Below are 72,089 nucleotides of genomic sequence, written 5' to 3'. Positions count from 1 at the left end.
TTATAGAGGCATTGTTGACTCTGGTATGACATCTTTGTTGAATCCTTGTTCTTTGTGTGTGTGATATCTGTAGGAATACTTGCACGCTACTTCTTTTATTTTTCATGGCGGCATTTTCTCACATCATTAATCTTCATTGGATTTTTAGTATCACCAAAACTTTTAAATTCAAATTTAAAGTTGGTTGTTTCATCAATCCACTGTAATCTAATAATATGGCATTGTTCAGTATTGAGTTCTATTCTATGTTACAATATATCTTATCCTATTGTGATTGTTTCTTGTCAATATATGATGAACTTAGCATCTGGGAAGCAACCTATCCCAGAACCTGTGAAAATCAACCAACAAGACCCTGGGTATTGCTCATCAAGGGATTGTTCTCTCGAGCTAGATTGTAATGCCAGCAAGCATTCTGATGGTGAAACTTCTGTTACCAATGCTCAGATGGATGGTTCCCCTGAAAATAACTCTGATGTGACAAGCATGAGACGAATTGATTTTGAAGTGCGATATGCTTCTGAACTTGCAAGCATTCATGAAGACTGTAGTACCAGTGGATCACAGCAACATGAAGATGCAAGTGTTTTGCAACGATGCAGATTGTCTGGGAATGGAGAAAGGAGCAAGCGCAAGCGGTGGAGAGGACGATATGATGGCAATAGTTACATGTCCGATGCTTCTTTGGAAGAGAACAGCAAACAAGAGCATAGCATTGGTACTGTTGTTTCAACTATATTGAAGGAGAAACAGGTATCTGTTTGATAATTTTGATGGTAATCTGTCTAGGAGATTAATTATTGACAAAATATTGTTTTGCAGGGCTCTGAAAAGCTTTCTGTACATGATATTAATAATGTGGAAGATAGATATGAGATTCTGTTGGGAATGAAGGAATTAGCTAGCAAAGGAATGGCTGCTGAAGCAGTTGAGGAAGTCAATGCTATCGATTCCAATTTCTTTGCCCAGAACTCAATTTTGCTCTTCCAACTCAAGCAGGCTAGTGGCTTCTATTTATTGATATTCTTTTCTTTATTAAATTTATAAGAGAGTGCCAGGGAATGTCATAGGGCTCTGCATAGTGTTAGGAATGTTATCTTTTAATGAGGATTCCTGGTCCTGGCTATAGGTTGAATTCCTCAAGTTGGTCAGCTCTGGTGATTATAATGCTGCTTTAAAGGTTGCTTGCACCCATTTGGGTCCTTTAGCTGCCAGTGATCCTGCTTTATTAAAGCCATTGAAGGAAACTCTTTTGGCTTTACTACGACCTAATGAAGATGCTCTTGGAAATGCATTACCTCTACATGCTCTAGCTGCTTCTCTCCAGGTGTTGTACATTTTTGCTAATCTAATATATCATCTATTATTGTCATTGCTATACTTTGTTTTCTTCATATTTTTTTGATAATGGGATTTTCTTGTTCATGGTGCTTGTCTTGAAATGTCATGATAAAATTATAGGTAAGTCTGATCCTTCATTCTATATATTATGAGTAAGGATTACAAAGAAAAAGATGGGAAGGAATTACAATAGGTGAAATGATAAGTGATTGATACATGTTGAAAGCTGTTAGAGATATGAGCTTTTTACTTGAATTTTGAATTTAGAATAAGTTTTAGATAGTGATTTTGTTATTGTTGCAGATACTATCTTTTATGTTTTGTTTCAGTTAGTTAATTTAAATTTCAAATAAATCTGATAGAAGTCTATACATATGCATTCTCATCTTATGAATTTCAATGTCTATTTTCCTTCGTTTTTAATCTCTATTTTCTCTACAAATTCCACTATTTCTATATTTTATTTTACAAAATTATTTCCAACAAAAAAAACTTTCCATAAACCAACTTAGTATTGATAGCTTAGCATCCTCAATAATATTGACTTCCTAGTAATTTACTATCATATGAGTTCTTTATGAGTTAATGTGGTTTCATGTATTATTTTGCACCTGAATGCTTTCCCATTGCTATCTATGGTGAAGGACTTTGTTGGATTATTTTCTAATTTCTTTAATACAATATGAATATTCTTACTTCGTTATCTTATTTTGAATGTGAAATGCTGTTTTATACTGAATAGGTTGCAGTTGGTCGTAGGCTTGGTGTTGAAGAACCTCAACTCATGAAAATAATGCGAGCTACTCTTTATACTCATAATGAGTGGTTTAAACTTCAAATGTGGAAAGATCGTTTTGAAGGTCTTTTGAGGCTTGATTCCTTGAAGGAAGCCAACACTCCCTTCCTTGCACCAGTCACTACATCCAAATCGTATGCTGATAGCTGCACAAATGGATCTTCTCAGGCCACAGTATCTTCAGGGACCAGGATGTCAGAAGATGGTAGTAGTCCAACTCAAGCATCTTCAAGGGATGTCATCTGTGACGAAGGTGCAATACTTAAAGTAATGGTAAGTTATGGATTCTTTCCATAAATTTTTTTCCAAAATAAAAATAAAAGTTCAGTTAGTGTCATGATGCTCTGACCTCTGAAGCTTTCCATTGGTTTTGATATCTCCCAATTGTGTCTTGCTTTGCAACTTGTAATGAACAATTTTCATTAAATATATTGGGAAAATGTTGTAGTTTTCACTTTCATGATTTTTTAATGTAAATTTGCATTTGTCAAAGCAATACATTGGTGAAGTCCTTTTGCAATTGCAGAGGCATTATGTTCAACAGCTCTACCCATAGTTATCAAACTTTCGAGTTAACTCGCTAACTCTTACGAGTTTACGAGTTCACTTGTCCTCTGCGAGTTGACTCTTGAGTAAACTCTTTTTTTAGTAGACTCTGGGTAAACTCTAAGTAAGCTCGATAAATTCTCGAGATTATCACCAATCAACGAGTTAGTAAGTTAAAAAGATTAGACTAAAATGTAAGTCATTTTAGATTGTTTTTTGTCTGTTTAGCATTCAACATACCTTCATTTACAGTGTTATTCTCAAATACAAAATTCTCACCTTTAATAATAACAAACTCTTGTTCTCTAATAACATCAAACCCTCGATGAGAATGATCTATCACTACTATAACCTCTACAAGTTATTGTCTAGTAGTGATGTATTATTACTAGACTTGGTTATTTAAATATTTTGAACTTTATGATTTACTGTTTTGTTTTATTATATTGTTGAAATGTTTAATTAATATGTTATTTATAGATATTTTGTTATTATTTTTATACAAAGTAGACTCTTACGAGTCGAGTTTATGGAACTCTCATGAGTCTGCGTAAACTCTCGAGTTTGATAACCTTGGCTCTATCATTTTCTCAATGGGTTTCTATACGGATTATTGTGTTTCTTCGGTTTTCTTAGTATCCTGTCCCATTTTATTTCAGTTTGTTTGTCTTTGACTTCATTCATAGCTATGTCATCAAATATTATTTATTTAATATGGTAGATTAAAAAAATGCACAACTATGCATTTTTGTGGTTTCTAATGTGCTGAAGTCTTCCCCAATGTGTTATGTATTGTTTTTTATACTTTAAACCTTTCATTTTACTTGTAAGTTAACTTGAATGCAGTGTTGTTAAATGGCGGCGCTATGGTGGAATGGCACTTTTTTTTTTGCCTACGCCATAGGCAATTTGTCAAGGGAGACCTGCTATGGCAGCACCATAGGCCACAATTGCGTGTTTATATGGCCTGAATTTTGGTCTTCCGACATGTTCCGCCATCGGCCATTGATAACACTGCTTGAATGTCTATTTGGTGCTAGTATCTTTATGTTTTTCCCCTTGGTTGGTACCTACACAGTAATTCTATGATAAGTAATTTTCTTCTTGTGGCTACTAAATAATTTTAATTTTTTTAAATATTGTTTGATGTTGTTTTAGTTTTGCTCATTATCATGACTCATACTATGGGGGTGTTTCAGCTTAGAAACTCATTGTACACTCCATACAACTTATTTTGCATAATAGGGTTTCTTCTAAAGTCTCTGTTTTTGGTGAGTGCAGGAGTTTTTGGCTTTGCCTAGGGCTGATGCCATACATCTGCTTGCACAGTACAACGGAAATGCGGAGACAGTCATTCAGCAGATATTTGCGTAGGCGTTGTGCAGGAAATCGGGTTTGTTATTTAGAAGAAAGGTCAAATTATTTTTTTCAATATTATTTGATTCAAATTTGTGAATTTTTTTTATACCCCTTGTACATATAGCTGCAAAGAGGAAATCACTGCAACGTTTGAAACCCGAATTGACGGAAACTACTCTCTGTAAAGAATCTCTTAATTATTGCCTCAGTTTTAATGAGAAATTTGTAATTAATAAAATAATTATTGGCGTGATTCAATGGGAGATATTGATATTTGCGTATACTTTATTTTAGGGCGTTTTTTTTTTTTAAAAAAAAACAAGCTGAACTAAGCTGGTGTTTAATTGAACTGAACTCCACTAAAAAAAATTGATCTGTTGAAAATTGAAGAGCTTGTCTTTAGTTTACTTTTTAAAAATTGAATTGTTTATATACCGAAAAGTTTAAACCGAATTGAAGTGTAACTTGTGAGATTGAAAAAGTTTCAAAATAAGATGTCTATTCAATTCAAATAGTTTGCAGCAATTTGGTCTGAATTATTATGCAGTTCAGTTTGGTTCACTTGATAGATATCTTATGCAGTTCAGTTTGGTTCACTTGAATTATTATGCAGTTCAGTTTGGTTCACTTTTTGAATTGTTCATAGGGTTGTGCTATTCAATTCAAATAGTTCGAAGCAATTTGGTCTGCTTTTACAGTTCAATTTTACGGCTGTTTGGTTCAGTTTATCTATTTTGTTCACCCCTACTTTTTAAATGAGTTGTGCTATTCACGGATGAATGGATAATTCGTGAAGGTGAAATTATTTTGTGCTTTTGTTTTGGTGAAAAGAAATGGAAGAGAAAAAAATAGAAATAAATTTGGTCGGTTGTTTGGTTTGAATGAAAAGAAATCAAATTATTAATAAATTACCGTTTTACCCATACATTCAAAATATTTATTTTTTGTTTTTTTCTTCATATCTCCACACATAATTAAACTGAAATGTATAATCGATTATGTTAGAAAAAAAATTATGATCGTATAATCAATTTTGACTTCTAACTAAATGGATTTGTTCGTCATACACCCAATAATCAATTTTGGTCTCCAAAGTAATCACTTTGATTTGGTCACCACAACACAATCATTTATGGATTTGAGCAAAATTGATTTGTTCACCACACAAATAAAAAAACGATGATAGGGTTGAGGTAACTGATTTGGTCATGACCATAAACACAAAATAGATAGATTAGAGCTAGAAATGATCACGACTAGAGGATTACTTGTGTCAAATGACCCAATGAAAATTTCTTAGCAAATTTTTGCATGTGAGGGGGGATGTTTTTAGCTATGAGATCCACCTTTTTTAAATCACTCTTTCATATTTTGTGCTACCAAACAAGCATGATTTTTGTAGTTATTGGTTCTTCTTTCTTCTCCTATTTTTCCATGTTATTTCAAACATAACAAATAAGTGTTAAGGAAGAAAGTAATTAAATTTTTACTTCAGTGGAAACATTTTAATAGATAAATTAATGGTGAGATACTTGTAAAAACATTTTAACTCTCAAATTAACACAAAATTTTAAACAAGAGGCTAATGTTAATAAATACACATTCTATAACACAACACTATAGCTATTCATATTTGTAAGAATGAGAAAGCAGATTTAGCTCACTTAATTGAATAATGTACATGAGTTATTGTAAATTCTTTGACACCATCTTTGATTCCTATGATAAAAAAAATATTTGTAAGAATTAAGATGGGCTAGATTTGTAAGAATTATATGTTATTCTTGGAGAAGTGTGAGGTGATTTAAATGTTAGGAATAGTTAGTTATGGCCAACATGATAAAAAAGCTTAGCTTGAATTCAGGTTAGATGTTAAACCTGGTCCAAAACATATATTTTAAAGGATTTAATTTCACTAATAAAATATGCAATTCTATCATATTATTATTTTTAAATAAACAAAAACTAAGGGGATTTAGTTCAATAATTGTTATAGATATCTTGATATCAGAGTTTGATTTCTATCGATAAAAAGATGATATTTTTTTAATTGGCAGTAAAAAAAATGATATAATTAGATTAAAGAAATATTAAACATTTTCAATTTAAAAACTTTATAACGTGACATTCTTTCATTTATTAATAACAGAAAAAATCTGTATAATCATCATTGGCTCTGATTAATTTAAATACAATAACTCTCGTTACTTAAACTTTTGTTAAACAAGAAAAGATAACAAATTAAGTAAGAGTTATATTTAAAAAGACAAAAAGAAATGTTAATAAAATTAAATTATTGATCAAGGAGCTTGGTTTATCATCATGATGTCTTTTTCTTTGTATAAACAAGTAGCAGTCTCTGTTAGGTACACTTACAACCTATTCAAAAAAACGCTCTTGTGGTCCGTCTTTGGCGTCTGCCTATGCTGGTCAAACAATAACATGTTTGAGTCAGTTTTTTTTTTTTTTCCGGATTATTATATTGGTAAGAAGGATTCAAATAGAGACACAAATTACTATCATTATGTTAGTCGTTATTGATTTTGAGCCAACTTTTAAGAGTGTCTAGGAGGGGAATGACAGGTAAATATTAAAGTAATTCGGTATTGACTAAATTAAATTAACTAAGATTATCATAAGCAAAAAATATTTTTTTTCTTCTTAATAAAATAAAAAATCTTTTAATTTATTTTTTTTACCAAATATAATTTTATTTCTTTAAGACCCAAATATAACTTTTAACTTTGTAGCATGAGAAAATAAAATATGTATTAACAATTTAGTTTTATATAGTTATCTAATCATAAATAACAAATAATTATATATGATGAAGTTATTAACTTTTATAATAAAAGTTAAATGATTATTTATATTGTTAGTGTATAATTTATTTTCTCTATAATAAATATGTCATATCAATAAGAATTTATAATTAAATGATAATATAAAGTTATTTTATATCACTTTACCATTAAATTTTTTAACATAACTATATTTTCAAATTCTCAAATGCAAAAACTCAACAATTTGCGTTTGGTGGTACAAAGACATATCTTTCTTCAAATCATAACAAAGTTAATACATTATTATTGTTTTTAAAATTTAAATTATAATTTATTTTATCTTATATAAGTAAATAGAAAGAATTTAATTTTTTTAGATTATAAGTATAAAGATTTTTACGCTATCAACGAATTAAAAATTACTTTAAATATCACTTTTAACAATATTACAAAAGCTAAAAAACTTTCAATTGTATATCAATTTATTAATGGAAGATAGTACAATTTTGAGTTTAATTTGGAAATTGTGGTAAAAGGATAAAGACTAAATTTGGGCAAGGAAAATAAGAGAATTTTGCATTGATTATGGTCATTGACTTGATTTACATCGTGTTTTCTCCTATGGGGAGTGCTAGCAATACTCTTTTTGATATTTTTTTTAACTCTCTCCATGATTGACTAAAATTTATTGAAAATTATCAATTTTCATGATTTTTACTTCTAAATAAAAAAATAATCATAAAATGAAAAGTAGGTTCAACAAAAAAAATGTAAAATAACTTATGCATAAGAAACATTTTATGTTTTTCTTTTCAATTCTAACAGAGACCTCCTACAAAGATTGGTCTTGAAGGAAGCCCACATGAAGAAAATGAAAGATACTCAACTCAAACATGTTCAAACCAACTTTGGACCAATTCACGTTAGTGGGACAAATTAGATTATCCGCAATCTTAATAGTAGATACTCTTGATGAGAATTCTCTCCAATTACAAGTATAATAAAACTTATATATCAATATTTAATTTTATTTTTTAAATTTTATAAAATTAATAAAATATAAGGAAGAAAAATTCAACCACTAGATCATAACTACAAAATTAATTTTGTCAAAACTGATTGCAATCAATTCAAATCTGGTACTTTCATTGGGAAAACATTGGGTTGAACGTAAATCACATTTTTTTTTCAATCCACTGGTATACTTCCTCCTTTGTTTGTAGCCTTGGAAAGCCTGAAAAAAAAAAAATCTTTGGTGTCTTGCAAACGACAAACCAAATATGCTATAAGAGTGCTTTTCCTTTGTGATTGCTCTTTTTCTGCTTCTTTTCTTTATTCCCACTGTACTAAAAAAAATGTTAAGTCTAGTTTTAGCCAACTTTTTTTTTAACTTTACGATGATATTAACATTAAACATGTCTATTTGAAAGCTTTTATATAAAGAATGATCTAAACTTTTCAATGAGCCAAATTTTGTGCATACGAACATCAATCAAAACCTATGACATTGAAAAATAACAAGAAAAAAGCAATAGAATACTACTATAAAGTAAATAAGAAAAAACATCTTTATCATTATCATTATTATTAATTTGGCATCACTGAGCGTTTATTTAACAACACAATAGAAACTTCATTATTTTCTCCCTTACTCACATTTATTCCCCTTATTAACTCCCTAGCCATGTCTGCTTGCTCCTTCCAATCCATTGTTGCCAACACAATGATTATCACAATGACACAATGACACACTATCTGAGTTGACAATAAGCCCAACAAGGCCAAATCAAACACAACCCATCAAAAAATCAACAAGTAAACCCACAACATAAAATGAGACCAAGTTTATGTTAGCGCCTAAAATAGGCCTAGCACTCCCACTTAGCACCCCAAAAATTATGGTATGAAGACAATTCCCAATCTCACAAAGGCCCACTACAGGCAATGTTGTTACAATAATGATGAGAATCCTAAAACTGCCCAAATACAAGGACCTATGACGAGGAGTAAGACCAAACAGTCAATGGATGCCCTCCAACAAATGGTAGCAGACATACTTAGCAAGGCCCAAGTGGAGAAGGACGAAGCCCCCGAGTAGAGAAGGATGAAGGCCCAAGTGGAGAAGGATGAAGGCCCAGAGGCAGAGACACTACCAAGACTATTAATTGTTGCTGAAGGCCCAGATTAATTTGAAGGCCCATACCAAATATGTTCTATTTTTATTAATAATTTTTATTTATTGTAATTTTGGCCCAAACTGTTTAGAAGACCCATGTCTATTTTTATCTTTTTGTTCAGATACACTATAAGTATTGGTTTTTGTTTTCAATAAAAAAAACTTTTGGCATTTGATAAAATTTGGTGAGAGCTTCTCTCTAGGTTCCTTGTTGAACCAATCCTAGACTTATCAAGGTAATCCTTGTGGCGTCTACCCTGACTTATCTTCCTTCACCGAAAGTGGCATCTACCCTGACTTATCTTCCTTCATTGGAAGTGGTGTCATCCAAATCTCCGTAGCCTGTATCAAGCGATCTGCTCCTAGTCAGGATCATATCATCAAAAGCAATCCTCAAGAGACCGAGGAGATTAAGATGCCAGTGCAAGACCTCATGCAAAAGGGGTGGGTGCAAGAAAGCTTGAGTCCGTGTGCCGTCCCAGTTATTCTAGTGCCAAAGAAAGATGGAACTTGGAGGATGTGCACAGACTGCAGGGCCATCAACAACATCACGGTAAAGTATAGACATCCTATTCCTAGGCTAGACGATATGTTGGATGAATTGCATGGAGCTTGTGTTTTCTCTAAGATTGACTTGAAAAGTGGGTACCATCAAATTAGGATTAGAGAGGGGGATGAATGGAAAACAACTTTCAAAACTAAGTATGGGTTGTATGAATGGCTGGTTATGCCCTTTGGGTTGACCAATGCCCCTAGCACTTTCATGAGATTAATGAACCATGTGTTAAGGGAATTTCTAGGAAAATTTGTTGTGGTTTATTTTGATGATATCTTGATTTACAGAAAATTCCATGATGAACATCTTGTGCATCTGAGACAAGTTTTAGAGGCCCTTAGGCGTGAAAGCTTGTATGCTAACATGGATAAATGTGTGTTCTGTATGGACCGTGTAGTTTTCCTTGGTTTTGTTGTTAGTTCACAGGGAGTACAGGTTGATCAAGGAAAGGTGAAAGCCATTCAAGAATGGCCAACCCCCAAAACTGTTGGTGAGGTAAGAAGCTTTCATGGTTTGACAAGTTTCTATAGGAGATTTGTTAGGGATTTTAGTACTGTGGCAACACCTCTTACTGAGATTTCCAAGAAAAATGTAGCATTTAAATGGGGGGGAAAACAAGAACATGCATTCATTGCACTTAAGGAAAAATTGATGCATGCACCAATTCTTGCATTACCTAATTTTGACAAATCCTTTGAAATTGAGTGTGATGCATCTGGGGTTGGGATAAGGGCTGTTTTAATGTAAGAGGTATATCCCATTTCCTACTTTAGTGAAAAACTAAATGGGGCTATCCTTAATTATTCCACATATGATAAGGAGTTGTATGCGTTGGTAAGGGCATTACAAAATTGGCAACATTACCTTCTACCCAAACAATTTGTCATACATAGTGACCATGAATCCTTGAAGCATCTTAAGGGTCAAGGAAAATTGAGCAAGAGACATGCCAGGTGGGTGGAGTTTCTTGAACAATTCCAATATGTCATCAAGTACAAGAAAGGTAAGTCCAATGTTGTTGCTGATGCACTTTCAAGAAGGTATGCCTTATTCTCTACTCTTGAAACTAAATTCATTGGGTTTGAGCACATTAAAGAATTGTATGACCATGATCCAAATTTTTCTTCTCAATATTTTGCATGTGTGCATTCTGCTCAAAATGGGTTCTTTCGGCATAATGACTATTTCTTCAAAGAAAAACGATTATGTGTGCCTAAAGGGTCCATGAGGAGATTGCTTGTGAAAGAAGCCCATGCGGGGGGATTAATGGGGCATTTTGGGGTTCAAAAGACTTTAGACATGTTGCAAGAACATTTCTATTGGCCGCATATGAAACATGATGTGCATAAATTTTGTGAACAGTGCATTGTTTGTAAGCACTCAAAATCTAGGGTCATGCCTCACGGACTTTATTCTCCTTTTCATGTTCCTGAATCTCCTTAGACTGATTTATCTATGGATTTTGTTTTAGGTTTTCCTCGGACAAGGAATGGTAAGGACTCTATTTTTGTTGTGGTTGACAGGTTCTAAAAAATGGCACATTTCATACCCTGCAAGATGAATGATGATGCGAGCCATGTTTCTGATTTATTTTTCAAGGAAGTGATGCATCTTCACGGACTACCAAGAAGCATTGTTTCAGACCGAGACACCAAGTTCCTTAGTCACTTTTGAAGAACATTGTGGGGTAAGGTTGGGGCAAAGCTGCTCTTTTCCACCACATGCCATCCTCAAACCGATGGCCAAACGGAGGTAGTAAACCAAACTTTGTCTTCTCTTCTTAGTGTTGTGATTAAAAAGAATATAAAGAGTTGGGAACAATGTATGCCTCATGTTGAATTTGCATACAATAGGGCTGTACATAGCACTACACAACATTCTCCATTCGAAGTAGTGTATGGTTTTAATCCCTTGACTCCTCTTGATTTGTTACCATTGCCTAACATCTCTAATTTTAAGCATAAGGATGCACAGGCTAAAGTTGAGTATGTGAAAAGATTGCATGAGCAAGTGAAGGCTCAAATTGCAAAGAAGAATGAAAGTTATGCCAAGCAAGCCAACAAGAATAGGAAGGAAGTGGTACTTGAACCAGGTGATTGGGTTTGGGTACACATATGGAAGGAGAGGTTCCCTAAACAAAGAAAGTCCAAACTTCAACCTAGAGCAGATGGACCTTTCCAAGTACTAGAGAGGATCAATGACAATGCTTACAAGAATGATATTCCAGGTGAGTATGGAGTAAGTTCTTCATTTAATGTTGCTGACTTGACTCTATTTGTTGCAGGTGATGATTCTGAACATTTGAGGGCAAATGCTTTCCAAGAAGGAGGGAATGATAAGAATCCTGAAACTGCTCAAATACAGTGACCTATGACGAGGAGTAAGACCAAACAGTCAATGGATACCCTCCAACAAATGGTAGCAGACATACTTAGCAAGGCCCAAGTGGAGAAGGATGAAGGCCCAGAGGCAGAGGCACTACCAAGACTATTAATTATTGTTGAAGGTCCAGATTAATTTGAAGGCCCATACCAAATATGTTCTATTTTTATTAATAATTTTTTATTTATTGTTATTTTGGCCCAAACTTTTTAGAAGGCCCATGTCTACTTTTATCTTTTTGTTTAGATACATTATAAGTATTGGTTTTTGTTTTCAATAAAAAAAACTTTTGGCATTTGATAAAATTTGGTGAGAGCTTCTCTCTAGGTTCCTTGTTGAACCAATCTTAGACTTATCAAGGTAATCCTTGTGGCATCTACCCTGACTTATCTTCCTTCACCGGAAGTGGCGTCTACCCTGACTTATCTTCCTTCACTGGAAGTGGCGTCATCCAAATCTCCGTAGCCTGTATCAAGCGATCCACTCCTAGTCAGGATCACATCATCTGGTATCAGAGCTTTGGCTCTTGATACAGGTTCTATCCTATCCAATTCTTTTTTTTCTTTGTAATTTGTCCAGATTCGTGTTTTGTCCTTGTTCTATTATTTGTTTTCTTGTTTGCATTCTTGTTTGTGTCTTTGTTTCATTCTTGTTCCTGTTCTTGTCATGTTTTTGTTCTTGTTCTTGTTTCTTGTTTCTTTCAGACTTTGTGTAAAAAAAAAAATCTGTTTGAACTCTGTTTCAAGTTAAAAAAAAAGTTGCAGAAATTTTGAAAAAAAAAGGGAGGAAAAGAAGAAAGAAAAAGAAAAAAAGAAAGAAAGTGGGTGTTTGATCTTTGAACACGAAATTGAGGCAATTAGAGGCATTTTTTTGGCAAATATGTTATTCAAATATTTTTTTATTCTATCTATTATCTTATTTGTCATCTTCCTTGTTTATTCTATTTGTTATCAAATCAAATTTGTTATCCAAATCAAATCTGTTATCCAAACAAATCAAATCTGCTATCCAAATCAAATATAATTTGTTATCCAAATCAAATCCAATCTGCTATCCAAATCAAGTCTAATCTGTTATCCAAATCAAATCCAATCTGTTATCCAAATCAAGTCTAATATGTTATCCAAATCAAATCTAAATCCAAATCAAGTCTAATCTGTTATCCAAATCAAATCTGCTACACAGGCTGTGATAATTAAATTGTCTTTCATGTTATATACCTTGTGTGTCTAATTTGATTCATCCAGGAACTTAAGAGGGAGTGAGTTGTAAAAGGCAAGAGTGAAAACATCACACAAAAGCCTATATTGAGAGCATCAAACACGAGTGAACTACCATCAAAGAGAGAAACACATGAGTAGAGTGTGGTGAGGTCTTGAATCTTTTTTTTTTAAATTACTGTAAAATTATTTGTTCCTTAATCATGGCAGGAGCTGGTGACAATGGTGGTGTATATCATCAACTGGACGGATCTCAGCGCTTATTACTGGACGCGATGACTACACAAATGCAACGTTTGTTGAACCATAACAATGAAGAGGTCTACAGGCGAATAGAAGGACTAGAGCACCAAATGAATCCAAATGTTGGGAGACATTATGGTGGCAACAGAAGGGTCAATGATGGATCGAACCAAATAGAGGGGCAAGACAGAATTGAGGGAGTAAAACTCAATGTACCCTCTTTTAAAGGCAGGAGTGACCCAGACGCCTACCTTGACTGGGAGATGAAGTTTCAACATGCATTCTCCTATAATGATTATCCTGAAGAGCAGAAGGTGAAGTTAGCAGTGGTTACATTCTCAGACTATGCCTTTGTTTGGTGGAAGAAAAATCAAAGAGAGATGAAGAGAGAAGAAGGGTGGGGGATAGATACATGGACTGAGATGAGAAGGGTTATGCGAAAGAGGTATGTTCCAACTAGCTACAGTAAAACCATGCGACAGAAACCCCAAAGGTTGTCCCAAGGAAGTTTGATTGTGGAGGAGTACTACAAGGAGATGGAGATGGCACTAGTGAGGGTCAACATTGAAGAGGACACCAAAGCAGTGCATGATGGCTTCACCAACAAGATTTCTCTCTAGCACCAAGACCAGAGAATCAGTCTTAAACCTCTATCCCCTATAGATGTGTGTGATGACCACATCAGAATGAGAGAAAAAAGAGAACAAGAGAAAGAAAATAGTGAGGCACCACAGAGGAATAGGAAAAAGAAAATTTCTACTGATAATTCTAATGAGTTAACTGTTTCTGTTTCTCCTAGTGTTGAACCCTTATTGTAGGAATTTAAAGATGTCTTTCTCAATGACATTCCTCATGGACTGCCACTTTCAAGAGGCATAGAACATCAAGTTGATCTCCTTTCAGGAGCTTCATTGCCTAACAGGACAGGTTACAAAAGCAATCCCCAAGAGACTCAACATAAGGATGCACATGCCAAAGTTGAGTATGTGAAAAGATTGTATGACCAAGTGAAGGTGCAATTTGCAAAGAAGAATGAAAGTTATGCCAAACAAGCCAAAAGGAACAGGAAGGAAGAGGTACTTGAACCCGGTGAAGATCCTGGACATTTGAGGGCAAATGTTTTCCAAGAAGTAGGGAATGATAAGAATCCTAAAACTGCCCAAATACAGGGACCTATGACCAGGAGTAAGACCAAACAGTCAATGGATACCCTCCAACAAATGGTAGCAGACATACTTAGCAAGGCCCAAGTGGAGAAGGACGAAGCCCCCGAGTAGAGAAGGATGAAGGCCTAAGTGGAGAAGGATGAAGGCCCAGAGGCAAAGGCACTACCAAGACTATTAATTGTTGCTGAAGGTCCAGATTAATTCGAAGGCCCATACCAAATATGTTCTATTTTTATTAATAATTTTTATTTATTGTAATTTTGGTCCAAACTATTTAGAAGGTTCATGTTTATTTTTATCTTTTTGTTCAGATACACTATAAGTATTGATTTTTGTTTTCAATAAAAAAAACTTTTGGCATTTGATAAAATTTGGTGAAAGCTTCTCTCTGGGTTCCTTGTTGAACCAATCTTAGACTTATCAAGGTAATCCTTGTGGCGTCTACCCTGACTTATCTTCCTTCACCGGAAGTGGCGTCTACCCTGACTTATCTTCCTTCACTGGAAGTGGCGTCATCCAAATCTCCGTAGCCTGTATCAAGCGATCCGCTCCTAGGCAGGATCACATCAAATAAGAGAAAGAATAACTTCATCTTTAGTAAATATTTTCCCCCATGCATGGTTCATAGTCACCATTAATAGTGTAGCCACAATGGCTAGTTGGCTATGATGAAAGCACATAGTAATGCAATGAATTATGATTCCTTTGCCTTGTGTCATGCCTATTAGCTCATATTAGCTCCAAGTTCATTCCCTACCTTATTTGAAACAACCGAACTCAATGCATAAGGAAAATTGTAGATAAGTGAAGTGGCCTAAATTATTATCCCATAAGTGGTTATTGTCTGATATACATTAGGTAGGAGCTTGAAAAGGGTACTAATAACTCATACCACCACCACTTTAAGCAAACAAAAACACAACTTTAGCTTCCTTGACAAAGAATAGGCCACCATTGTTTGTAGCATTGATGTGAGCAACCTTGTCAAGAGTTAGAACAAGCCGCATAGAACCATAGGTAAAATAAAAAGGATAATAAGAAGGTTTAGATTGGTGAAGAATCCAACCAAGGCAACCCCTTAAATTCCCATGCCAAAAGTGAAGAATGACTATATAATTGATAATGGCATGTAGAAATAATGTCAAACCTACACTAAACATGAGATGTATGGGTGAGATGATGGGGGTTTGGCCACAAAAGAGAGGTATGGGTTCAAAGTTAGGCCATAAGATTGAAATGGAAATACAGGTTAGGATTAGAATAATGATGGTGCATTGGAGGAGGGTTTGACCAACATGGGCCCACTGTTGTGCCCTACAAGCTAATGCAATCCAAGCCATGGACGCTTGGTTCGGATCGTTCTGGATGCAAATTCAAGAACCGCCATTGTCGACCTTCCAAGAACTCAAGAACAGAAAAATGGAAAATATGGATAAGATGAAGAAGATGAACAAAATGATGCCACGATCCACGGAGAATCGATAAGCCGAAAGAGGATTCGCCACAAAGGAATAGCTTCCATGATAAGAATCAATTTGGTTTTCAGTCAAAAACCAAAGAAAAGGCTAAGCTCTCTCTAAGCACAAGCTTAATTTCAATTATGTCAAAAGTTTTCATAATTAAGAGCTTTTGAGTATTTATAGAACTAGGCTTAAGAAGATAACCAAGCCTCTAATAAGGCTTATTTACATCAAGCTCAAGCCCATTACACAAATAAACAAAAATTAGGAATTTTCATAAATTCACACTGAAGGTTGGCACTAAGCCTGATAGATCGTGCAAAGCCCAATTTCTCCTTGGGTTGGAATTGAGCTAAGCCAGATAGCTTGTGCTAAGCCCAAACGTGTTGTTCAATAATCTTCAATGTGCTCCAATTTAGCTCCTTGTGATTTTCTCCTTCCTTGCCTTTGATGAGTAGTCCATCCTTGATCCTCTTGGTCATATCTTCTTGTAGAAGCTTGGCTCTAGACCTTGTCATTGGCCCCTTCAACTTATGAAGTGTTTCTAGGTCCTTATGCTCTTTGGATAGCCTTCTATCATCCCCTCCTTCTTGAAAAAAATCCGTCCTCAGATGTGCATCCAAAACACCTACATCACAAGAAGAAAAATTAGTGAATTGAAAGTAGAAGTCACCCTATACTCACTTGGCAAGTCAATCTTGTAGGCATTATCATTAATCCTCTCAAGGACCTTGAAAGGTCCATCACCCCTAGGTTGGAGTTTAGATTTTTGTGAAGGAAACCTATCCTTCCTTAGATGTACCCAAACCCAATCTCTGGGTTCAAATACCATGGACCTTTTCCCTTTGCTTGCTTGATGTGCATGTTGCTCCATCTTCTTCTTAATTTGATTTCTCACCCTTTCATGAAGACCCTTAACAAAAGTGCCTCTAACAAGCCCATCCTTACTCAAAATAGAAGAATCATTAGGTAAGGGAGTTAAATCATTAGGAGATAAAGGATTAAAACCATAAACAACCTCAAAAGGAGAAAAAGAAGTGGTAGAGTTGGTTACCCTATTATAGGCAAATTCAACATGAGGTAATCACTCTTCCCAAGTTTTCAAATTACCTTTGATGAAACACCTTAGGAGTTGTGAGAGTGTTTGATTCACTACCTCTGTTTGCCCATTGGTTTGAGGATAACAAGTGGTGGATAAAAGAAGCTTGGTTCCATGTTTTCACCCATAATGTTTTCCAAAAATGGTTTAAAAACTTGGAATTCCTGTCCGACACAATGCTCCTAAGCAATCCATGAAGACGTACTACCTCTTGGAAGAAAATATCTGCCTCATGACAAGCATCGCCACCTTGTGACATGGAATGAAGTGTGTCATCTTGGAAAACCTATTAACAACCATAAAAATTGAATCCTTGCCCCTCTTGGACCTTGGAAGACCAAGCACAAAATCCATGGAAATGTCGATCTAAGGGGAGGTAGGAATTGGTAATGGAGTATACAAACCATGTTGCATGATTTTGGACTTTGCCTTATGACACACAATGCAATTAGAATAAAACTTGATAACATCATGTTTTATTTTAGGCCAAAATAAATGTTCATGCAAAATGTTAAAAGTCTTTTCAACTCCAAAATGTCCCATTAACCCCCTTTATGAGCTTCACAAATCATGAGTTCATGCAAGAAACACGCACCTCAATCTGTTATTTTTAAACAAGTATCCTTCATGCCTAAAGAAACCTTGATGAGACCTCTTTTCACACAACTCAAACAATTTAGAGAAGTCATGGTCTTGAGAATACAAATATTTTATGTGATCAAATCCAAACATCTTTGTTTCAAGCATCGAGATTAGAGCAAATCTCCTTGAAAGAGCATCGGCCACAACATTATCCTTGCCTTGCTTATGTTTAATCACATAAGGAAATTGTTACAAGAACTCTACCCATTTGGCATGTCTCTTATTAAGCTTTCCTTGGCTTTTCGAATGTTTTAGTGACTCATGGTCACTATGAACCACAAACTCCTTAGGAAGGAGGTAGTGTTGCCAAGTTTGCAAAGCTCTAATAAGTGCGTAGAGCTCCTTGTCATAGGTGGAATAGTTCAAGATGTCACCCTTAAGTTTTTCAATAAAATAAACAATTGGATAACCTTCTTGTAACAATACAACACCTATGCCAACATTGGATGCTTCACATTCAATTTCAAAAGATTTTGAAAAATTTGGTAAAGCAAGAATGGGTGCATTTGTCAACTTTTCCTTTAGTGTACTGAAGGCTTTCTCTTGTTGACTTTCCCACTTAAATTTCACATTTTTCTTAACAATGTCATTCAATGTGAAACTAGCCAATCCATGGAAACTCTTCACATTTTTAGGTATGGGCCAATCTCTAATAGCTTTAATTTTCTCATCATTCACTTGAACTCCCTTAGCACTCACAACAAATCTTAGAAACACTACTTGATTAGTACAAAATGTGCATTTAACCCTATTATTGAACAAATTTTCGTGTCTAAACACTTCCAAGACACTCCTAACATGGTATAAGTGGTCATCCATTGCTAAGCTATAAATCAAGATATCATCAAAGTAAACAACCACAAATTTGCCAATAAAGTGCCTCAAAACATGGTTCATGAGTCGCATGAAAGTGCTTGGTGCATTGGTTAAGCCAAAAGGCATGACCAACCACTCATAAAGTCCAAACTTAGTTTTGAAAGTGGTTTTCCATTCATCACCTTCCGTCATTCTAATTTGATGGTAACCACTTTTCAAATCTATTTTGGAGAAAACACAAGAAGCATGAAGTTCGTCCAACATATCATCAAGTCTAGGGATAGGATGTCTATACCTTACGGTGATGTTGTTGATGGGTCTACAATCCTTACACATCCTCCACGTGCCATCTTTCTTGGGGACTAGGATGACTGACATTGCACATGGGCTCAAGTTTTCTTTCACCCATCCTCTTTGCATCAACCTTTCAACTTGCTTTTGGATCTCCTTTGTCTCTTCCAAATTACTCCTATAGGCGGCCCTATTAGGAAGTGAAGCTCCTAGAACAAGATCTATTTGATGCTTAATTCCTCTTAAAGGAGGCAAGCCATGGGAAATGTCTTGTGGGAAGACATCCTCAAAATCCTTTAAGAGTGTATCAAAACCTTGAGGCAACTCAAGGGCACTAGAAGGCAAACATATGTAATTTGGAATGAGTAAATACATTGGTCGTCTAGCTAGCATAACTCTTTTTACCTCATGAGGTTTGATGAACAAACTCTCTTTTATCACTAACTGTTTTTCACTCTTTTTTTCTTTTTTCTTTTGTTCATTCTTGTCACTCTTTTTGCCTTTTTTTTTCCTTTTGGTTTTTCTCTCTCAAAGGACTGTTTCCTTCTTTGATTTTCTTTTCTCTTTCTCTTTTCAATCTCATTTGTTATTTGATCCTCACACACCTCACTGAGAGACAAAGGTGAGAGAACTACTTTTTTACCTTTATGCAAGAAAGAATAACAATTGGTGACCCCATTGTGGACAACATCTCTATCATATTGCCAAGGTCTCCTAAGCAACACATGTCTGGCTTCCATGGGAACCATATCACAAAGCACATCATCAACATACTTTCCAATGGAGAATGTAAGTAACACTTGCTTATCCACAACCAACTCACCATTGTCACTCAACCATTGCAACTTATAAGGCTTAGGGTGAGGGGTGGTCTTTAAACCAAGCTTCTCCACTAATCTAGTGCTTGCAACATTGGTATAACTTCCACCATCAATGATTAGAGAACAAACCTTTCCATTCACCAAACATCTAGAATGAAAAATGTTTTCATTTTGTGTATCATCTCTATCTTTGCACAAGCTTCCCATGAGTCTCCTTACCATCAAAAGATATCCCTCTTCCGGTGGAAGAAAACCATCATCCTCCGCTTCACTAGAGGAACTATGAGAACTCTTAGATCACTATCCACCTCTCCATTCTTCAACACAATCATGTTCCTTTTGTTAGAATATTGGGATGAAATATGATTATTTCCCAAACACTTAAAGCATTTAATGGAACTAGTTTTATTGGAAGGGGGTTGAGTAGCAGAAGTAGGATTACCTCTTGAAGACTTCCTTTTAAGATGTTGTGAAGAAGAACCCTCCTTCTTGGAAGTGTCTTTATCCTTCAAAGATGAATAAGTTCATCTTTTCGAAAACTAGGTTTGTTTCCTTTTCAATTGTTGCTCCACTTTCACGGCCATATGTATAAGTTCATCCATGTTGTTGTAGCTTTCAAGCTCTACAACATCTTGAATGTCTCTATTCAGGCCATTAAAAAATCTAGCCATTGTAGCCTCATTAGTTTCTTCAATGTTTGCTCTTATCAAAGAAATCTCCATCTCCTTGTAATAATCATCAACGCTTTTACTTCCTTGATAGAGCCTTTGTAATTTATTATGCATTTCCCTTACGTAGTGAGGTGGGACAAATCTCTCCCTCCTGATTCTTTTCATTACCATCCCAGTATCCACTCTATGTCTTCTCAATGTTTCTCTATCCACTTGGATTTGATTCCACACATATCCTTCAAATTTGACCCACTTTCATCTCCCAATCAAGGTAAGCCTTTGGATCATAAGTACCTAGGAACTTGGGAATTTTGACCTTCACATCATCCATTCCATCCCTATTCCTCCTATGCCTTCTACCTTCTTCATAGCCATCATGACTTCCTTGAGAAGAATAAGGTGACCTATGATGCCTCCTCCTCTATATGTCTTTCATTCTCCTACTCAACTCTTGAGTGCTTTTTTGTATCTCATCAAATCTCTCTCCCATCCTCCTCTTAACATTTCTTTGCAACTTATCCATTTGCTTAGCCAATGAAGCCATTAGCTTAGTGGATCTAGGGGAAGGTGGATCACTATCACTTTCGGAAACCATTGCTACAAGAAAAAAAGTTAGTAAAAACAAATATTGGACCTTATCACTCACTGAGTGTTTACACTCTTCAACACTCGTGTTTCACACTTATAAGACTTTTTCTATAATGTCCACTCTTGTCTTTTTCCATTCTCTAACTCTTCTTTATTCCTTGAGATCAACCAAAGATGAAAGAAATCTAAACTTGACTTAAGAGGTCAAAGAAGAAAGAAAAACTCTGACAAAACCTTGAAAGTTTAGAAGACAACTCAAAAAGGAATGCCAAAGAAAAACAAATAGAAAGATATAAGAATTAAAAAAAATTATTCTCTAATGTAAAACACTACAATTATGCAAAAAAAAAAATGAAAGTATTAAAAAGCAACAATAAGCACACACTAGGAGAGAGGGCTATTAAATTTTGATTGTAATTTCTTTTTAAAAAAAATTTACACTTGGGTCCTCGGATTTTTTTATATTTTCATTTTGAGCCTAAAATATTTTGCTTTTTGCACATTGGCCTCTTGTATTTTTCTCTTTAGGACCAATTTTTTTTTTTATTTCACAAGCATCCCAACACTTTCCAACAGAATTTTTTTTGGATAAAACTCACAATTTTTCCAACACTGCTATGAATTTCATGAAGAACAACCCAAACTCATATTATGACCAAATCAACTCCAAATTCAACAAAAGGATAGGAAAATTGAAGGCACATGCAAGATTAACTCAAAAACACACAATTAAACAAGAATCAAACGAAAACCAATTTCTCATTTTTCTGGAAAAACTCAAAAACGAAAATGATAAACTGCACCTAATTGATGGATATATTTTCGAACTACTCTCTGGATTCAAGCTCTGATTACCACGTGATGCAACCCAAGCCATGGATGCTTGGTTTGGATCGTTCCAAATACAAATTCAAGAATCACCATTGTTGACCTTCCAAGAACTCAAGAACCAAAAAAAAAAAAAATATGGATAAGATGAAGAAGATGAATAGAACAATGTCCCAATCCACGGAGAATTGATAAGTCAAAGGAGGGATTCGCCACAAAGGAATAACTTCCCTGATAAAAATCAATTTGGTTTTCAGTCAAAAACCAAAGAAAAGGCTAAGCTCTCTCTAAGCACAAGCTTAATTTCAATAATGTCAAAAGTTCTCACAATTAAGAGTTTCTGAGTATTTATAGAACTAGGCTTAAGAAGATAACTAAGTCTCTAATAAGCCCTATTTACATCAAGCTCCAGCCCATTACACAAATAAATAAAAATTAGAAATTTTTGTAAATTTACGTTGAAGGTTTGCGCTAATCCTGACAACTCGTGCTAAGCCCAATTTCTCCTCGGTTTGGAATTGGGCTAAGCCATACACTCACTCTAAGCCAGACAGCTCACGCTAAGCCCAAGTGTGCTGTTTGACGATCTTTAACGTGCTCCAATTCAGTTCCTTATGATTTTCTCCTTCCTTGCCTTTGGTGAGTAATCCATCGTTGATCCTCTTGGTCATCTCTTCTTGTGGAAGCTTGGCTCTAGACCTTGTCATTGGCCCTTTCAACTCATGAAGTGTTTCTTGGTCCTTATGCTCTTTGGATAGCCCTCTATCACCAGCTTAAGATGAAATTCCTTCCATGCTTGATGCAAGGTCAGAAAAGATAGAAAACCAGTTATGTTGGCCATGCTAATGGCTAGGCTCCCACCAACTAATGCTTCTTTTCTTAGTTTTCCAAAGAAATGCATGGATATTGCTGACTTTCCATACGTGAAAAACCCTGTGATAATTGTTAGGATAACAATGGTACACAAATCTCTTACTTCCTCCACCACCTGAGGAAGAAACTTATGATAAGAAGCTAATAATTGGCAAGGATGCATGGAAAAGGAGAAACAATACATACGCACACACACAAAAGTCAAGGTTAAACAAACCTATAAATCAGCTTACAGCATCTAGTGTTGTCACAATATTTATTACATTCTCCAAAATTTCCATTATATGTTGAAAGAAGAGGAGTTGAATCTGCATGATCCTCACAAATCTTGGAAGTTTTTAACAATTTGAATTTTAATCGTTAACAATTGCCTTCTTGTTTCTACAATTAATTCCTAATTTCCGTTTTTACCAAAATCAATTCTCAATATCAAATCTTATTCAATCTGTTTAATTCTATCTAAATTTGTGGTTTCACATAGCCAAATACATTGTCCTTTTGGAAAGAACGATATTATTACTTGACGATATCGCACACTTGCGATTTTTCCACATCAAAGAGCCAATTTTGTGCTTCAAGGAATGAGGATCTATAGACATGATCTCGCCACAAGGAAATATGGATCATTAATCAAGTGGAGATGGTGAAGATTTGCCACAGTGAAGTTGTATCTCGCCACAACGAGTATGCAAGCTGAAGACCTAGAATTAAGTAGAGTCTCACCACGACAAGTCAACCTCTTGCACAAGCGAGCAAGAGTCAGAAGCATGAAGATCAAGAAAGATATGCGTAGTGTATATTGTAATTTGGTTGTAGCAAATTGTACTCGCACTACCATAAAATTTCTTTGTGACAGACAAAAATAGTGTAATCTCAACTCTATATAAAGAGCATGTAACATTCTTGTATAAGACTTTTGGTTCATTTGTGATATTCAGAAATATAATGTCTCTCTCTCTCTCTCTCCCCCCTTCAAATGTGACTCTTCTCTCGAGGTTCTATTTGGATAGATGGAAGAATAATGGATTTTAATAGTGTTATTAATGAGTCATTATACATTTATTTATAATATTATGAATTTTAATTTTTAAAAATAAAAATAACTAGGTATTAATATGTAATAATTAATTTAAATTTGTAAAGGATGATAACCTCAATGAAAATCTTCAAAGATTTGATAATGTTTTTTGAAGATTGTGATAAGAGTAAAAGCTACCAAGAAATTCTAATTGAAAAAAATGATTTTGATAAGTGATAAGATTGTTCAAATGAAGTGAATTTGATGAAAAGTGATAGTCATATACAAAATAATTGATATATTAAATCTATTTTCTACTATGCATTTAAAGGAGCTTAAACAATCATTTTTATTTTTTTACTTCCTATATGATATAAAATACTATTTTTTATATAACCAGGTAAAATTATTTTGGCTTAATATTTTTAAATGAAAATGATAACATTATATATATATATATATATATATATATATATATATATATATATATATATATATATATATATATCATAAAAACAATTTGATTAAAAATTATAATTTTTAGCTAAAAATAAAATATCATTCCACTCAATTAAAGATGCCGAATTCAAATAATCAAATATTTATAAGAATATAAAAAAATTTCTTTGAACTTTCATCAGTGATATTTAATTATAAAAGTCATTTTAAAAATATATACAAAATTTATAAATTATAATTTAAATTATTATTATTATAATTTACGTCCAATATAGAAAGTTATGTGCACTCTATTGAGTATACAAACTAGTACACCTTATAAATTAGGCGACATCTTTGATAAAGTATAAGTTAAATGATATAACTGTGCATGAAATGATGATTAAGAATAACTGATTAAGATACCGACATTAAAATTGAATTGTTTGATATTTGAGTTTAATTCTTTGATGAAAATAATTATTAATTTAACTTTACTTATTTTTTAAAATTAATTAAAATTTCTTTCTCATCAAGCGGAGGATTAAAAGAAAAAGGTATACCCGTAAAGTTAGGATTATTTTTGCAGCTTGATATATTTATTATTAATTAAACACCCCTATCACTGATTATTTTATATTATTATTATTAATTAAACACCCGTATCACCAATTAATGTATTTTATTTTTGGGTAAAACACCGAGTATTGATTTGCACCCCTTAAAAATATTTAGATTTTTTTTAGAAAAGTTATAGTAATTTATTAACAAAATAAAATAAAATTATCAACTTCTTGTAAGAAATTTATATTAGGAAAATATTTATCTAATAAGATACTCAAATTAATTATTGCAAAATCTATCTATTTATATCTATATAAAAGAATGCTTGATTTTATAAGGTGATATTAGGTGATAACCTCATATTCATTCCATTCAAAAATATTAAATAATATTATTTAATTCAATTATTAATTTAAATGAAAGGACTAAATTAAACCTTCTAAAATTAAAGGGATCAAATTGAACCTACAAAATAAATTAAAGGACCAAAATAATAATTAAATCTAAAAAATAAAAAGATAAAATAATAAAATCAATATCAATTTATTATCTCTTTTTTTATTTCTTATATATATATTTTAAAAATTATCTCATAGAGATAATACCTATTTTTTTATAGGAGTAACTTTTTCTTTTTATTATTACATATATATAAGTAAAATAAAAAATTCTAGTAGGGCCAATTGCCCCCACATAAAACTTTAATGTGATTTTTATAACATTTAATATTTTATTATATATTAATATAGTTAACTTTTTTGTATATGTATACTAATATATATTTTTGTTAATAATTTTTTTATTAACTAAAATATAATAAATAAATACATTAAAAAGTTATAATATATAAAATTTTATAAATTATAAAATTAATACACGTGTAGACGGGACACTAATCTAGTTTATGTTATTTGTATGAGTTGAAAATTGATTAGGTAACATTTCAATGTTAAGTTTTAGTGCAATTCATCTTGTATATTTTAGTTACAGTGTGAGGTAATGATTCACAAAGGAAAAAAATAAAAAAGAAGCAAAACATTTGGTCATGCTTTTGTATTTTTATTTTTTTTATTCTCGGTCATTGCTGCTTATTCAATCATAGGTAGAGATTTTCATTTGACATGTTAATCCTCTTCCAGGCACTGCCTCATCCCTCATCCTCATCCCTCATCCCGTTGGAGTTAATTTCAGGTCCACACTTGGATTTCTCTATATAATTTATTTACATGTTGTTAATTCATTTTTTTCCAAAAATATTTTATGATATTTTCACTATTTTTTAAAGTTAGTTTTTTAATGTGTTTAATATTAATATTTTTTTACTATAAAAGGAATAATTAATAATTATTACACATTTTTTAATTAAAATTTAAAAAAACTTCATTTAGAAGCTGATTATGTATTGCTTTACTCAGCTCAAATGCTGACTATTTTGTTTATTTCACTTATTAACGTAGTTAGCAAATGCTCCATCTTTTTCAGATTACCTAATTTCTTATGAGATTTTTTCAAATTATTTTATTGAATTAACGTCATGTTTTGAAAGAGAAAATTGGATTTTATTTAATCCCTACCCAGCCATTGAAGTAGACCAAGTCATTTTGAATATGACAACCTTCCAGATCTATTGACATTGGAGTTTTTGCTTTTCACGAAAAAAAAGAAAAACATTTCTGATGTAACATGTGTAAGAAAAGATATTGCCAAACTTAACTGGTCAAGAAACGATTTTCAATATCGCACGACAATGAAAAAAGCAATAGATTTTCAGCTTTATTATTATTATTATTATTATTATTATTCACTCACATTTTTTTTCTAAACTTAACTAACACCTAATATAAGAAGCATTCACTATTCAAAATCTTATTATTTAAGCTTTTGTAAGAATATACCAATGCTAATAATTTAACCTTAATATATAATATGCTTTTCCATCAATAATTCGGCCAAATCTCAATATTCAATATGTTTTCACCTTAAATCCTTGAACATCATGAAAGATATTTTATTTGAGTTATTACCTGCTTTAGTGTTTATGATCCGTTAGGATTTTATTGTGAAAAGATTCTTGAGTTATCCTTGGTCTCCTAAGCGATATTAATCTATGTTACATCCAAACAAAATTTCTAGTCAAGGTTAAGGGACAAGATTGACATAAACCCTCCTTTTAGTACCATTATTTTGACTTTTAATTCTCATATATGGTTAGGGTCATTGTTGACTTTAACACTTGGTGGTCCGTTATGATTTGTGTTGAAAAGGCGCTTTAGTGTTGAGGGATGAAAGTGTTTATAAATTAACCTTGATCTTAACTCCTAAGTTATCTGGGTCATTGTGGTTAACTGGAACAAAATTCTTTTTAAAAAAACAAAGGACCGAATGTATTTTATGAAGATGAAGAGGCTTATTTTAAACTAGTATTTCAGTCAATGTTTTACACAAAATAAATATCTTTTTTTTTTTTACTGCATGGGTTGGACAAAGCACCCCATACCCTATAGAAACTACTCCATTCGTCCTAAAATAATAGTGGTCTTAGTTTATTTTATGTAAATCAAGAAAAAAATAACAAATCATGAAAAAAAAATAATTTTATAAAATTAATCTATCATCGTTAATTTATTTATAGATTTTTATCTATAATTAATATTATAGGAGTTTTAAGTGAAAATAATAGTTAATGTTATATTAAAAAAAAAACTAAAATGATAGTTATTTTAGAATATTTTTTTTATACCATAATTATAATAAGAAAGAAAGATAAATTATTAATGAAAAGAGAAGAGTTTACGGAAGCATCCTCCATAAAGGAGTGTTCAGTAAATTTAGGAATAGGAAGAGAACAAAACAAGCAATAGTCTCTGCTTATAGATAAACCGTGCTTTGCAAAGGATTCAACTAACTTATGTTATTTTATATCACTTAAATTTATAATATATAAGTTATATTATAATTAAAAAATTTAATAGATAAAGATTTTTATCATATAAATTATATTTTTTTGAGGTCAATCTAAATTATATTTTATATATATGATAAACAATTTATATTGAAATACAATATTGTATTTAATTATTGATAATTTATTTTAAAAAGATATTAATATTTAAGTTAGAATCAAAGATATTAAAAATCACGGACCAAAAGAGATAAGGAATTATTAAAAATTCTTAAATCATTAAAGAAAAATCCTATAACCGTTCTTGTTAAAAAATGACATCTAAAAAGATTTCTTATTCAGAATAATTATTCTAATTTATATATATAGAAGGATTCATGTAAACTTATTAAAAAGAAATCACCTTTGACATCAGGTCAATATTAAAAAATATTTTTTCTCCAATATTTATCCTCCTTTAGAGGCTATTAAATATACTATCAAACATTAAATATCAGCATCTTTTTAGTATTTAAATCATAATTTTTTAATTAAAAATTAATCCTTTTCATTAGGAGAGTATCAATTTAAAGTATTTTCATTAATGTATTAAGCTTCTTTAATATATTACTATTTTTTATTGACTAAATTCATGTTCTTTTGAGTCTTTGCTAAGTATTTGTGAGAAGAGAAGGGGTTAGATGGTGGGCTTGACTTTTACAGGCCCTCAAGTCTCAACACAAACAAGGTCCAATGCTCAGTTTTTCCCTATTGTTCTCCACTTTCTGCCTCAAACACTGTTTCTTTTTCTCTGTGCTTTGCTATTTCAAACATCAAACTCCCAGTTCTTGTTCTCTCTCTTTCTCTCTCTCCTCCCTCTCCTCCCTCTTGTTTCTTTCTTCTGGAACAGAATAGCGATGGTACTAAAAGAAGACATATGTTTCTTCAACAAGGTTGCTAGAACAAGTGCTTCTAAAGTTTCTGTCTTTCATCCTTTGTTGCACCCAATTTGATGATACCCCATTTGTTCTTTCTAAAAAAATGTGGTTGGGTTTCACATGAATGTGATGTTTTTCTCTTTCTTGGGTTGCAGGACATTCTGGTTATGAAGCCTCAGAAGAAATCGCCACTGTTGTTAAGGATGTCGGTGTTGATCTTTTCAATGGTGTGTGGTGTTTTTATTTGTTCTGTGTGTCTAAAGCAGATAAGCACACACGCAAGGACTATGCTCATGGAGTTGCAAATTGAGAAGCCTTCTCGGAGTAGTATTAGTAGTATTAATAGATTGAACCTAACACATGATGTTCCTTTGTTGCATTACCCCGAGCCTGTGTCTTTCAACAGGTAATAATGTGAAGTTTTGTTGTGTTATGGTTATTTTGGCTTTGGGTTGGGTCTTGTTAATTAACCTTTTGGCTTTGGTAGGAGTGAGTGTGCTGGTAATCCTGTGCGGTTCTTTGCCATATTGTCGAATCAGAGATCTGGCAGTGGGTGGTTTGAGACCCTTTTGAATAGCCATATTAATGTGAGCTCCAACGGGGAGATTTTTTCAGTTAGAGAAAGAAGAGTAAATGTTTCTACCATTGTGCAGACTCTGGACAAAGTTTACAACCTGGACTGGCTCAGTAGTGCTTCCAAGAATGAATGCTCAGCTGCAATTGGATCCAAGTGGATGCTTAATCAGGTAAAAATGCTCACTGTTGAGTCCTTTTTTAAAGTGTAATGAACTTATTTATATTTGTTGTCTGATACATACTTAACCTTGAGTGTTTTAAGAAAAGACAATGCTATTTGTTTTGTAGGCATAAATGCCTTTGTATTAATGGCTTAGGTTGCAAACTAATTTGATGCCTCCCACCGCTTCCTTTATGTTTTTGATGTGAAGGATCTTAAGTGAAACTTGACCCATGTGCTTGACTTTGAGGACAAGTACTTTCTCTGAGACTCTGGAACATTGTTATCAATTTCTGTATACCAGTTATGATCATTGACTAGAGTAGGGCCACCTTGTTGAGTTGTTGCATATTAATATAATTTGATAGGGGCAAATTACGCTTGTACCCCCTGATGTTTAGTGATATTACACCTGATGCCCTTGTCATTTTTGAACCTATGTAATAACTAATAGTAATAACGTAATACTGTGTACCCTTCTGTTTGATACAGATCACCTGTGATTTCGTATGCTTTATATGAGTTGAGGGAAGTCGGTGCAATGTCCAAAAAACAAGGGTTGTTAAGTGTAATACCGTAAAATTTCAGGGTGTGAATGTATTTTACCCAATAATCTAATATGTGAGATAGGAACAGTGACAACTTTTATCAGAAGGAGATGACATGGAATAACATGAGCCTGATACGACTTTGGAGGCTAAATTGCATTGATTTGGAAACTACCGAAATAACACTATAGCTAGTAAGACTGGTAGAACCAAAGTCTAAGTTCAATAGAAGAAGGGATATTGAGTGTAATATCAATAAATCTTGGGTGTGAATGTATTTTAAAATATAATCTAGTATGTGAGATTTATGGAGTAGACATATTTGTTGTCTGATAGGAGTAGTGACAACTTTAACTAGGAGTGAAATAGAATAACATAAAGCTGATTGCAAAGATAAATTGCATCAATTTGGAGACTACTGGATTAACATTGTAGCAGGTAAAACTGGTAGAAACAAATTCTAAGTTTTGTGACACTATGGAACCAAAAAGTATGGCTAAAGCTTATTTCATTTACATAGGTAATTGGTTCCCCATCAGTCCATAAGAGAGCAATTGTCAATTGTCTTGAGATTCAGTATTTGGTGATACATTCATGTCACATAAGAAGGCAGATGATAAATGCTGATTTGCTTTGTGTGTGATTATTTTGCTTAACTAGGAGTGAAATAGAATAACATAAAGCTGATTGCAAAGATAAATTGCATCAATTTGGAGACTACTGGATTAACATTGTAGCAGGTAAAACTGGTAGAAACAAATTTTAAGTTTTGTGACACTATGGAACCAAAAAGTATGGCTAAAGCTTATTTCATTTACATAGGTAATTGGTTCCCCATCAGTCCATAAGAGAGCAATTGTCAATTGTCTTGAGATTCAGTATTTGGTGATACATTCATGTCACATAAGAAGGCAGATGATAAATGCTGATTTGCTTTGTGTGTGATTATTTTGCTTAACTAGGAGTGAAATAGAATAACATAAAGCTGATTGCAAAGATAAATTGCATCAATTTGGAGACTACTGGATTAACATTGTAGCAGGTAAAACTGGTAGAAACAAATTCTAAGTTTTGTGACACTATGGAACCAAAAAGTATGGCTAAAGCTTATTTCATTTACATAGGTAATTGGTTCCCCATCAGTCCATAAGAGAGCAATTGTCAATTGTCTTGAGATTCAGTATTTGGTGATACATTCATGTCACATTAGAAGGCAGATGATAAATGCTGATTTGCTTTGTGTGTGATTATTTTGCTGTTGGTTTTGCCCTTCTGGCTCAGGCTTTGCAGTTTGTTTTATTGATTAGTATTTGGTAATATTTCTTTTCCGAAATAAAGATATCTAATCTCATACAGGGTTTAATGGATCACCCTAAGGAAATTGCAGATTACTTCAACAGTAGAAGTGTTTCTGTAATATTTCTTTTCCGAAGAAACTTATTACGGAGAATGGTATCAATGCTTGCCAACTCCTATGATCGTTATGCTAAACTATTTAGTGGAACTCATAAATCTCATGTTCATTCTAAAGAAGAGGTCTCTCTCTCTCTCTCTCTCTCTCTCTCTCTCTTGTTTTTCCTTAATTTCTTTTAACATAAAATGAAAGTCATTTGGCTTGTTTTAGGCTGATACTCTTTCAAAGTACAAGCCTACCATTAATTCTACATCATTGCTGGCTGATTTGAAGGATATGGAAATGAGAACTGCAAAAGCGTTGGAATACTTCAACACCACTCGGCATATGATCCTGTACTATGAGGATCTTATACAAAATCGTACTGTAAGGGCTTCACCATAAACTCCTTCATTTTGTACTAAAAGCTGCAATAATTATCTTTCTCTATGCATAATACAAGCACTATTTGTGAGTAATAACTTCTACGAGTCACTGCCAGTGAATTTGAGTTTAGCTGCATAGTTGTCCCAAAGTACGATTAGTCTAGGAAGAAATTTCTATTTTATACACATTTTACCAAATTTTTTTCCTTCTCCTCCCAGTCCCTTTCAATTAAAAGCTGTTTTGCGTGAGGCACTGCCCTATTTAATAAAGTATATGTGAAATAATGAAGCTGTGAGTGGGTTATAGAGCACACTTTTCTTGAAAATGAACTGAACCTTACTGATTCTTGTTTTTTTGGTTGAATGGGAAGGGTGCTCTTCTGGCTAACTTTAGATATTCTATTTCATCTTCATTGCCAATAATTTGAAATTAACAAAATATATTTCATTCACGTTTCAGAAGCTAAAAGATGTTCAAGAGTTTTTAGGATTGCCACAGATGGAATTAACAAGCCGTCAGGTTAAGATACACAGAGGACCATTGTCAGATCACATTAAAAATTGGGATGATGTGAACAGGACACTAGCAGGAACTATTTATGAGAGTTTCCTCCATGCCGATTATTCATCTTAGCCTCTAACTCCTGGATAGGTGTAAATATCGACACTGATTTGGTCCCAGGAAACAGTTTTGGTTCTGGTTGCGGTAAGAACACTGTCTCTGCTTTCCAATATTTATTTCCGCTCCATTGATGAGATGTATGTTCCATTGTAATCTTTTATTTTTGTGTATTCTTGTATGACTTTGTATATTCCCAGCTAATTTATTAGTAAAAGTGAGCATTGGTTTTATTCAAATTCAACCGACTTTTCTATGTTCTATTCTTTTTTCCTTTTGTTACTTTATATATTGAACTGTATGTATGATTTGGAAGTCTAAGTGATTGCTTCTAAGAGATCTAGCAACAGAATAGGTCTGCTTGTTTTCACTTTGTTTTCAATAGTATCTTTCTGTTTCCCACATTATTGGATGGCAATGTAAACGTCCAAGTACTTGTTTGGTTGAAATTATTGCCGAATAAATAATTGTTTGTTTTTTAAAAGCTTTTTATAAAGGTTGGTAAAACAAGTGATTTCTCTAAAAGAAGCTGAATTGAGAATGCACTAGCAATGGTAGACATGTAAATTAGGATCTGTTCTGCACATAAGAATTGAGTTAATTCGTAAAGTTTGTTTGGTTTTTGTTAAGTGATGTGTAATTACCATTACATATAGCTTTCTCGGCCTTTTGGCTGAGATCAAGTGTAATTATCATACACAGTATGCTTGATTTAGCGTTAAAAATGCATGTATATGGATATTTTCGTGTCAAATTGGTTAAAATGACACAGATGCAACTTGGACTTGCTTCAAGTGACGCGTGTCACATTTTGCACAATGCTACACATATAAGTTCTTGTAAAGACTAGTAGTGTAAACTAGGCCTTGAAACGAGGCAGCTTCACTTGAACCATTTCTTTGGACAGAACCCCCCACCCCCCCTAAAAATAGATTAGGACATTAAATTTTGTCGCCTTGCATTTTTTGGTGTTAAGAAGTGGTTACTCCTTAAAATCATGGTTATGCTCTTCATAACAAACAGACGGAAGATTTAGAAATGAGGTTGTGGCAAGGAAACCATAAATTTCAGCTTATGAAACTAAATTACAACTTTGACTAATGAATGGCCCCAGCTCAATACCATCAAACCTAACAATCTGTAATAATAGGAGAGACATATGGTTTTGATACCTCCATCAACGGCAGCTGCTTCCTGTTTGTTGGCACCACGTAAAAGAATAGGTATTTTATTTTATTAGTTGGCTTTTCAAAAGAAAGTATTTATTTTTCAAAGCTAACCATTTGCCAAATCATGTAAGATGTTTTCTCACTCATCATTTGCGGCTTATGATTTTTGCCCATTGGTTTTATTTTTTGACATTTTTGCTACACAACATTGGTTCTTTTTTAATGATTTTTTTTACATTTTTTTTCCTTTCTTGATTATCAAACTCGAACTTCAAAATTTAATGTTTTATAGTCACCTGTGAAGGAATTTCAATATTTATGATAAAAGGTTTTAATTGCTTAAAATATAAATATTAATCTTTGCTAACCATCCCTAGATATAGTTAATTGTGTTTGACATTTAAGAATATGAAATTTTCGTTGAATCGATCGTTACCTTTTCGTTAAAGGTGTTTTAGTAATCATGCAACTTATTTACTTTACATCACTTAACCATCACATCATTTTGACTTTGTCCACCTTCCAATGCAAAATTTGCTCCATCTCATCAACATGTGTCATCATTTGGTTAATATTTTTATTTAAAAGATATTGCATGTTTTATTATATCAAATAACTAAAAATGTGAAATAAGCAATTAATTAGACAAAATGTGAAGTATCTTTTTCAATATTATGGAAACAAATAAAAAATGTAGGCAAACAACCCGAGTGGTAGCGGGATTTGTCAACTTGAGGTCATGGCATAATATCTTTTGTTTTGGCCTGTCATGTAATAGTAGAATGTGGTGGTTGTTACTATCCCCTACAACCTTTGTATTGGCTCCAACAAATTTTAAAAATTCATGGAAAAGACTTTTTTATCCCTAAATTCAAACCCCACCATCTGATGAGAATCCTGAAACTGGTTAAATACAGGCTAAAGGCCCAAGTGGAGAAGGACGAAGGCCCAAGTGGAGAAGGATAAAATCCCCGAGTGGAGAAAGATGAAGGTCCAAATGGAGAAGGATGAAGGCCCAAAGGCAGAGACACTATCAAAACTATTAATTGTTGCTGAAGGCCCAAACTAATTTGAAGGCCCAAGTTAAATATGTTTTTTAGTATTAATTTTTATTTATTGTAATTTTGGCCCAAACTGTTTAAAAGGCCCATGTCTATTTTTATCTTTTGTTCAGATACACTATAAGTATTGGTTTTTGATTTCAATAAAGAAACTTTTGGCATTTGATAAAATTTGGTGAGAGTTTCTCTCTGAGTTCCTTGTTGAACCAATCTCAGACTTATCAAGGTAATCCTTGTGGCGTCTACCCAGACTTATCTTCCTTCACCGAAAGTGGCGTCATCCAAACCTCCGTAGCCTGTATCAAACGATCCGCTCCTACTCAGGTTCACATCATCTGGTATCAGAGCTTCGGCTCTTGATACAGGTTCTATCCTATCCTATTATTTTTCTTTGTAATTTGTCCAGGTTCGTGCTTTGTCCTTGTTCAGTTATTTGCGTTTTTGTTTACATCTTGTTTGCATCTTGTGTTCTGTTATTTGCGTTTTTGTTTACATCTTGTTTCGTTCTTGTTCTTGTTCTTGTCACGTTCTTGTTCTTGTTTCTTGTGTCTTTCACACTTTGTGTCAAAAAAAAAGTTGCAAAAATTTTGAAAAAAAAAGTGGGTGTTTGATCTTTGAACACGAAATTGAGGCATTTAGAGGTGTTTTTTTGGAAAGAAAATCGTGGAACAAGTCCCCTTATCTAGATTCTCACTGAATTCTGAGCGTTTTGATATATAGTGGGCCTCAAACAGACAACCGTAGCAAAAGTTATGAGCATTTGAAGTTTACTTGTCATATCTGTTATCATATTTGTTATCTTATCTGTTATCCTATCTGTTATCTTATTTGTTATCATATCTGTTATCCAAATTAAATCTAATTTGTTATCCAAATCAAATCAAATCACAATTTGTTATCCAAATCAGATTTGTTATCCAAATCAAATCAAATCTAATCTGTTATCCAAATCAAATCCAATATGCTATTCAAATCAAGTCCAAGTTGTTATCCCAAATCAAATCTGTTACCCTGATAATTATATTGTCTTTCCTTTTATTTTATATTACCTTGTGTGTCTAATTCGGTCCATCTAGGAACTTAAGAGGGAACACGAGTGGTAAAAGGCAAGAGGGAATACATTACACAAAAGCCTATATTGAGAGCATCAAACACGAGTGAACTACCATCAAAGAGAGAAACACGTGAGTAGAGTGTGGTGAGGTCTTGAATTTTTTATTTTAATTTACTGCAAAATTCTTTGTTCCTTAATCATGGCAAGAGCTGGTGACAATGTTGGTGTATATCATCAACCGGACGGATCTCAACGCTTATTACTGGATGCGATGACTACACAAATGCAATGTTTGTTGAACCGTAACAAAGAAGAGCTCTACAGGTGAATAGTCAAATCTTCCTTGTTTACTCTTAAACCTCTATCCCCTAGAGAAGTGTGTGATGACGAAATCAGAATGAGAGAAAAAAGAGAACAAGAGAAAGAAAATAGTGAGGCACCACAAAGGAATAGGAAAAAGAAGAGTGATACACCCGAGAGAAAGAGTGATACACATAAGAGAGAGAGTGATACACATGAGAGAAAATTTAATTATTTTGCAGAGGTGAGTGAAGTGAGGAAAGTGTTACCTGCTCATGAACCACTCTATCTACAGTATTGCAACGACAGTAAAATTTCTACTGATAATTCTAATGAGTTTACTATTTCTATTTCTCCTAGTGTTCAACCCTTAGTGCAGGAATTTAAAAATGTCTTTCCTAAGGAGATTCCTCATGGACTGCCACCTTTAAGGGGCATAGAACTTCAAGTTGATCTCCTTCCCGGAGCTTCATTGCCTAACAGGCCAACTTACAACAGCAAGCCCCAAGAGACTCAGCATAAGGATGCACAGGCCAAAGTTGAGTATGTGAAAAGATTGTATGACCAAGTGAAGGTGCAAATTGCAAAGAAGAATGGAAGCTATGCCAAGCAAGCCCACAAGAAAAGGAAGGAAGTGGTACTTGAACCCGGTGATGATCTTGGACATTTGAGGGCAAATGTTTTCCAAGAAGGAGGGAATGATGAGAATCCTGAAACTGGCCAAATACAGGCTAAAGGCCCAAGTGGAGAAGGACGAAGGCCCAAGTGGAGAAGGATGAAGGCCTAAATGGAGAAGGATGAAGGCCCAGAGGCAGAGACACTATCAAAACTATTAATTGTTGCTGAAGGCCCAAACTAATTTGAAGGCCCAAGTTAAATATGTTTTTTAGTTATAATTTTTATTTATTGTAATTTTGGCCCAAACTGTTTAAAAGGCCCATGTCTATTTTTATCTTTTGTTCAGATACACTATAAGTATTGGTTTTTTTTTTCAATAAAGAAACTTTTGGCATTTGATAAAATTTGGTGAGAGTTTCTCTCTGAGTTCCTTGTTGAACCAATCTCAGATTTATCAAGGTAATCCTTGTGGCGTCTACCCTGACTTATCTTCCTTCACCGGAAGTGGCGTCATCCAAACCTCCGTAGCTTGTATCAAACGATCCGCTCCTACTCAGGTTCACATCACCATCCCTTCCTCTTCTCCCTTCCCCTCCTCTTTTTATAGGATGCAATGGAATCATGTGTTGGGGACACAGAATCGTTATTCCGTTATAGTATAAGGTGTGTGTAAAAAATTCATAACAAAAATGTGTTTTCATTATAGCTTTTGTACGTGATAACATGTTTTCATTTTACATTTTGTATGAAACTTCATGTACAACAATGGAAATGTTGGAAATGCATTTCTGTTGTATTGTGTACAAAATCCACAACAAACACATATTTTTGTTGTAGTACAAGGGTTGCTTACAAAGTATATAATGGAAACACGTTTCCGCATACAAAATTGAAAACGAAAACGTGTTTTGGTATTATATTTTTATGCACCCATTGTACGACGACAAAACAGGTTTTCGTTGTAGATTTTGTACATGGAAACATGTTTCCGTGCGAAGGGCATTTTTGAAAAAAAAAATTTCAAGTACTTGGTAGGGGATATTAGCAATAGTGTTGGTGTGACATCCTCTACCCCTCACATATATACTGACAAAGGAATAAAAATCCAAATATTAATTAAAAGTATTTTTTTTTTACATTTGTAAATACAAGTCTTTTAAAGGGATAAAAGGCTCACATTCACTTTCTTCTACATCATATTCAAACTTGTCCAAATAAATAATAAAGTTATCTCGGTTTAAGCAAGACCGTCTAAGACTTCATACAATTAATATAAAACCCTATACCCCAATGCCACATCCTATCAGAGCGTTGTGTCTCGACGTCCTTCTGCACAAGGTTCCTTAAATCAATTCATCTAGTCATCTGCTCCCCTGAACACAAAGTTCAAGATCATTACAGGATCCAAACACAAACAACACATGGGGAGTGAGCTATCACATTCCTAACTAATAGAGAAACAAGACAACTAGATATACATATCATATAAACCAAATAAAATTTACTCACACGTAATTCACGTAATTCCACCACTTTGTCATTCAAAGTTCACTTTTCATCCATCAATCACACTTTTCAATCATTAATCACATTACACAAGAATCACATGCTCTGATCAAGACATAATAACACATTAATTTCATAATAAACAATTAGCAAGTGCATGAGGCAGTTATGCTAAGACTCAAGCCTATATGCAATGTTGTACCATGTCAGTGAAAAATCACCCTGGGGCGCTTAGGAGTACATAACAAGACACACCACACAATGGCACTAAGTAAGATCATAGGGAGACCAGTCAGGGTCACGATATTTTGCGAGAATGCTCCAACCATATGGGATCAACATAGGCTTAAAGGAGCACTCAAACCCGGTGATCCCCAAGGCCTACACTTCGAAGAGTTCGTCAGGGCCTCTCCCTCCTGATTCAGGTCCAACCCCTAAAATCATTTTAGCACACAGACACTGCTCGTGAATTATACAATACCCACGACCTCACACTCGTGTTTTAAACACATACAACATATTGCACTACAATTTAACACTGGTTCCTAAATAGGAAACCTACACTTTATCTTTAACGCTGCGCATTTAAACTTTTCTCAAGATAACACTGGTTGGGTTATTGTACAATTCACAGCTTATAACACAAATAATGTCACATCAAGAGTTAATCACACACTTATTCACAACCAAAACTCATTCACAATTTCACATCTCATAATGTCACAATCCACCATCACATGTTTTCCCGTATCTCACAATTCAACTCTTATTCTACTTTACACTTTTACTCAATTTCAATAACAATATTATAATCTCAAGGCAACATATTATTCCACAATTCATCACATATTTCATTTATAAGCACTGCTCATGAATTATACAATACTCATGACCTCACACTCGTGTTTCAAACACGTTTAACACATTGTGCTACAATTTAACACTTTCTCTTAAACACTGTGCATCAACGCTTTTCTCAAGATAACACTGGTCGGATTATTGTATAATTCATAGCTCACAATATAATTATTGTCACATCAAGTGTTAAACACACACACTTATTCACAATCAAATATCATGCCCACAATTTAACATCTCATAATATCACATCAATCACCTCATTTTTTACATGTATCTCAAAAATTGACACATTCAACTTTATACTACTCAATCTTCACAATAATATTATAATACCATTATAATAACTTATTACACCTGATAACTCATATACACATAACATGTTGATCATTGTCGTAGAAAAATTAGAACAAGATAATAATTTGTATAAAATAAGTCATTGAATAATATTATTTAAAATATAATTTACGTTAATAAAAGAGCTTAATTTTTCTAAGGAGTTTACACTCAACACAAGAACACATCAATCTCACAGCCATTTCTCATTGGGACATCAACTGATTCATCAAATATAATTCACAGTAATAATTATAAGGATAAAATGAAAATTTTAAAAGCACCCCAAAACCCATTCCAATTGATATCTCTAAGGATCCCTACACATGTTCTTACTAATTCCCAATAGTGAATAACTCATCCCTTACCTCTAAGCAGGCTCACGTGTCTTCAGCCAGCGATAGCAGCATCTCTAGCGGTTCCTTGAGATTCCTCCAGTTTTTGCCTTCGACTGCTCCGATAGAGTTCCCAAACGTCAGAGAGACGGAGAAGGGATTGAAGCCTCCATTTGTATTATCTTCATACGATTCCTTTTTCTCCCTCCACGAACATTATCTCGCAAATCCCAACGGTGAAAGCGTGTGAAATTGAATTTCGAACAACATATTCAAATTTCACTACAATCTAGCGGTTAACAAAACCAGGATCGTAGTTTTATCAGCTCTGGGTTTCTGCGGAAAAGAAAAAGGCTACAATGCGAAAGGTATTTCTCTCAGCTCAAATATGATATCAAAATTACCAACAGTGAGAATGTTTGGAATTGGGTTGCGAACATGGTGTTCAAATTTCACGACGATCCAACGGTGAATGAGTCCGAGATCGTCATTTTTCTGAGACAGGTTTGATGGGCTGTAGGAAAAAGAAAGGATTTTGGGAAAAGAAGAGAAAAAAAAATGAAATTGAGAGGCAGAGGAGTCAGTCTGAAAAATGACCTAACATGTTGCTATTTATAGCTAGGGTATTCACGACCTATTATTTACTCTATTTATTTATTTTTATTATTTTATATAAAAAAAATAAACTTTATTTTATTCCCTATCAAATGAATAAATCAAATGTCCTTTTTTTCCCTTCAAATCATTATTTCTCATTATTTATTTATTTATAGAAACCTGATCATTTTTCTAAAACTCTATTTATTTAAAAAAAATAAAAATTCTTTTTAAATTGGCTTACGAAAAATGGGATGTTACAGTTGAGACCAATAGCAACTCCCATAGTCCATGACTAACGTGTCACATATACATGGTCACAAATTTGGTCTAAAAAAGGGAGCCACAATTTTAAGCAAAAGGGACTATTATTGCCACCGCAAAAATTACTAATGGCACTACCGACTACCAAGCACAGCCAAATGACTATACATCCCTTCTGAGTTTCCTACACCTCCAACCCTTCTCCCTTCCTTTCTCCCTTCTCCATCGCAGCACCCCCTAATCCCCCTTCCTCTCTCACTTCTCCATCGCAACACCCCCTAATCCCCCTTCCTCTCTCACTTCTCCATCACACTATTTTCTCTTCTACTCCCTTTCGTTGAACACTTTTGAGGCCATGTAAGATTTAAATTTTTTTTTACCCAACGGAATCATGATTCCATTTTTTTTTAAAATTTTTGTTGTTCACAATGGAATCATCATTCCATTGTTGTTTGGGTTTTGATACAAATTGTCTGATTTTTAACACAATGAAATCATATTTTTATTGCATGTTGAAACCTAGACAATAACATAATCATGATTTTGTTATGTGTCAAAACCCAAACAATAACAAAATCATGATTCTATTGGTTTTTTTTGCCAGCGGTGTTTTTTGTTGTCATATTTTTGAATTTTTCTGGTCCTTTGTAGAGTATACATGGATGAGAATACATTTATTTTTGATGATGTTACAATGTCATGTGAAAAATATTGTGAAGTATGAAAAATAAACCAACAAATAAGATAATCTTATTTGAGTCGGATAAAACTATTATGAGCGACAAATTTTTTTCTTCCAATATTTAATACATCTGCATACCTCTTTAGATCGATAATAATAGCTAACAAACTCGAACGAGATGAAATAAAATATAAATATTTTATTTTATATTTAAGTATATGAAATTTAAAAACTGCATCATGTATTAAAAAACATTTTAAAAAAATAAAATTGGTGCTTCCCAATTCTGTATCACAACCAGCACTTTAAGAATATCCAGATCAAGAATTCCTCTTTTGCCGAATGGAGCCCTAGAAGAAATCCAAAACGATTTAAATACAACATCTGATACACCATTCTCAAGTTTTTGACCAGCAATCCAACCTCTTGCTTTTCAGTACATATGTTCTCCCAAGCCACTCAATTTGTTTTTCTGAAATCGTCTCCCTCCTCCCCAAAGAAATACTAGTTTGTTAACATATCATCACCCATTTATTTTAATAAATTTAGTTTGAATGTTAGAAAGACAACTAATAAATGTACAATTTTTTTTCCGAAGATATTTTTTTTGTCCCATCCAAGGTTGCGTTATAAATTCTGAGGAAAATTCTTTTAGAACGAGAAATAGAAGACTCTCTTCATACGAGTTTGCTAGATTAAACCAATGAACAATTCAGTATTTCATCACTTTATACTAAATAATCTCATATATCTTTGTATTATCTGATAATGCGTTACTTTTTTTTTTTATTGTTAAGATTATGTGTTACTGATTGATTCAGTTTGTCCAACTAATGTAAACGTAGTCTATATACAAATATTTTCTTTCTTTAGAATAAGCCTATTCTCCTATGTGAGAACGAATTAAAGCTTCACACATTTAATAAGAGATAAACCAAACTTAACATACATTTTAATAGTCAATCCTCTTTTAATTTAAGAACACGCTCCATATTAAAATGAATCTGAAAATTAATTTAATTCCATTGAATTTGAAGCCCCGACAACCGTCTGTAGGGTCATACTCTATTGTTTCTGCATGTGAAATTTTTTCCATAATATACAAAAAACAATTACTAAAATATACAACTCTCTCTATTATTTACCAAAATATACAACTTTATTATTTATAGTATAAATTCGGGTTGGGGGGCCCGAATTTACACTGTGTTTTTCAAAAAAAAATTTGCAATTTGGTGTTGAGAATTTGGGTCCCCCAAACCCGAATTCTCTACATGGTTTTCGTTTTTTAAATTCTTTTTAAAATATTTATAGATAAAGGAAATTAATAAAATTTGAGAAAATTATGAAGTTAAAAAAAATTAGTTAAATATATTACCGTGTAAATTTGTTTTGAAGATTTACATTAATATTAAATTGTATAGTTGAAGAATTTTTTATTAATTTATGTATGATGTGAAATGAAATACATTGATAGTAAAAAAAATTAAGTTGCTTAACTTGAACTTCTAGGATGGTGGGGGCGCCTATTTTTTGAATGACCAACTAGCCTACAAATTGAACATTGTTTTGGTTGACCTCTTTCTCTCTCATCCATATTTGTTTGTATTCTTGTCGACTTTGGTTGACCTTTTTTGTTTCTCCTCATGGCTTGATTGACACATAATTGTGGTCCTTCATATGGTGGCCAATAATCATGATGAAGCATGCCTGCTAATGGGACTTTATAGACACTAGACACGTAATCCAATGTATACACTGGACTAACATATTGCAAGTAATCTATATTGATGTGCTTACATGTAGCAATGACATGTGCATATGGCATGTGTAGCTTTTGAGGTTTTCCACAATCACATGTTCTTTGATCTAGCCTAATAGTGAATTTCCCCATTCGACGCCTCTCTCTCGTATTCACTCTTTCCTCAACTTGAAATTGAAATCTTTGGCGGTCAAACTGTTGAACGAAGTGAGTGTTGGACTTAGTTTCTTCTTCGATGATGAATTTGGCTGCAATAAGTGTGTAAACTTTTCCGGAGGTGATCATTGCATCAGCCTGAGTCCCACAACCAACAAAATATTTGTATAACTTCTCATACGTGGCTCTGATCAAGGTTGTAATTGGAAAATTTTGAATTTTTTTTAGCACCGAGTTTAGTGACTCTGCCAAATTAGTGGTCATGTCTCCCCACTATTTTTCGTCATCCCATGCCAAGGTCCATTGCTCCCTTGGTATTTGATCATGTCATGCTGTGCCATGCGGGTTGTCTTCTTGTAACTCCCAGTAGCGGCAAAAAAAACTCTGGTTGAGTCATGACATATCCTGTAGTTTGAAAAAAAATGTAAATTTGAATGTTAGTTTAATTTTAAATAATTAAATATTGTGCGCTAGAATATAAACAAAATATGCTACCTATACTCAAGATTCTTTTTCTTTCGTCCTCATTTTTGAACCATTTTTTGTAGTTTTGGCCTATGTGCCGAATATAGAACACATGTAGTTGTCTGCTGTCCACCCACTGTCAAGTCATCTGTATGCACTTTTGATTGAATCGTGCCTGTCAGAGATTAAGCATATACCATGTTGTGGTGTCATATGTGCTATCAAGTTTTGCAAAAAAAAAGTGCTACCCATCTGCTATCTCACCCTCGACAATGGCAAATGCCAATGGAAATATGTTATTAGCACCATCTTGTCCAATTGCAACTAACAATGTCCTTTTGTATCTTCCATATAGCCATGTTCCATCGATTTGCACAATGGGTTTACAAAATGCAAACACATCAATGCATGCCTTAAATGACCAAAAAAGTCGATGGAATATGACCTTGTTTGGGATTGGTTGGTTGGACTCGTCCAGTATAGGAATAGTTTGAATCCTGACAATTGTGCCAGGGACAAAAAGTTGCAAAGCTTGTAGGTATTTGGGAAGTATGTTGTATGACTCTTCCCAATTACCGTATACCTGGTCGAGGGCCCATTGTTTTGCTAGCCATGCTTTACAATATGTGATGGTGTATTCGAACTCCTGTCTTACGAATGCGATGAATGTAGGAATGGTTAGTTACTCATTTTCTTCAACCATTGCAAGGATATTTTTGCCTACAAGTTTTGAATCCATCTTATTGTGATCTTGTGAAATGGTTGGCATGACGCATGTGTGAGGCCCTTCTATCATTATAATTTCGCAAACTTTTAGATTTTTTCTTTTGGACGCTCTAAGTTTCCACTGGCACCCTTCAGCTGGGTAACATAAGACCCATGTATCCTTCACACACCTCTTGGCTTTGAACGTTACATGGCTCTTAATGTGCCATATTTTTACCGCGTGTTTTAGGTCCTCCAATTGACAGAATCCCTGACCAACATACAACTCGTTATCGTGTGAGTCAGATTGTTGTTGTTGATCCAAAAAATGTCTATAGTCGGGGGCGTCAGGCACTTGGTTGTCACCAACATCAGCGCTATTTGGATATGGAGGATAGACATTTTTAGTTGATGTTTGTTGGAAAAAGGAACTGTATGTTATTATCGTCGTTGTTGTTGTTGTCTGCCAAAATTTTGTCTTCATCGTCACTAAAGTCACCAACTACTTCATCCGACAACCCATTTTGAACATGATAGTCATGTCACATTTCGTTGCTTTCAGACTGAGCAACATAGATATCAGTAGTTGGGTCAACATTTAGTTGTTATGGCTCATTTAGTTGGGGAGTCATCTCATAGTGGTTTGACGATCCATCAAGCAGTTGTGTTATGAAGTAATATGGGTATCGAATTCGGTGGGTTCAAAATGAGGAACATAATAATCATTTGTGGTCGTGTATGGGATTGGTGTGTAAGAGGATGGGCCTTCATGGTAGGTTTGAGTATGGTAGTCAGTGTATGGTGTTTCGTGAATCTGTGGTGATTGAATGGTTGTTTCGACATTGGCGATAGAAGAAGGTTATTGTTTGTATTGTACGAGCAACTGAAAGCCACTTAAGCATTGATGTCGGTTATAGACATCGAACATGCCATTAATATCCTCATCGTCACTGATGGTAACAGCCTGGTAATTGAACATGCCAGACCCAGCAGAAATGGGGAATCGATAAATGATTGCGGTTATGGTTTGACCTCGGTTCATGCCATTGTACGAGACAGAACCCATCAACCCACGAAGAAAAGCTTGTTAGAGCTATCATCACATGACACTTTATTGGCATAGAACAAGTTGCTCTCTAAGCAACTTGAGATTTTAACAGAAACACTTGGTAAGTTGCTCTGTAAGCAACTTGAGATTTTAATTTCTGTAATTTTGTTTTCATGCATTAGATCATTGGGAACTTGCTGCATAGTCTGTACATAGGAGTATATCAGCCTATCTTTGAATGTTAGATATAAGGGTTTCAATTTGTTGAGGAAGGGACTGATAAATAACTTATAAAACATTTAATGAAAAACAGTCTTTTCACTAAGCGCCAGCTTTGCGCTAAGCGCATCTTCGGTCATGTGCTAAGCTGAGAGTCTTAAGCGCTTAGCCCCCAACCCTTTCATCTGATGCTGATTTGGTCCGCTAAGCTGGCCAAGGATGAGCTAAGCCAACTTCAATTCGATATGAATTCGGCTAAGCTTTAGCCTGATCGCTAAGCGACAACTTATCCTTGGCTAAGCATGACCTATTGTCACCAAGCTAAATTCCTTATGACCATAACTGAGGTTCATGAAGCTAAGCGCCAGTCATGGCAGCTAAGCTGAATTCCTTGCAGCAATGTGAGCGCTAAGCAAGTCCTTATTAGCTATGCGCATGCTCCTCTATACTTAAGATGCATCATTTTAGCTAAGCTGGTCAGAGCCTGGCTTAGCGAGAGTTGCAGCTTTTCGGATCTGCAAACCTCACTAAGCGGCCTTATCCTCGCGCTAAGCCAAGCTTGTGTGAAATATTAAAAAAAAACTTATTTTGAATTTGAAACGTTGGCTAAGCGCGTGGGTCCACTAAGCAAGCCTTGTTGAGAAACCAAATGTCTCTCTGGCTCGCTTAGCGCAACAGTCCGCTAAGCAAAAGTATCGAAAAACTGCTTAAGTGAGTGTAACAGTAGTTACATTCACACTTGCCAGATTTCGGAAACTTCGTCTCTGCATTCTTTCTCTCCAAAAATTTGCACATTTTGTATCTGTGTTTTCTTTTTGCATTATCAACTTCGAAGCAACAACCATACACCATCCAAGTAAGTTCCTTGATTCCTTTTCTCTGTTTTCTTGTCCAAACTTTAGGATAGACGACTTCACTTGTAGTTTTAGATTTTTAGGGTTTTAATGTTTTGTTAGAATTAGTTTAAGATTAGGACTATATACGCTTGTATACTGTATTGAGTATGATGCACACATTGCATGTCTAACATGCCTTTTAGAGGCTTGAAAAGTGCAAGAAAATGAACTGCGTTTTCTGTATTTTCTGGAAAACGCGATGAACTCGCTAAGCAAGCATGTTGCGCTAAGCGAGTTCATTAGTACTCATTGTATAGAGGTGTTCTTTGAAGAACTAGCTAAGCAAGCTTACTGCCCTATGCGAGTTCATCCTTTGAGGATGAATACTCATCCTCTTGTTGAACTACTTATGGCTAAGCGAGGCTGAATCACTAAGCCCAGGTAATTTAGAAAATTTTTTGTTGATAGCTGCGCTCTAAGCCGAGCTTTCCTGGGCCAAGCACGATTTGTTGCGGCATCCGCTGAGCTTAGCGAGCTTCGCTCGCTAAGCTCCCCATACTTAGTGAAATTTTTGAGGAGTTGGTGCCGCTAAGTGCAGCCTTTAAGGAGCTTAGCACATATCCTTGCGGCAGATGTTCAGCTTAGCGGGCACTTTCTAGCTAAGCCAATTCTGCAGAAGCTGAATTTCTGCAACTTCCGCTAAGCGGCTCCACATGTCGCTAAGCGGTAGTGTTTTTTTTTTTGCAAAGGCCAGCTAAGCGGACCATGTCTCGCTAAGCGGCCAGTGTCTTTTTTAGTTTTATTTTTCAGTTTTGATTTTTAATAAATTGAGTCCTGATCAACTGTTTGATTCCTTTGTCTGTAGATGGCTTCTAGAAAGAGAAAGAGTATTGGTTCAAGACCCACAGCGTAGTATGACACAAGGAGATTCTCTTCCTTAGATGCTTGAACCAGATACACAGATAATGTTCTGGGGAGAAACATTTTACCAGAGAGGAAAGTAGAAATATACCATATTGAGCTGGACGAGTTTAAGGATGAATTGGAGAGGCGTAACTTCCATAAACGCCTCACCAATTTAGTTGACAGCAGCAGAGATCTAGCTTTGGTGAAAAAGTTTTATGCCAACCTCAATAGCTCCAAAGGGCCTTCACCAAAGCAAGTCAAGGTCAGAGGCCACTTGGTGAAGATTGATGCAGACAGCCTCAATACCTTTTTGGAGACACCTATGGTACTAGCTGAGGGTGAAACTTTGCCCACATATTGCAGATACTGCAGGTTGCCCACTGATATTAGAGAAATTGAGGCTGCCTTCTGTATCCCAGGTCGGGGGTTTGTTTTGAATGCTGAAGGCCACCCTGGGAAGATTCTCAGGAAAGATTTAACAACTCTTACTCAGGTGTGGAGTGTTCTCTCATACTCCAACCTGGCTCCTACTTCCCACACCTCGGACCTAACAGTAGATCGAGCTAGGCTGATCTTTGGCCTAGTCTCTAAGATGGACATGAATGTGGGAGCTCTCATCTCTGGTCAGATTACATCTATGGCCCAGTTTAACTCTTCTAGACTTGGGTTCCCTGCTCTTTGTTCGGCTTCCGACAAGTGCACCGGATCACACAAGTAGTATAAAACGGTAAGAACCGAGTATCGAACTCTCGGGGAACTTGTGCTATTTTGTAAGCTATTTCAGCAATTAAGTGTCTGGTATGTAAAGATAAGTGTGAATATGAACATGTGTATAAACTATCTGTGCAAAAAGAAAGAAAATCACGTGAGAGAAATGATGTGTAAAAACAAGTAGAAACACGTTGGTCTTCCTAATAGGTGCCTGATGCTGAAAAGATATTCTCTATCTAACAATGCTCATGTGTTCTTATGGTGTCTCCTGAGATACTAAACCCCTATTCCTCATGATAGTTTAGCCTAATCCTGATCAAGCATCATCCACAGATTCCTCTTGTAAGACTAAACTCAACCAGGACCGCATTAAGACACACATACACAACTAACTTATCGCACCCCGATTCCTCGTGATAGTACGATAACTTAGCCTAGCACTATCAAGGACTTTAGAGTCAGATCAGTTTCCACTATTGAATGACCCTAACAAAGCATGCATCTAGGTGATCAAGGTAAAGGCATACTGGAGTGAAAAGAAGATAGCACAGAGAACACACAAAACATCATTAAATAGATAAAAATATATTTACATCAGGTACCTACAGGGAAGATCCAACAGAGGATTTAACTTTCCATACCAGGAAGCCTTCTTTACAACAAAGAGAAGAACAAGATGAAGGATTGCAAAAATACAAGTGGTGAGGATGTCTCCTTGACCACTAGGATCTCACAGTCACTCACAAACTCATCTCAAGCTCTCAAACTGGCTCCTGCTTCAAGCTCTGGTCTCTACAGATCTATAAATAAAACTAGCAGTGTATATAGACATAAAGGAAATATTGTACTAAAACCATAATTATAATAATAAACCAAAAAGCAAAAAGTTTCATCAGGATTCAAAATTGTCAACATTGTCTAAACTGGGGAATCAGTGAGAGCAACGACTTCTCCAGATGATGAACCGAAAAGATCGGAAATTCCTCCAACTGGGGAAGTAGGAAGGTCAACTGTTTCTCCTGCTGGTGAATCAGGAGGGGCAGCCGCTTCATCTGATGATGCATCGAAGATAATAATCAGAGGTGGAGATGGGGGAACTACTTCACGCTCAGGAGAAGATAGTGAATTCACCACTGGAGATTGTGTGTCAGCTGGCTCTGGATCAACCCGCACAGGTGTGGGCTCAGGCAGAGCAGCTTCGTTGGGTCTCACCAATGGAAGTTGAGCTTTAGGCTAGGCTACTTGCTCAAGAAAATGCTCCATATTTATGATTGGCCTATTATGAGCCAACTATTGCAGATTGTGCATGATAATAAATTGTCCTTGGAATAAGCTTTGCAGCATAAGGACTAAAGTTTGTGAGCCTTGGACATCCTATCCTACGGTTACTGATGGAGGAGTTGGAGTTGATGATGAAGGGATGTCCTCCGTTCTAGTTAATTTTCTCGATTCCATCTGTAACTAACAAGAACTAAAAATTCCTTAGACCAAAATTGCTTAGGTTTAACAACATAAATAAAGGCTGAAATTAACACTAGGCGCTTAGCGGGATATAGCTCGCTCAGCGCATCCTCAGAAACATAACATATCGGCTTAGCTGGAGCCAAGCTCGTTTAGCCCAATAGTTGCCGTGACGAAATACGCTCAGCCCAGGTAGACTCGGCTTAGCGCGAGGCTTCCAACACAAAATTTTATATGTTACCTTGGCTTAGCGATTCAGCCTCGCTTAGCCACAAGTATCTCAACAGGAGGATGAGTGTTCATCCTCACAAGATGAACTCGCTTAGCGCATTAAGCGCGCTTAGCGAGTTCATCTGGAAATGAATATGTTCAAGAATTTTGATGAACTCGCTTAGCGCAGCATGCTCGCTTAGCGAGTTCATTGCGTTCTCCAGAAAAAAACGCAGAAAACACAGTTAGTTTCCTTGTCTTATTAAGCCTCTAAAAGGAATTATCAAACATCCAAGACAAATGAAAATAACTACATAGCACAATCATATAAAAAGTCCTAATTTTTACCAAGTCTAAAATTATGAAAAACCCTAAAGATTGAAAACTAAAATCTATGGTTTCCTACCCTAAGGTTCAACAACTTAAAAGAATGAAGGAAGTAAGGAACTCACTCGTATCGACGATGCTTTGATGCAGAAGAAAGCGACAATGCTGGCAAATAAGTGCAAGAGAGAAGATGCAAGCTGTTCAACAGTTTCCAACAAATGTGAGTGTAATTGAGATTATACTCACATAAGTTGTTTTGCTTTCTCGAAGTGACGTTTGGTTTTTCGAAGATGGTCGCTTAGCGGTACCGTGCGCTTAGCCAAACTTTGAAATTCAAGTTTTTTTTTTTTTTTATTTTATTTTTTTTAACACAGGCTTGGCTTAGCGCGAGGATTAGACCGCTTAGCGAGGTTTGCAGATCTGAAAAGCTGCAACTCTCGCTAAGCCAGGCTATGGCTGGCTTAGCTAAAATGATGCATCTTAAGTACAAAGCATGCACTTAGCTGATAAAGCCTCGCTTAGTGCTCACATTGCCGCAAGGAACTCAGCTTAGCTGCCATGACTGGCACTTAGCTTTATGAACCTCAGTATGGCTGTATGGAATTGCGCTTGGCGACACTGAGTCGCGCTTAGCCAAGGATAAGGTGTCGCTTAGCTGAATTCAGATCGAATTCGATTAGGCTCAACTTGGCCTTGGCTAGCTTAGTGGAATGAATCAGCCTTAGATGCAAGGGTTGGGTGCTAAGCGCTTGAGACTTACGGCTTAGCGCATGAACAAAGATGCGTTTAGCGCAAGGCTTGTGCTTAGCGAAAGGATTGTTTTTCTGAAAAAGGTTTTCTAAGTTATATATAAGTCCTTTTCTCAACAACCTTATGTTAAACATTCAAAGATAGGCTGATATACTCCTATGAACAAATTATACAACAAGTTCCAAATGATTAAATGCATGAAAAATAAAGATAACAAAAATTAAAACTAGGTTGCCTCCCAGGAAGTGCTTCTTTAACGTCATTAGCTTGACGCATAGCTTAATACCTTCAAGGTGGCATGAAAGTCACATAGAACACATCTCCCTTGAAGTTTTGCCTTTTAGCTAGAAATTCCATGAACTTCATATAGTCTGGAAGTACATTCCAAATCATTTCAAGGAAGGTGTTAGTGATTAAAGAAATAATGGCACTTAAGGTTTCCTCATGTTCTCCTTGCCTTCCTTTCTTGATAATCAGTTGATGAGGAAGGTTATTGATTTGGAGAATATTTTCTTGTTTTTTTTCTACTGTTGAGTACTTCTTCCATTGTTGTTGTACTTGTTCCTCATCTTTTTCTCTTGACTCATGCTCTTTTACAGGGATTTTCTCTCGAGCTTCAACCTCTACAAAGTATTTTTCTCGTCTGACCATAAATTGAGTCATTGCTTCTGCCAGCTCACCAACCTGGATTTCTACACTTTGGAGTGCTCATTGAGTTGATTTAGTTGTTTCCATGAATTGCATTAACAATTTATCCAGATTGGATCCTGTTTCTGCTTCATTTTGATAGTAAGGTTGTAACTTTGGTCCCCCGTGAAAGTTTTCTATTGAGTAGCTCTTACCAAAATGAATTTCAGGAATTTTCATTGAGTTTTGATTAGCTTTTGAGTTGGCATGGTATGCCATGAATTCCTCAAACACACTTTCAAGATTAGGAGTTCTTTCTTCTTCATATTGATTCTAAGGACTTAACTTCTATTCCCACTCTTGATCGTGTGCCGTCAAGATATTCGTTTCACCCCTTATAAAGCTCTCAATCTCATGGAACTAAATCATCTGCAGAAGATTTACTATGCGTACAAAGCACTAAAAGAGCAGCAATCACAAAGTCAAGAGAAAAAAAAAACATAAAAAAAACAAATATTCTCAAGTAATAAAAGAATAAAGAATAGACACCTAAAAATGAACTAACTTCCCAAATAAAAAGAAGTTCCCCGGAAACGGCGCTAAAAACTTGTTTGGCTTCTGGCAAGTGCATCGGATCACACAAGTAGTATAAAATGGTAAGAACCGAGTATTGAACTCTCGGGGAACTTGTGCTATTTTGTAAGCTATTTCAGCAATTAAGTGTCTGGTATGTAAAGATAAGTGTGAATATGAACAGGTGTATAAACTATCTGTACAAACAGAAAGAAAATCACGCGAGAGAAATGATGTGTAAAAACAAGTAGAAACACGTTGGTCTTCCTAATAGGTGCTTGATGCTGAAAAGATATTCTTTATCTAACAATGCTCATGTGTTTTTATGGTGTCTCTTGAGATACTAAACCCCGATTCCTCATGATAGTTTAGCCTAATCTGATCAAGCATCATCCGCAGATTCCTCTTGTAAGACTAAACTCAACCAGGACCGCATTAAGACACACATACACAACTAACTTATCGCACCCCGATTCCTCGTGATAGTACGATAACTTAGCCCTGCACTATCATGGACTTTAGAGTTAGACCAGTTTCCTTTGTTGAATGATTCTAACAAATCATGCATCTAGGTGATCAAGGTAAAGGCATACTGGAGTGAAAAGAAGATAGCACAGAGAACACACAAAACATCATTAAATAGATAAAGATATATTTACATCAGGTACCTACTGGGAAGATCCAACAGAGGATTTAACTTTCCATACCAGGAAGCCTTCTTTACAACAAAGAGAAGAACAACATGAAGGATTGCTAAAATACAAGTGGTGAGGATGTCTCCTTCACCTCTAGGATCTCACAGTCACTCACAAACTCATCTCAAGCTCTCAACGGCTCCTGCTTCAAGCTCTGGTCTTTACAGATCTTCACACAACAAAATCTCTCAAAACTCTCTGGAACTTGGACCTTTCTCTGTCTAGAAACCCTAGACATGCAAAGCTCTGAATCCCAGTCCAAACTCCCTCTCTAAAATCTGATTTCAGGCTTAAATAGGTGGCCTTGTTCGTGCTCGTGCGCTTGGCGCACTTATGGACCGTTTAGCGCATATTAGTGAATTTTGGCTTAGCGCGTGCCTTTCTCGCTTAGCGGATGAACTTAAGCGGTGCACTTAGTGAGATGAAGCGTTATTAGCGTCCATTATTGAGGACAATAGCGTCCATTCTTGAGGACTATTCAAGTAGTTAGTGTCGCAATTCTTTACCAGCATTGCACGTGTTGAAGTGTAAGCTCATAACATAAACTACCCTCATTCCTTGATTCATTTAATACAGGGGAACTTATTCCAAGGATTACCAAATGAGGACCCCTATTGACATTTGGAAACATTCATTGAAATTTGTAACACTGTAAAGATTGCAGGCGTGCCAGATGAAGCTATTAGACTCAACCTATTCTCATTTTCCTTGGAAGGAGAAGCCAAAAGGTGGCTCCACTCATTTAAGGGTAACAGTCTGAAAACCTGGGAAGAAGTTGTTGAAAAGTTTCTGAAGAAATATTTCCCAGAGTCAAAGATTGCGGAAGGGAAAGCTGTAATCTTTTCATTTCATCAGTTCCTTGACGGGTCCTTCAGTGAAGCGTTGGAAAGATTTTGAGGTTTATTGAGAAAGACTCCCACCCATGGGTTCTTTGAGCCAATTCAATTGAATATGTTTATAGATGGGCTGAGACCACAAACCAAGCAACTGTTAGATGCTTCAGCAAGGGGAAAAAATAAAGTTGAAGACCCTTGAAGAGGCAACTGAGCTAATTGAGAATATGTTAGCCAGTGATCATGCTATTCTGCACGATAGAGTTCATCAACCCACAAAGAAAAGCTTGTTAGAACTATCATCACATGATGCTTTATTGGCACAGAATAAGTTGCTTTCTAAGAAAATTGAGATTTTAACAGAAACACTTGGTAAGTTGCCAACTAAACTGTCTATTGGTCAACCTACACATTCTTCTGTTTTGCAGGTTACAGGTTGTACCATCTGTGGTGAGGCTTAAGAAACAGGCCAATGTATTTCTATTGAAGAAAATACTAAAGAAGTTCACTATATGGGAAATCAAAAGAGACAAGGATATACTCAAGGAGGATTTTCAGGCTTCCAGCAAGGTCCTTATAATCAACAAGGATAGTGGAGATCACACCCTAGCAATCAATTCAACAAAGACCAGGGTGGACCTTTGAACAGGCCAATCCAACAAGGTCCTAACATCTTTCAGTGGACTACTAAGCTGGAGGAGACTTTGACTTAGTTTATGCAGGTAACGATGTCAAATCATAAAAGCACTGAGTCAACACTGAAAAACCTTGAGGTCCAGGTGGGACAATTGGCCAAGCAGATAGCTGACAAGTCATCCAACAGTTTTGTGGGGAATACAAAAAAGAATCCCAAGGAGGAATGCAATGCTGTGATGACAAGGAGTAAGAGGTTTATGAAGGCGGAGGATGAGAAAAGTGTTGTGCTCAAGAAGAAAGCAGCTGAAAAGAAAGGCACTGATGAAAAGAAAGATGATGTGATAGGTGAAAGTAATCAGGAAAAAGAAAAACAAATAATGGTCAAGAAAAAAGAATTAAATGATTAAAAAAAAGAAAAAGAAGTAGAAAAAGAAAAAGAAAATGAAAAAATTGAAAAAGATGAAAAAAATAAGAATGAAGAAAGGAGTAGAAGTGAACAGGCTAGAGAGAAGCAAGGAGAAAAAGCTGTGAATGAAGGTGCGGAAGTACCATATCCTGTGGTACCTTCCAAGAAGGAGAAGGACCGCCATTTGACGAGATTCTTAGATATTTTCAGGAAACTGGAAATAACCATGTCCTTCGGAGAAGCTTCACAGCAGATGCCACTCTACTCCAAGTTCTTAAAGGATATGTAAACATGGAAACACAAGTATATTCACTAGGAAAACATTATTGTGGAAGGAAATTATATTGTTGTGATTCAAAAGATCCTTCCACCGAAGCATAAAGACCCTGGGAGTGTAACCATTCCTTGTTCAATTGGAGAAGTCACTGTGGGAAAAGCTCTTATTGACCTGGGAGCCAGTATTAACTTAATGCCACTCTCCATGTGCAGAAGGTTGGGAGAGTTGGAGATCATGTCCACTAGGATGACTTTACAACTTGTTGAACGCTCTATTACCAGACCATATGGAGTAATTGAAGATGTGCTGGTCAGAGTAAAACATTTTATCTTCTCGGCAGACTTTGTGGTAATGGATATTTGTGAAGATACTGACATTCCTGTAATATTGGGAAGGTCATTCATGTTAACTGCAAGCTGCATAGTTGATATGGGGAGAAAGAAGCTGGAGCTGGGCTTTGAAGATCGGGAAATTGATTTTAATTTGTTTGCCGAAGACAAGCCTGCTCCAGAACAAAATGTTTGCTTACAGGTAATGGAAATGGGTGAGGAGGTTCTGGAAGTAAGAACCAAAACGTGATTACGCCATTGAGGTAAAAGCGTCAAGCTAATGATGTTAAAGAAGCGCTTCCTGGGATGCAACCCAGTTTTAATTTCTGTTATCTTTGTTTTTCATGCATTGTATCATGTGGAACTTGCTTTATAATTAGTACAATGGAGTATATCAGCTTGTTTTCAAATGATAGATATAAGGGTTTCAATTTCTTGAGGAAGGGACTGAAAAATAACTCAGAATTCATTTTTCTGAAAAACAGTCCTTTCGCTAAGCGCAAGCCTCGTGCTAAGCACATCTTTGGTCATGCACTGAGCTGAGAGTCTCAAGTGCTTACCACTCAACCCTTAGATCTCAGGCTGATTGGGTCCGAAAAGCTGGCCAAGGCTGAGCTAAGCTGATTTCAATTTGATCTGAATTTGGCTAAGCGGTGGCCTGATCGCTAAGCTCATCAAGTTCATTGAGCTAAGCGCCACTCATGGAAGCTAAGCTCATATCCTTGCGGCAATGTCAACACTAAGCGATCCCTTTTCCGCTAAGCGCATGCTCCTTTGTACTCAGGATGCATCATTTTAGCCAAGCTACCCCAGAGCCCGGCTAAGTGTTCGGCTTCTGGCAAGTGCATCAGATTGCACAAGTAGTATAAAATGGTAAGAACTGAGTGTCGAACTCTCAGGGAACTTGTGTTATTTGGTAAGCTATTTCAGCAAATAAGTGTCTGGTGTGTAAAGAAAAGTGTGAATATGAAAAGGTGTATAAACTATCTATGCAGAAAGAAAGAAAATCACGCGAGAGAAATGATGTGTAAAAACAAGTAGAAACACGTTGGTCTTCTTAATAGGTGCCTGATGCTGAAAATATATTCTCTATCCAACAATGCCCATGTGTTCTTATGGTGTCTCCTGAGATACTAAACCCCGATTCCTCATGATAGTTTAGCCTAATCCTGATCAAGCATCGTCCGTAGATTCCTCTTGTAAGACTAAACTCAACCAGGACAGCATTAAGACACACATACACAACTAACTTATCGCACCCCGATTCCTCGTGATAGTACGATAACTTAGCCCTGCACTATCATGGACTTAAGAGTCAGACCAGTTTCCTTTGTTGAATGATTCTAACAAAGCATGCATCTAGGTGATCAAGGTAAAGGCATACTGGAGTGAAAAGAAGATAGCACAGAGAACACACAAAACATAATTAAATAGATAAAGATATATTTACATCAGGTACCTACTGGGAAGATCCAATAGAGGATTTAGCTTTCCATACCAGGAAGCCTTCTTTACAACAAAGAGAAGAACAATATGAAGGATTGCAAAAATACAAGTGGTGAGGATGTCTCCTTCACCTCTAGGATCTCACAATCACTCCCAAACTCATCTCAAGCTCTCAAACTGGCTCCTGCTTCAAGCTCTGGTCTCTGTAGATCTTCACACAACAAAATCTCTCAAAACTCTCTGGAACTTAGACCTTTCTCTATGTAGAAACCCTAGACATGCAAAGCTTTGAATCCCAGCCCAGACTCCTTCACAAAATCTAAATTCAAGCTTAAATAGGTGGCCTTGTTCGTGCACGTGCGCTTAGCGCAATTCTGGACCGCTTAGCGCATATTAGTGAATTTCAGCTCATCTTCTTCCAGAGTCTTCCTCGCGCTTAGCCCATGAGTGTTGCGCTTAGCGGACGCTCGCTAAGCCAGCAGATTGGCTTAGCGAGATGGTGAAAAACATCACTTTTCGAAGCTTGCCTAATTAACCTGAAATTGAGAGAAAATGATTATTAAACACACAAAATGGAAGGACTAAGTATTTATTACCTATACTTAACAGAAAATACTTATAGCATTAAAAAATAACCATTAATTGGAAGAGTTTGATACAATTTACACAAGTTTTATACACAAAATTAATCGTATTCACCGTCTAACAATTCCCCCAAATTTACAGTTTTGCTTGTCCTCAAGCAAAAAGAGAACAATTCACTTGTCCTCAAGTGACAACAACATGCAGTGACTCTGTACAAAGGTGTATGCAACAAAAGTTATTGATTGCATGATAAAAGAATGAAGCATTATGTACTCATCACTTGTCTTTCACAAGGTATGCAATTATCCAGAGAGAAGAATAAAATGTAACCTGAACAATTAGATGGAGTTAGACATAAGACAAATATCAAGGAAAGTAGCTTAAACCACAGTCTCACGGCTACTGTTTCACTCAAGCACAAGTGTTTAAGTTATTCATTAATAACAATTGGCAAGAGGTCCAATCTTTGAATTTCATCTCATGCCATAAATCAGAAATGTATAAACAGAATCAGAAGGACTTTCTCAGGCTTGTAGTGAGGCTTGGCTACAAAAATTCATTGGTTTTTCTAGGATTCAAAGGTTTAGATTCTAAGAGAGCATAAATCCTAGACTTATCCCAATGGTATTTTTAATACAATTGGCTTTCTCACTATTTTATTTTCCTCTTAATTTGCTTTTAACCTTATTACATCAGCACACTTTTTTTTTTAACATACAACTTATTTGTTGTGTGTGCTGATGCTTTACCTTTTTCTTTGCATTCTAACTAACTTTACTCCCCCAAATTTGGGGTGAATTTTGTCTTGAGCCATATGCTCTCCTAGAATCTAAGCAAGGTATTAGGAGATAATTATTTAGGTTCAGGGTTCAATTTATGACAAAATCACTCAGCTCAAAAAGGGTGCAAAGGATATAATTATCATTCAAGGTAAGCTTTTTGGTCAAAAGGGTTGTGTATGTACAATCATGGCTTTCATCATGTTCTTGTTTATACATTTCATTCTAAAATTCAGAGATTCATGCAAAGATTATTACTCACAGCTAGTTGTTCACTCACAGTTTAGGGTCACACTCTCATCGGTTTTGGTTCAAGATTTTCTTTCACAGTCAATCTGTCTACTAACTAACAATTCTAATTGCAAGTTCACATTCTTGTTGTTTCTTTGTCTAACATACACACTTGCTCAAACTCATGAAAAGAAACACAAAATCCATCAAAATCATGCACTCAATTCAAAATAGAGACATACACCCATTTTTCACAAAAAGATAAGAGTGTTTCATTGCCATGTTATCAAAAACAAGTTAAACTGTTCAAAATGCTTCAGGATGAGCAAATAAACTACCCATAAAAAAAACTAGGAAAAAGGAATTATTGTACTAAAACCATAATTAAAATAATAATAAACCAAATGGCACAAAAAATATCATCAGGAATTTAAAAATCCTGTGATCGGTCTTGAGTATCCTGTGTCTGAACATCCTCCTCGTCTGTTAAGTGAAGCACAAGTGTATCTGTAGGAGAGGTGTTCAGGGACAGGACTAGTGTAGTCTGATCCTCAGGAGTGGATGGGTCTGTTGCCTACTGAAGTGAAGCTGTATCTGCCACTGGTTCTGAAGGCTCAGAAGTGGCCTCAAGAGATTTCTCAAAAGTGGTTGCAGCTTCTTGTGTTTGATCTGCCTTCTTCCTTCTGACCAAGGGCTCTGGAGTGGTAGTCTCGGATGACTCATCCTCCATCTGTTGTGGTACCTGGGCTGTGGAACCTTCATCTTCCCTATGAAGAAAAGACTGAGTTCCAGGCCAGGCTACCGACTCATTAAACTGCTCTACCGAAGGAATAGAGTCTGGAGGTGCCACCATTTGTAAATTTTGTAATAAGATAATCTGCCCCTGATGGATGCTTTGAAGCATGGCTTCTAAACGCCGAAAATCTACAGGAGCTGAGGTAGAAGGAGCTGCTAGGGTACGTGTTGGAGGAGGAGCTGTAGATGTGGAAGGGGCCTCAGTTGGCCTTGTCCTCGCTCTCCTAGCCCCTCTGATAGTAACTGTCAGATCATCAGGGTTCCAACAGTTTTTCCTGATATAGGCTAAGTTAATGACCGGGCTCAGGCGTTCGAAGACCAGGCTGTCAGAAGCAACCCCTCTGGACTTACATAAAGGGTGATAAGAGCAGGGAACCCAAGTCTAGAAGAGTTAGACTGGGGCATAGATGTAATCTGACCGGAGATGAGAGCTCCCACATTCATATCCATCTGAGAGACTAGGCCAAAGATCTGCCTAGCTCGATCTACTGTCAGGTCCGAGGTGTGGGAAGTAGGAGCCAGGTTGGAGTACGAGAGAACACTCCACACCTGAGCAAGAGTTGTTAAATCTTTTCTGAGAATCTTCCCAGGATGGCCTTCAGCATTCAAAACAAACCCCTAACCTGGTATACATAAGGTAGCCTCAATTTCTCTAATATGCAAATGATACCATATTGATATCCAGTTTTGGAAAAGGATCTGTATCTATTGCCATTTTGGTTGCACCCCTTATCAACTAGCTTAAAGCGACCTTCTTCCAAAGCTCTCTATACATCATGCTGAAAAATAATGTAATTAGCTATAAAATAATTGTATGAATTATGCCACTAGCAGTATTTCTTTCACTTTAACTCTTCAGGAGATGGGATCTTGTGTACCTATTTCAGCTGAATTTGTTGGTCTTTTATCAGATGATAAAAAATTTAGCCTGCTTTTGATATGTCAAAATCATACTAACATTTCCCATCCGGCACAATACTTTATTCTCCCTAGCTTTAAAGATGGACACGAATAAGGTTTCCCTCTTAATATCTCATAAGTCATAATCTCAGCTTCTTCCACAATGGCCTCCCCATTTTCCTCATCGACATTAACTATCAAATGGGATCCTTGCCCTTTGTTAGCTCTCCTCAATTCGTTCTCCTGTATGAATTGTTCTATCTGATTGTCTTTGGAAGCTAATTGGCTAAGGTCACCATATTCTTAAGCTACCAAATTCTCCGTCAGCTGAGGATGCATATTCCCAGCTACCATAACTACACATTCTACTTTTGGTAGTTAAAATGAGCAACAACTTCCAGCCTTTTTGAACCTTTCTATGAAATCTATTGTTGATTCACCAACCATCTATCTCATGCTCATCAAATCGGCTATAGTCACTTCAGTTTAGGCTTGTAAAATCGATCATGGAAGCACCTCTCCATATCTACCCAGTTTTTAGGTTATGGCTTTTGTACCATTTTGGAAAAGGCATCATACGGTCCACCCACTCTGGATATGTCTTCTTATACATAGGCCTCTCAATTGGTTTCAACTTAATGCCATATATGTCCTCATGGTTTCAGCTACTGGTTCTAGATCAATTAGAGGTGTTAGGTGGTCCCCAGTGGATGAAAACTGATATGAGTGTTCCCCGTTGTTAACTCCTCTGTTTATGGCCTGATTGCTCCCCGAGAAAAAGGTATAAACAGAGTAACATTCGGCAAACCAATGTGGCCGACAACATTTGGAGGCATTCTGGCTAAACCTATATGTGTAGGAAAAACTTGGTTAGCATAGTCATTTGCACATGCTTGCCACCCAAGGGTAGCAACAAAAGAATTACTAACATTGACTAGCATATAACTCGTATTGGCTACCATGGGTCTGGGGAAAAACCCATTTGTAGGCAATCGATTGGACTGTATTAAACATTCCTGTCGACCCCGTGTTTGACGAAATTACTTGCCATGTAGACATAAAATCCATACTTGGTTGGACTAATGGGATTGATCTTGCCTAAATTATCCTAGATAAGTGTGGGGAATCTAGATTAATTACTTTTGGATTTCTTGGCACCGACGAAACAAAATTCTCACCAAACTATGCATTTCTTACCTCAAATTCCTTGGATTGCTGCCTCTCATTTTGAACCATGGGTTTTACTATTTCAGCTAACAGTCTAGATAGTTTACACATAATATCATGTATCCCCAAGTCTATCTTCTGCGAAATGAATGAGGTAGTCATCACTGTGGGCGTTTCGTCAGGTGTGCTTATAGTAGTAAACACCATAGCTGACATAGTGCCAATCAAAGGAGTAGGCAAAGTAGTTGCCACGAGACTTGTAATTAAGGAAACATGCATTCCCAATGAACTCTCCCTTTGTTTCAAACCATTCTTCTTTTTGGTTTGTTGATCCACATCACACATAGTAGTCTTACCAAAACACAAATTTGACTAGTAAAACTCCATTCGTGACTTCAATCATTTGATCAATTCACCCACATAGTATCCCAAAAGGCGTGTCAATTTGTTGTCACGAGAAATCTTAATGGTTAGCCGAAATGGATTAACCTATAATTGCTTCAACACAATTCCAAAATTAGAATGATGAACCAAGTGATCATAATCCTGTGATTTTAACTTTAATTTGAACTCTGATGCACTTCTCTTCTTAGCTCCCTCTGAATTTTCAAAAATTTGGCCGAATCATCTCCTTTAATAGTCATATCTTATCACCTTATCCGAAATCACAAAAACCTATTTCAGCTAAGTTTTCATCCCAATTCATTCGACTAACTGAAAATATTTTGATTGGTAACAACACACTTTCTAGACATGCACATGCTTTTGAACATGTTCTTAACTAATTATAATTTCTATGGGTCTAGTTCTTATTTCATGACTTTTTTATTTTGTATTTTCTTAAAAAATTTAATTAATCATAAAGTGTGTTTAAAAAAAAAGTGCTACAAAATATATTACTAATAATTTTCTATTAATTAATTAGATGAAAAGTAGTCAAGTGAAAATAATAAGATAACGGGTGTCAATAATTTTAAAAATAATAAAAATCATTAATAAATTTAATTTAATACCACCAATTACATCAATCGAACTTTTTTTTTAAAATCCAAACAAACTTACTGCATTTTCATTCAAAATAAATGCTTCAGTGCAATGTGGAATAAACTCAAAAGTGTTGGGATAGCAAAACATCTTGACACCCTGACCAATTTGGTTGGGCAACACGATTAGTTTGTCTCCGAATAAAGCTAACCCTTAAGTTTGAAAGGTTTAAAAGGCTAAGTTTGCACTTGTCCATGATGGTACCAAATTCAGGTTGATTATAAATTAATTAAAATTCCTATATATAAAGACAGTGTCAAGAAGATACAGTCCGACATAAAATCAAATAAGGGCGTTCCGTTAACAAAATTTAATATATATTTCAAAACAAGAGATTTCTTTTACTACAACTTGTCGAACAAAGTAAAAAGACTTCTAAGATTAATACTATACCACTCTAAGTGGAGGGAACGTACTGGAGAATCTCCATATCCTTCTGCAGCCTAAGATCCATATTCTGTGGTGCGTAAGTCGACTAACGTATTTTTTTATTGGTTAACTCATCAATTTGTATCTCTTTGCCGCATGAAAAAGAAAAGAAAAGAAATTCTCAAAAATCTTTTAGTATCATTGGTAAGATGTTAACACTAGAAGTTAATTTAGCATTTTCTGAAAGAATTAATTTGACTTTATTCCATCCCTCACATCTAATTTCTCTGTAACACCATGCATTATATTATCATATATTCTATCTAAGATAAGATATTTTGCATATCAAATTCATATAAACAAAATCCATATGCAGGAAAAGAAGAGACGAAGATCAAAAGAAGCAATATTATCAAATCAAATGCATATATATACTTGGAAAAAAATTATATATGAGCTACCCCAGTTTATTTTTATGCAGACAAATTAAAGAGCATGGCTGCGCAGGTAGACCTGGGGCCCATGGAATTGAGAGCTATTTGACATATAAACGGTCCACATTCGCAGATTGTGCACTCCACATACTTGGTCAAATTTCATAATTAAAAATTAGAATCTTTAACAGAGAGCACTAACACAGTAACACTCAACATATTATAAATACCTTGAGGATCTTATAACTTGTCATATCACCCGCCTCCCTCCACATCTACCTCTCTTCATTATACTATCTTTGATAACCAAAGGGACTTTCACTTATACCAAACTATTAATTGCTTCTTCAGTGATCATGGCCAAATTTCAGGTTTTGCACAAATATTTTTTCATTTTTCTAGCACTAGTTGTGTGCCATGGTTCCCTTGTAGCACATGGCAGGAAAATAAATGTAAAGCCATTGAACCAGCAACATTATTCATTAAACACAAAAACTGTAGCTAATAATAATCCTTACCCTTCCCTTCCATCACTTAAAACTAAAGTTGAATCACCACAGTATGAGGAAGCTAATAAATTGGGAGATTCAGGTGCAGACAACACAAATGCATTCCGATCCACTACACCCGGAGGGAGTACTGGTGTTGGCCACAAAATAATCACATCATCAGAAGATAACAAGATGAAAACAATGGTTGTAGTTCAGAGCCCAGATGTTGAAGTTTTCGTGACTAAGGGGTCAAAAGATGATTTCAAACCTACTGACCCAGGTCACAGCCCTGGAGTTGGCCATGTTTACCAAAACAAAATTGGACAGGCAAATTAGTCTCATAAACTTAGCTATAATTTCAATGTGTATCAAAACTAGTCCAGAGTCTCCAATCACATGTGTATGTTTTGTTTTTCCTTTTGCATTAATGAGAGTCTGTATGAGCATGGCTTTAATTGGTTATTGCTTGGGACGAGTAGGTCTTCTAAATGTATCATTCAATTTGTTAGCATTTATAATTGAAGGGTTTACTTTGTAATGCAAAATGCAAATAAATAAAAGATGTTTTTTAAAATATAAATTATAGAGGCTTTGTCTAAGGAAAAAAAAAGAATATTGTTTCCAGTATTTTAAAAAAACTTAAGGTTTAGTCTACATTTTTCAATAACCAGCTCTAGGCCTGTCTTTTTAACTTTTTCGATTTGAAGTCAATGAAAGATAAATATTAATATAGCAACTGACATGGGCTTCAAAGACACCTAAGAAAAGTTATTTTTTTGGTTACTTTATGATGCAGTGAAACGTGAAGGAAAAGGGGAACGAAGTTCAACATCTCGTCAAAAACGAACATAGTGGACTTTGCGGTCAACTTTGGTGACCTTGCACTGCATCATCCTCTCTGAGGTGGAGAAGATTCGTCCTCAAATCAGGAACCGTCTCATTGCCAAAAGAAGCATCACCAGAATAAGGAATGATGCTTAACATTGAAAACATCAACATTATGAATGACTCGAAAGTTGCAAATGACAAGTATTATAGTTGATCTTCTCAATAATCTCCAGAGGCCCAATTTTGCGAGCAACAAGCTTGTTATATTCATGGGCAGGAAAATGATCTTTGATCAAGATAGCCTAGACACAATTGCCAACAACAAAGTCCACAGATCAATGCTTCTGTCAGCCTATAATTAACTTGTATTTTTCAGTGGAAGCTATCAATTGAGCATGAGTTTGTTCGTGCACCTGGCGAAGTTAGGAGATGAACTCCTCAATGGTGGTATAGGAACACACTTGACTAGGGAAACTTAGCAAGTCAAAGGGGGCCACGAGTAATCATGCAATAAATAACGTGGAAAGGACTAGCCTGGTACTATGATTATCGACATTATTGTGAGAAAATATATCTTGACAGAGTCTAACATCCCAAGACTTTAAATGATCGCCAACCAAAATGCATAGCAAGTTACCAAGGGAACGATTAAGCACTTCAATGTCACTGTTAGTTTGTGTATTGTAAGCACTGCTGAAGTTGAGGCTGGTGTTAACTAAACGCCACATACTTCTCCAAATATGATTGAGGAACCGTGTGTGACAATCAAGGACAATGGAAGTGGTCAAACCATGCAAACGATAAATCTCAATAGAAAAGTTGAGCAACATTAACAACATTTGTGGTACGTTTACAGGGTATAAAGTGCAGCATTTGTGGTACCTTAACAAGATCAAGAACAATGTAATCAATTAGATTCTTGATGTAATCGATTGAAGTGTTCTTGATCACTTCCGGAAACACTTTTAAGAATGAAGTAATCGATTATGATCACCTGGTAATCGATTAAAGCAGAGACTCATGAAAAACCAGACATGGTCTCAACTGAACTGTGTAATTGATTACGGTTAACTGGTAATCGATTAAACCGAAACGAGAATCTCTCTACAAGCTACAAACACTTGTGTAATCGATTACAATTAGCCTTATAATCGATTAAAACAAAGAGTTTTATGCACTGAAGAAGTTTATAGCCTTAGAAACAATCTTCCTACCTCTACATGATGATGCATGATGTACATATGAAAAGATAGAGACTAAGATGTAACAATCAATACAAATGCCACTCAAAGAGCTAGGCATGTAAAAAGACATATCTTCTTCAAGCTCCAAAGCTTTTTCATGTTGCTCCCCCTATCTCTAACATATCAACATACATGCGCCAGGTGCCATGCATCTTTCTTTGGAGTGAGAAGAGCAGGCACATCACACGGGCTAAGGCTCTCCTGAATATAACCTATAGCAAGTAATTCCTCTGCATGACAAAGATTTATTTTTGTTCTTTTCATCGGCTCCTCTTGGAATGAGGATGATTAGGCAAAGAAGCACCCGAAACAAGATCAATGTGATTTTGGATGTTACGCAATGGAGGCAATTCATTAGGAAGTGGGTCAGGAAAAACATCATCAAATTCTACCAACAATGGCTAAACAAGGGGTGAACAATAATGGTAGTGTTAGACTCATCAGCCATGGCTGCGGAAAGGAGCACAAAATCAAGTCTTGTCTCTGTTATAGTATGTTCAAAGAAGCTAAGTAATTGAGTGATATTGTCCCTAGTAGTTGAAATGTGATTAGGTAGTAGCACAATTTGTTTTCCATGAAACAAGAACGAGTAAGTGTTAGCATGACCATCATGAATAGCTATGCGATCAAATTGCCAAGGACAACCTAGTAAACAATGACAAGCATCCATAAGGACAACATTACAAACATTCTCATAAGTATAAGCAGGGCCAATAGAAAAAGAAACCAAGAGATGATGGAACACAGTGGCATTAGTGCCCTTACTTAAACCAAGCCAATTTGTATGGTTTTGAAGATCCAGAAAATACATTTTCACAATTTCCAGAGTCAATAATGAAACGATAAACTTTACTTGTGATGGTACAAGTGGTAGTGAAAAAGGAAGAACGGTGTGAATCATCCTCTTCAGGAGAATGAGGACCAACAAAAGTGGGGTGTAACATCAATAATGGACCTACATCACCCTACCCAAGTTCTTCCTCAACATCTACATCAACCTTGTCGCAACCTACCCATCAGCGGGAGGGCGACATGAGACTCACAGGTGCGTCTTCCAAGAGAGGAAAATGCGCGGAGTCGCCACCAACATTTATTTGAGGAAAACGTTAGAAAAACCAAAAAGCGGGTCTACGAACTTTAAGAGTAAAAGGTTCAGGAGTTGTTTTTACGCACGGGAAAGGTATTAGTACCCCACACGTCCGTCACAAGGGACGAGACAACCTTTAATCAAATGTGCAAAATCATGACTTCATTTTATTTTATTTTCCCCTTTTTATGTTTTTTATCTTTTGGGGTCAACAAAAGCGGGGCTTTTGCTCCTACGCATCCTCAATTCCGATGACGAACTCAGACCTACATAGTTCTTTAGAAAGCAAGAAAGTTATACGGGGTGTTGATTTTAGACTTTTAAACGGTTCATTTTCACTAATAAAAGTAAAAAAGGACCGTTTAAGGCGTTGGACCTTGAAACGGTTTCAAATGACCTTTTTGCGGGCAAATGCTTGATTTGTGAGTTGATTTTAGCCTTAGTTTCACTTGGTTATTTCTCAACTCATTAAAGAGGACTTTCAAAGTAAAATTTCCGATTGGCACTTATTTAATTATTTTGATTTAACCGAGGTTACAACATGAACGATTAGTTGAATTTTATTTTAAAGGTGATTAAACAAGATTACAACACAAATGATCAGTTGAAATTCATTTAAACATTAATTAATTGAGGTTACAGCTTAAATGATTGGTCGAAACTCGCTTAAAACAAAGAAAAAGAATACCGGAAGTAGAAGAATGAAGATGAAAACATACAAAGCAAGAATGGACCCCTAAGGGTGCATAGAATGAATTCAAAGCTTCAAAATTAAAAACTAACTGGTTGAAGATCGACAAACAATGAAGAACGAACAAAGAAAGACGAAGAACATCCACGTATTTGATCATGAAAATGTCACGGAAGCGTTATGGAAGTGCCTCGGCTTGGATTTTTTCCTTCTTTCTTCTTCTCCTCACTAATTTTAAGTGAAAATTGAATACCCAAAAATGCTGAACCCCTTCCTCAGCCCCCATCCATGCCATTTTATAGAAAAATGGGGGAGGTGGTTGCCTCCCAGCTTGCTCAGCTTAACCAGGCAAGCTGGGTTGCTTCCACCTGAAGTAACCCTCCTCCAGAATATTCCAGATGGGCCCAGTGATAGGCACACCCCCCTAAACTGATCAATTCACCCCCATTTTTGTGTTTCTGGTTGATTTTCTTTGGAAACGTCGAGAAAATTTACGGATTATGCGATGATAAGTGTTAAGCATCTCAATTTGGTAAGCAAAGGTCTGCATGTTGACAAACAATTGTCCCTAGACGAAATTAGGGAATGATAGTTTCCCCTCTTTACTTATCTTTTATTGGAGATAAAAGGGAAGTAAAGATAAGACACTAATTTCGTTCGAGCTGAAACTCCACCAGACCGACCAATAGCTCAATCAGCAAAACCTGTCAAAAGAAGGAGCATAAAAAGACATCAGGTGCGTCAACAAAAACCTTAGTGCCTTGATAGTGACAAAATAGATAACCGTGATGGTCTCCGCATGCTATTAGACTCACTTGTCTCGGGATAGCAGGGAAACTTCAGTAGCTTTGGTCGACAGACATAGAGTCTTTCGACAAGGGAAGCAGACAACTATGTTTGTCTCTGCATGCTATCAGACTTGATTGTCTCCGGATAGCAAAGGGAACTGCAACAATCTCCAAAAAAAAACAATTAGAAGTGGATAACCATCGTCATCCCCGCACACCATCGAACCTGCTTGTCTCTGGATGATAAGGGGACTTTGATAGTCTCAGAGCAATGAAAGCGAGTTACCATCATGGTCTTCACATGCCATCGGACTCAGTTGTTTTTTGGATAGCGAAAGGATAGACTATAACAGTCTCGATCGAAAGACATTGAGTCTTCGACCAAAGGGGGCAGACGACCATGATGGTCGCTGCGTGTCATCGGACACGATTGTCTCTAGATGACGAAAAGGGGAGACTTTAGTAGTCTTAGCCGATAGACATTGAGCCTTAGACAAAGGGTGTGGACGACCATGTTGGTCATTGCGTGTCATCGGGCTCACTTTCCTCTGGATGAAGAAACGAGGAGACTTTAGTAGTCTCGGTCGGTAGACATTGAGCCTTTCGACAAAGGGTGCGGACGACCATGTTGGTCGTTGCGTGTCATCGGGCTCGCTTTCCTCTGGATGAAGAAACAGGGAGAATTTAGTAGTCTCGGTCGGTAGACATTGAGCCTTCGACAAAGGGTGAGGACGACCATGTTGGTCGTTGCGTGTCATTGGGCTCGCTTGCCTCGGGATAACAAAATGGGGAGACTTTAGTAGTCTCGGTCGATAGACATTTGAGTCTTCGACAAGCGAAGCAGATGACCATGTTTGTCTCTACGTGTCAACGGGCACACTTGCCTTTGGTTAACGAAGGGGAGACTAAAATAGTCTCGGTCGATAGACATCGAGTCTTCGACAAAGGGAGCAGATGACCATATGTTGTCTCCGCGTGCTATCGGAATCGATTGTCGCTGGGTAGCAAAAATGGAGAGACTAAAGTAGTCTCGGCGTCCCTTCACTAAAAATGTGAACATGCTTTAGCGAAGAAACAAACTTCCAACCGGTCAGAGTCATATACATTTTGAAGAAAAACAATGTTTCCACTGGGGAAGGAAAACATGCTGATAGAATTTTATCATAACCGTAAATGAGATTTAGGATATTAGCATTTCATTTCTAAATGAGCATTTAGAAGAAACACTGGGTCCAACTGAAATAGAAGGAAATCACTCAAAGTGTATAAATCTCACATGGGCAAGTGTTTCATCCTAATTCTGAACCACATATATGTCATGACTTGACTTTGCAAATCATTTCGTATTAAATCAAAGATAACATGCATAATCATGGATCAATAGGACATTTAGGAAGTTGGATTTTGGTGGGAAATTCAACTTAGGGAGTTTTGGCCTTTTCCTTTCTCCTTTTTTTTTGGTTTAGCGTGACACGAAAAAGATGCAGGCACAAAAAGAAATTGTATGGTCCAACGATCTTTCTATTTATTTTTCTTTTGCTTTCTTCCGATCCTTGATCGGGATTTTTTTTCTCTTGCTGTCTTCCAATCATTGGTTAGGAACTTCTTTTTTTCTTTTGCTTTCTTCCGATCTTTGATTGGAAATTTCTTTTTTTTTTTTTCGCTTTTGAAGCGCACTTGCTGCTTAAAGGCATATGGATCTTCTTTCTTGGGAGATCCTTCCATTTGTTCTTTCAAGGGTAAGGGTAGCAATTCCTATCCTAGGTCAAGGTTTATGGCCGATGAGTTGAGGTTTTGGCTCAAAAGGCTCGTAGAAGGTCGGGCATGATGTATGTCAGGGATATTTGTTCGGCAAGCGGTTCAGCGATAAAGGAATGCCCCACAATATTTCCATGATATGCATGTAACAATGATGATTTAGAAATTTATACAAAACTGATCATGCATGCATCCATGTGGATACTCAAACATCAAGTTTGTGGCCATGTGACACTAAGGCTTAGGATTCATTTTTTTCCATTTAAATCGACCCAGTGTTTCTAAAAGATGCTCTTTTATCAATTTATACATTCATCTGAGTCTGTTTAGGAATTCGGGAAAACTTCCACAGCATTTACCCTTCAGGTGTGCACACATTTTGTTTTTTCAAAAATTCGCTTGTGTTCTGACTGGTGGAAAATTTCCAAAGAAAAACTGGCAGTTATTTATTTTCAAAAGTGTGTTGGCCTTTCTTTTATGGTTATTTGATTAATTATTATTTTTCTTTGTAAAGGATTAGAAACGGTTTGTAAATCGGGCACAATTGGTATCCAAAATTACATTTTATTGAAAAAGAGGCGTGCGACTAAAAGTACACAAGACCTGGGTTTTTGGCATTTTAGAAAAACCATCGCCATGTAAATACGACAACATGCTAGATGCGGTAAAATTACTCACAATGAGTGACTAATAACCGAAGGCGATAATGACATGTTCAGTTTAATCATAATGGACATAATAACTAGTAGTGAATAATGTCAAACCGCATGGAAATAACAAAATAAATAACAACAATAACGTCACATCGCATGGAAACCAAGAAGTAAACAAAAGCAATAATGTCAAATCCCACAGAAATAACAAAATAAATCAAAAGCAATAATGTCGAAAGGAAGAAAAATCACAAGTTTGGCGATCCGATCGTCCTTGTCCTTCTCAGAGGAGGAAATCCAACATGTCTGCCATGTCCTGATCATCCTGGGCTTCGTCCCCACCTCTAGAGGTCCCCGCAGGCCCTGCCTGAGCCTCAAACTCGGTCTCATCCCCAGGCCATGCCACCGTGGCCTCAAACTACTCAGGAGTGGGCTAAGGGAAAGGACTGGGGTCTTGACTTTGCTGGTGCAGGTGGTAACGATAGAACTTCTCGTTCAGCCGCCCCTGCCCTCTATGATTAGCCGCTTGCTGTCTAATCACGTGACGCATGTACCTGTCCATCCAGAGCTTTATCCTGTCCAGGCAATCAGAGAAGGACCTCAGAGACGGTGCCTCCTCTTGTGGCGGCGATGGCGCATCTATCGCTGGCCGCTGATCCTCCTCGGGTTGCTACGGTGCCTGACCCTACGCCTGCCAGGGGATGCAATACTTTTTAGTGAAGGCTCTAGTAATGGGAGGCCGAATGACCTTGCTTGGGGCGACGAGCACTCCGTAGAACTGGCAGAGACCCTTGATCAGAGCTGGAAACCCTAGTGCCCTATTGGACTTTTCTGAGTCCACAGGGTGCCTCGTAGGCGTCGTTCCTGCAAATTGATAGATGGTGTCAGCAATCAACTAAGCCACGTGACTACTCACCTCTATCAGGATGGCATACACCAGCTGACACTTTGGCAGAGGAAGATCGAAGTTGTGGTCACTGGGTAGGATGTTACTGAGCAGCAACGTCATCCATATCTGGGTCAGGGTGGTCATGCTGGTGCGCATGATCCTCAACCGTCTTGCTGCAGCGGTCCAGGCGAAATCCTGCCCCGGTATGCATAATAGCTGAGCAATGGCCTCCTCATCAAAACCAGAGACCTGATTCCTCCTCTGGCTGAATTCGCAATGCTGAACCTCTTCCAAGATCAGCGGGTGGCGCAAGAACTGACTGAGGGTGTCTGTGTCAAAGGGGATTCACTGGCCCCTCACCCAGGAATGCATATCCCGAACTCCCTCCTTAGTAGGCCAGGCATTGGCATAAAACTCCATGACTATCTCTGGGTCAAATTTAGCCATGGGTGTCACAAGTGGCACCCAGCGCCTGTGGCCTATCTCCTCTTGAAAATCAGGGAACTCATTGTCCCTCAGCTGGACCCGCCTCTCTCTAAGGAATGACCATCCCTTGATGGCCTCAAAGTACTGCTAATGCTCTGCGCTCTGAAATCGATGCCTATCGAATTCTATGTCAGCCTGTGGGGCAACACTGGAGCCTTCTCTGGTAGTGTCCTTCTTGGACCTCTTTGATGGACGCTTTCTCGGGGCCATTTCCTGCGAAACACATTTGTAAAGTCAGTTCACCAGAAATAGCAATGTTAAGCAAAAATGGCATACAACCTCCTCCAATAAACACTAACATCAATGTAAATTTAGAGCAAACTCATACACATATTTCCTTATGAACATATATGCGCGCAAGATATTCTGCTACCTAAAAATTGCACTCATGCACATTCAAGGCATTTTTGTTACCTAGATTACATACATGCACTTCCAAGGCATATTCGCTACCTAAATCACATACATGCATTCTTTTTTGCTAAATTTACATATATGCATACTCAAGGTATTTTGGCTACCAAAAATTGCATG

General features: G+C 35.9%; 3 protein-coding genes across 6 annotated transcripts in view; all 3 read left to right on the top strand.

Annotated features, from left to right (window-relative positions):
• Positions 1–4,323, top strand: part of LOC114412387 — an 11,220-nt gene extending 6,897 nt beyond the window's left edge. The window contains exons 7-12 of one of the 2 annotated variants that reach the window (XM_028376245.1): positions 1–23; positions 305–753; positions 823–999; positions 1,130–1,327; positions 2,084–2,410; positions 3,965–4,323. The exon at positions 1–23 is cut by the window's left edge and continues 65 nt beyond it. In XM_028376245.1, coding sequence (XP_028232046.1) covers positions 1–23; positions 305–753; positions 823–999; positions 1,130–1,327; positions 2,084–2,410; positions 3,965–4,057 — 1,267 coding nt within the window. In that variant the 3' untranslated portion in view covers positions 4,058–4,323. Of the gene's footprint in view, positions 24–304; positions 754–822; positions 1,000–1,129; positions 1,328–2,083; positions 2,411–3,964 lie in introns of those variants that run through there. The other variant, XM_028376246.1, reaches the window with a different exon arrangement.
• A 23,938-nt stretch (positions 4,324–28,261) lies between these two features.
• On the top strand, positions 28,262–34,326 carry LOC114412385. Of its 3 annotated transcripts, XR_003666705.1 has the most exons (7): positions 28,265–28,511; positions 28,652–28,902; positions 28,984–29,242; positions 31,137–31,316; positions 31,405–31,560; positions 32,020–32,265; positions 34,265–34,326. XR_003666705.1 is itself a non-coding variant. In XM_028376244.1 (6 exons), the coding sequence occupies exons 1-6, from the start codon at positions 28,476–28,478 to the stop codon at positions 32,191–32,193; spliced, it is 993 nt and encodes a 330-aa protein (XP_028232045.1). In that variant the 5' UTR covers positions 28,262–28,475; the 3' UTR covers positions 32,194–32,936. The 3 variants fall into 3 exon arrangements, 2 of the variants coding, with proteins under 2 accessions (XP_028232045.1, XP_028232044.1); XM_028376244.1 differs by lacking the exon at positions 34,265–34,326 and having other exon boundaries at positions 28,262–28,511; positions 31,468–31,560; positions 32,020–32,936; XM_028376243.1 differs by lacking the exon at positions 34,265–34,326 and having other exon boundaries at positions 32,020–32,422.
• Positions 34,327–62,907: 28,581 nt separating this feature from the next.
• On the top strand, positions 62,908–63,658 carry LOC114411484 (precursor of CEP9-like). Its single transcript, XM_028375148.1, has one exon. The coding sequence runs from the start codon at positions 62,997–62,999 to the stop codon at positions 63,465–63,467; it is 471 nt and encodes a 156-aa protein (XP_028230949.1). The 5' UTR covers positions 62,908–62,996; the 3' UTR covers positions 63,468–63,658.
• The last annotated feature ends 8,431 nt before the right edge of the window (positions 63,659–72,089 follow it).

Source organism: Glycine soja, chromosome 5 (assembly GCF_004193775.1).
Source record: "Glycine soja cultivar W05 chromosome 5, ASM419377v2, whole genome shotgun sequence".
Lineage (NCBI taxonomy): Eukaryota > Viridiplantae > Streptophyta > Magnoliopsida > Fabales > Fabaceae > Glycine > Glycine soja.
Note: the sequence above shows the minus strand (reverse complement) of the source record. Positions and strands in the feature narration are given on the sequence as shown.

What these genes read in the sequence shown, in the direction of transcription:
- LOC114412385 (XM_028376243.1), top strand. Translation starts at nt 28,476, where the DNA reads ATGGTACTAAAAGAAGACATATGTTTCTTCAACAAG. An exon ending in ACATATGTTTCTTCAACAAG is followed by an intron (nt 28,512 to 28,651) that starts GTTGCTAGAACA and finishes CTTGGGTTGCAG; the next exon opens with GACATTCTGGTTATGAAGCC. An exon ending in CCAAGTGGATGCTTAATCAG is followed by an intron (nt 29,243 to 31,136) that starts GTAAAAATGCTC and finishes AATCTCATACAG; the next exon opens with GGTTTAATGGATCACCCTAA.
- LOC114411484 (XM_028375148.1), top strand. Translation starts at nt 62,997, where the DNA reads ATGGCCAAATTTCAGGTTTTGCACAAATATTTTTTCATTTTTCTAGCA.